The sequence below is a fragment of the Athene cunicularia genome (genome assembly GCF_003259725.1).
Source record: "Athene cunicularia isolate RWA chromosome 1 unlocalized genomic scaffold, athCun1 chr1_part2, whole genome shotgun sequence".
In the NCBI taxonomy this organism is placed as follows: Eukaryota; Metazoa; Chordata; class Aves; order Strigiformes; family Strigidae; genus Athene; species Athene cunicularia.
In genome coordinates, this window is record NW_020799092.1 from 31,705,799 (window position 1) to 31,777,887 (window position 72,089).

Here is a 72,089-nt window from a genome sequence, read left to right on the forward strand (position 1 = left end):
TTGCATTCTATGTACTCATTCCATGGAAATAATGCATTAAATATGCATTATAACTTGGTTGCATATCAGCAAAGCATGCATCCTACTCTCAACATTGGCTTCCCACATTAACATTGTTGCTAGAGACTGAAAAGATTAACTACATAAGGCTAATGAGTATATTTCACTTAAAATGATCGTAAGGGATCTACACTGCATCTTCAAATTGCTTTTCAAAGCCTGGTTTCTATTTTTATAATCAATTTCCTAACTAAACTACATTTGTCATTATGAAAACAAATCATGTAAGTCATACACACATTTTTGTCTCCTTGTGACAGACATTGATTGAGCAAGGAACAACTAGTTTCAACCTCCAGTAAACAGCTGGTATCCTTAGATAAGAAAATCTCTGCACATGGCCAAGCTTCTGATATTGTGAGAAAATTATTCAGTAGAAAGAAAAAAACAAAAGAAGCCCCAAGTGCTTACATGAGACAACATAATTTATAACCAATATTCACAGCATAACTTAACTATCACATTCCTTTTTGTGTTCTGTCACTAAAGTGCAACCACAGCTTCCTTTGGCACCATTGGATTTTTTCCTGTGAAAATAAAACACATCACAACAGGAAATATCTGACTTTTGGTATGAGAAGATCAGAGAACAACGGTTGAAGGATAAACTTATTCAATAATTAAGCTTTGATATATGACAGTTCACCCTTCATGACTCATGCATAAGATCTGGATGTTCTGAAAAGTCAGAGCTAAACTCAATGCCACTACCATTTTAGCAAGGATCTCAGGACAGAACTGGAGTGTCTGTCATTTTAGTATAAATACTGTAAGAGCAATTCAAATATGTTTCTCTGCTTAGAAATCTTATCACTGTATTTAATAATTTTATTTAAAAATATGCCTTTTGTAAAACAATGACTCAGATATCAAATTGGACAAATACATTAAACAAGGGAAAAAAAGACTAGAATTTTAATAGAGATAATTATTGTTCAAAGTCATATTCTGGTTGATTCATAGAGATGGCATATAAAAGGCCAAGTAACCAGCCTGCAGTGACCATACATATATTTCTTTCAAAATGAAAAATACCACTTAGTGATGAAAGGGTAGAAAATAGGGAATTTCTTTTTGAATAAAAAACCTTTCCCCTTTTTGTAAGGAAAAGAGACAGAGATCCAGGAGATATCAAATGCTCTCCTTTAAAAAAAAACAAAACAAAACAAAAAACATTCCATATATTTTGCCAATGTAAAAGGAAAATCAAAGAATGTTCCATATATACTTAATCGAGCCTAGGCCATCACAATCCTTCCTAAATAAGGGACAGAATACTATACTTTCCTTATTGGCTCCCCCTTTGCTCCAGAATGCCAGTTAAAAAGAAATCACCAAAGAAGCTGTTGTGCCTTCTATGCAGTAGACCATACTCTTGGCAGGCTAGGCAGGAACAAGAAAGCATGCATGGTCCTCCTTCAATTAAGTACTCAGGGCAGACAAAGTGGCGTTCAGCTTCCATAATTAAAGAAGAAAAAGGCAATTGGCTTTCAAGCCATAAACTCTCGCTGAAAGAGCAGCTAAGGTATGAAAGAAAGCAGGAAGAACTAAAGATCCAGATAACAAAGCTTTTAAGTAGAAAGGAAAAAATAAAAGAATGAAAAAGATGAACAAAGAGAAATTCCCCACATAGATAACTATCAGGAGGGGCATTTTAAACTCTTCTTTTGTTTTTTCTTTAACTGCTTGCTCCTTTCCCTCAAATTCAATTTATTTTGATTTTTAAGTATAATCTACAATCTCTGAAAAGTGATTATTTCCTGTTTTAAAGCAAAAATGTAAGCCATTGAACTATACACATCACCAATATAAATCACACCTTCAATATTTTCAAGTCAACAACATTCAGCTCTAATTCCAAATATGGTTTTGGTTATACTGTATCTCATTTCATTGTGGATGCACTTGTTTTTTGGTATACACTGAAGTTAGATAGATGCCGATTCATAACAGCTGGTTGCAATATATGTTTTCCATACACTTCAGTAAAAGACCATTAGAGTTAGGGCCTGCTTGTGGGATAGGAACAGGTATCTGGGACTTTATGAGTTTGCCTACTGATGAATATGTTACCACTAGAACTGTCCAGGAACACCCACACACATGAGGCTGCAGGAGGCGAAAGTAGGTTAGTACTACTTCTATTACTGAAGAAAAAAATCCCAAACCACAACCTCCTTTTCTTTGGGTTATTTACAAAATATGGTTTTGATTTCACATACCATAAGTCCAAGAAGGATCAGGTGTTGTACTGACTGGGTGAAAAAAAAAGAGAATTCTCTAAACATTTTCTAAGGGGCCATGAGGAGATGGAAAGGAAAAAGATACTAAAGTCATAGGGAGTCATAATTGTTCTTTACCTATGCAGAGATCTTTGAACAGAAGCCGCTTTTACGTACTCCCTACAATGATACACCAGTAGACTCATTTGGTCCAACACCTCATTTGGAAAACACCTTAAGCTCACTGCTACTGTTGTCCTGTACAAAGATTCAACGGATGATACCAAACCAAAAAGCCAGCACGAAGAAACTTATCTTTCCTCTCCTATGCCTGATCCAACCAGAAGCATCTGCTCACACTGTCTGCCAGTCTGTTCTGCAGACCTAGCAAAAATGTACAGCTGAAGAGACAGACTTAATTTCAAATGCATTAAATCATAGCCAGACTGCTATCTGGCATAATGAGAAAGAGCTTGCCCACTCCTTTTCTGTTTATGTATAAAAATGCATTTGTATTGTCTGTCATTATTTGGACTGACTGACCTCAAGGGTTTGCTTTTTTGTCTTGTTTCTGTTCCTTTTCAATGTGCATGCTGGATAAAATAATACTGCACACTGTGACGCAAGGGAAGGCTTGGGTAGGATGAGTTCTCTGGTTTGTTAAAATAGTACATTATGGTTGTGTGGTTCACGATAGGCTGAATTGCTGTTTTTACCCTGTTCCTTTGTGGCATATATAAAAATAACTGATTAATTGCTTTCAGTAGGTGATATTTATATGTCATTCTCATAAGCATTTTAACATGTGCTCCCCACAGTATTCCAGTCCTTGGAAGTATTGCATGACTGCTGTGGCACTGCAGATAGAAGGCTGAGCAAAGCTTCTTCCAGAACATTAGCTTTCTGAAGAACAGAAGACATCACCTGTGAAGGCCACCTTCTGTCTGATAACTAACACCAGACAATGCTACAAAAGTCCTTTTCCTGAGGTGAACACAATGCTCGCACAACCTGGTTGAAAATAAAATTATCATAAATGCCTACAAGGACATTGGCCTCTGGAATTGTTAATGCTTAATGATCATTATGAATGGCCATGGTTCCATAAACCTCTTCTGTGGGAGAAAAATTGCACCTCATGAATTAGGAAAGCCCCCCCCCGTGTGTGTGTGTGTGTGTGTGAGTGTGTGTGTACACGCATGCAGGCCATAACCAGGACTATGTACATATATCTATACAGAGATACACATAGATATACACATACACTCCTAATGCTGCAGCTCCTCAGAGTATTCACAGCCAACAAGATAGTAATGCAGCACCAATTTGGGACAGCTTGTCTATGTTTTCACTGAGATCTCTTCTCAAATGGAAAACCACTTCAAGAATTTTAAAGGACATCAGCCAAAGCAAAGGAAGGAAAGTTGTAGCTAAGCTGTTTACCATGAAAAGCTGTAGCTGAAGTGTTTACCATGAAACCAAGATGGTTATGAGTAACTCAGTGTACAAGACAGATGGAAATGAGCACCAGTTGCAAAGATGTTCAAGCTGATAGAGGGTGAAAAAGAAAGATTAATGCAAGGAATGTCAACACAGGAGGGAGCTGTAACTGTCTGGAGTACTGATGTTTCTTCTTTCCCCTTACTCCACGTGTGTGTGGTGACAGATTGGGCAAGGTTGACTCTGAAAAGAAATACTAAAGTAAATTGTATTACCTGCATTATCTGTTGGGTAGAAAATAGTCTGATTGGAGTTTATATGCCTGGAGACATGTATTTAAATTCAAGGCAAAGGTTATTCCTTGGCTTTAAAGTTTTCCATTGCTACATCTGAAAGAAGAAAGTTTTGACAACTGAAATTTAAATCTTTGAGAAAAGAATAAAAAGGCAGTGAATAAATGCCTCTGTGAACACCACCATGTCCTTCTCACAGACTGAGAGATACCCAAATAACAGTTCTAGACCTGTCCTCTTCTAATATTTTGTCTGTTTTCTTGCTGAAAAAGGTATCCTCTTTAAAAAAGGAATTTCACTATCTTTAACTCAGTTTCAGGAAATAAAATGGATCACCTTAATAATATTGAGAAGAAACAAAAGTGACTATCCCACCTGATGAACTTGAGGGACAAAAAGAGTCCCAAGGGCACATTTTTTAACTGCTTGACTTTCAAATAGCCAATCCTCTTTGATCCTCTGGAATTACTTTGTTGAAATATATCCTCTTCCATGACCAATATTAATAGCATTAAATCATAGTCCGTTTGCTATTCTTTTTCCAGTGGAAACAAAGGAGAAAATGATTTCTCTTTCTTTCTTGCATTGTTTAATAAAAAACAACAAATGCAGGTCTCCATCAATTAGCTACTGTTGGCCTTCACATCCATGAGAGGAGGAAATCTCTCAATTACTCACTCTTCATATGTTAAACAACACAGCTTTGCAACTCCTACAGAAAACAGATGACAAAAGAAAAATTAAATATTTAGGCTGTATATTGCAGTTCATAAACCTTAGACAGGAGAGGAAAATTTACTATTTCAGGAAGCAGAAAGAGTGTCAATTACTGGATGGGTGGTTTTCTTCTGAAATGCAAGCAGAAGTTTTAGTATTACACTAAGTCTATTAAAAGACTTGAGAATCTTAAGGTATTCTCAGAAGTTGACTTTTCTCCAGCTCAGTTTTTCTTTCCTGTCTAGTTTCCAGAATCCCACACAAAGCTTCCTTCCTGTTCCTTGACAGTATTAGTCGCTCAGATTAGAATTACCATCAGATCTGCAATGCTCAGATCCACACTTGGCTCTGCTGATGATAGGAAATCTCACTGTATGGGTTTCAAAGGTGGCTGATAGAGTCAAATGCTGTTTGGGAGAATTTCCTACTTGTGCCAATTCCATGTGTCCTGGTCCCATTCTCACACCATCTCTCAGCGGGGAAGGTGGAGACAGCCATTAAGCTCTATTACATAGATACACTCTCTCTATAGAGATAGGTTATGTCAGAGCCCTGAGTGAGGTACAGAGGCGCCCCACAGCCTTTCCCCTGACATGTCCTGGGCTTTAGCTGCTTGTGCTCAAGGCCAGCTCCAATAATGGTGCTGCTGGGTGACCATAGATCAGCTGCTGCAAAAAAGCTGTGAGAAACCTGCCTCTGCCCCTCAGCTCAGGAGCTGTATTTAAGCTCCAGCCCTCAGCCCTTTCCTGTGCTATGCTGTAGGTATACTTGTGCCTTGCTGATTCCCACCCTCCCGTCCTGGTTTGACCTCACCTCTACCAGCCCTGGCCTTGCAGAGGTTCCTGGCCCAGGTGAGGGATATTCACCACGAAGTCTACAACCAGAAGGAGACGCAGCAGCAGAGGGCAGCACACTCAATGCTGAGGATACCTCTTCAATGCTCAAAAGTGCAGAAAAATCCAAAGCACTTTAAAAAGCCCTGCTACATGATCTCACTGTCTAGCATGCACTAGCCAGCACAACTCATGAGCAGAAATACACAGAGTATAGTTGAATTACGTGACAGTTTTAATTTATAAACATCAGCTCTGTCATTTCTATTAAGTATGTTGGCAAATAATAATTGTTACCATGAGAACATTTACTTTTTCATTTCCTGATTTCAGAGTGTCAAAAAATTTTCTTTTATTACAAAAACTAATCCAAAAGTTATGCGCTCTCCCAATTTTACTTGTTTCTCTTCCATGATGCAGACAAACACACCACAGATGAGCCTGCTAACCTCCAACTTCTGGCTAAAACAACATGTAAACCCAGATATTTCCCCAGTTTTTCTAAATAATTAAAATGGGGATTGAAACCAGAGAGAAAAATTCTGCCTCATCATACCTTTATAAAATGAGTCAAATCTTGTGTTCTTTCCAAAAGAATTTGATGGAGAAAAGGAAGAGACTTCTACTCTTGCTTTAGTTTGAGTTTCTACTGTATCACTGATAAGTGATTTCAAAACAAGCTATACAATCATTTTCCAAGTTTCATTAGAATTTGCTTATTCGTGACAAGAAATGGTCTCTGAATCACTACAGTACAGCCAGTCTGGGGCGGTACAATGACTTAGTAATTGGCAGCAGTGAAAGCCAGCCTGCCTACCTATTTATAACCCACTAATCATAATGGCATACATTCTCCTTGGAACTATAACTTACTGTGAGTGATTCCCACTTCCTATACCACATGACAAGGAAGCATTAGAGGTTACACTTAATTTTTATGGGTTTTTTTTAACCCAGTTTCCTAGCTAAAACAGGTTTATGCAGTCAATACTCTCTGTTCTGTCAGCCTGCGTACCACCCTCTAATCACTTTCTGAACTGTTAAGTTTTGCTGGTGGAGAGGTTAAACACACTGTTCCCATAGGTACTGTCAAAAGAGACTTCTAGTGAAAGAGAGAGACCTCCAACACATACCCCTAAAGAGGGTTGGGCTGTGGCGCAAACGTATGCATCAGAGAAGCCACCACAGGAAAGAGATCATGCAAAAAATCTATGAAAAGTTTCAGTCAGTGTTTGTATCTTTCTAAGGCTTCAAAGTAAAATTAACCACAAGATCAAATCAGTAGAAGAGATTTCATTAGTACCAGTGTTCAAGGAACTAATTGTTGTTATTATTTTAGAGTCTGTACAAAGAAAAGAAATGGTCTTCTTATATAAGAAATACTCTGTTTACCATGGAGTGAAAAGGGGAAAGTAAACGGTAACATGGTGGTATTGTAAACAACTTTGTATTTTTTTTGTATGTGCTAAAAAGAAATAAATTATGTCATACTGTTTACTTTGTAACATTTTTTCATTAAACAGCAAGAAAGGATACTGACAGCCTATTCTCTCTTTCTTTCCAATTCCTGTTTGCCAAAAAAACCCACAATGCAAAATGCAAAGGCACCGTTCATATGTATACAACTTTGTAATAGCCTTCTATGCACTGAATAGGGGCTGCTGCTTGCATTAGTATAGATGACTAAGGGGAATCCATACTTAAATGAAAATAAAATTTTTAAAATGTTGTTGCAAAGTATACAGCTAAAACTACTTTTAAAGCATAAAAATCCCATATTCTACATAAGAAGATAAATATATTTAGTTTTTATTATTTCAGTCCCTTATATCTCTTAACAACTGTGTTGTTAAAATGAAAGCTGTTGCCCTAGCACCCATGTGGTAGCATGTGGATCACATAGATTTCTAAGGTTATTACAGAGGTAATGAAACATTCGAGGAAGTTAACAACTCCACAAGTAAGTTTTGTGGACATTGAAAAATGGCAAATTCCATGGACGACTTCAGTGATCCAATCTAATCCAAAACTTCTCACTTTTTTTTTTTTTTTTCCGCATGGGCTCCCTCCCAAATCTAGGAAAAAAAAAAAAAAAAGTATACATAGGAATATCCCTATGATTTATAGCATCTTCACTTCTTGCACTTGAAGGGTGGAATTTTTCAAATTTAAGTTACAACTGCACTTCTACTATATATCAAGAAGTCTCATAGGAAGCAAATCAAACTTCCAAATTAAGACAACAAAAACAGATTTGACAGAATTTATATATGCACAAAACTTTGTAGAAAACAGAGGATATACCTAAACTAGAAAACAACCTTTTAAAAAAAAATGTTAATTCCATTTGGTTAAACATATTTAAATGGTTCTGTGAAATACAATTCTCTCTTTAGCAACTAGTATTATTTCAGGTTTTAGACACAGAAAGAAAGTTCCTTAATGTATAATCACAACAGAATATACACAGCACTGTTTTGTCCTCAGATAGCAAGAGAATAAATGCAGCAGGTAGGCTGCAGAGCAGACACTATGCTTCCTTTGAGCTTATTAAACTTCTGCAGTGAAGAACAGCCCTAAAACACATAGCAGAGTAATCTTACCAAGCATCATTTCTAAGGTGTACTATTTCTTTGTAAAACTGTGACCATTCTCCAGGAAGCTCCACACCAGGCTACTGCTGCTGCTCACGCTCAACTCCTATGCATGGTTCACATCAGCAGTTCCTCAGTTAGGGTCCATGTGCTGTAAGACAGGGGGTACAAATGACGCTGCTAACCCACGGGATATTTGGACTGCCACAGGTGAATCACAACCCAGATATGTGGCTTGAGTCCCTGAGAGGGAAACTTTGGGAACTGCTGTTCAGGTCATAAAAATTAGAGTACTAGACAGGAGGGATGTGGGCCTAATGCACCAGCAGCAGGTGGTATGCAGTTCCTTGACTACAAGAGGCAAAGAAAATGAAGGGGAAAAAACCCTGTAGAATATGGCTCATTTCCTCAGAAGTTTCGCTTTTTTTTTTAAAAAAAAAACAAAACTGTGCATCTAAAAAATACAGTATTTATGTTTGTAACAATGCTGCCATAACAATCAGGAAAAAAATTTTGTTTTCTTCTGTCTACTTTCCCCTTCACTGGCTTAATTTAGGCAGACTGATCTGCCTTACTCATATGGGACTACCGTTGTGCAAACTTTGTCTTCCCTGGGAAGGAGAACAAAATCCATCAACAGTGATATGGTTCAAAAGGTGATTCAAGGTACTGCGCAAAAGCACCTCCAATCCACAGCCTTTCAGAACCCCACACCATCATTTAGACATTGTAACACTTCAGTTTCCATTACAAAAGAAACTAACATGGCATTTATGACACAGTTGTCTCCAGGTTGCTGACTGATAAAACAAGGAGGCTGCAGGACCCATCCCACCCAGTGCCAGGCACAAACCATGTGGCAAACAATAGAAAACAGCCTATCAGACACCTGGGAACAGCCATGACTTGACTTCTAAGGCTGCTGAGATGACAGTGGCAGGGAAAGTCCTCCCACTTTCACCTAGCTGACCTTGGAAGCAAAATTGAAATAATCTTAAGAGTGTTTTGAGACCAACTCACCCAAAACAGAAAGATGCAGTAGGAGTGCAATATGCTAATAGAACATCCCTTTTATATGTATGCAGATACACAGAGTTACAGACGTAAAGACATAGGAAAGCACCTGAAAGAATACATTTTCCCCCTATAAAATATTTATGACTGATCTAATAATACATTAAATGTTTCTTAATAATGGCAAACATTTGAGGCATGATAGTCAGTGAATTGCTAGGGAATGCCATGAAACTAAATGCTTACCATGTAGAAATTACCTTTAAGTCATCTCATTTGAATGAAATTATAAAAAATGATGTTCTATTCATTATTTTATGTAGGCTGTACTATAATAAACAATGTGGTCTGGTTTATGTAACAGAAGTATCCTAATTAGATCTTTCTTGAATAGATACAGGTTTATTAGTTAATGTATACTGGGTAAACCATTCAGCTAATGCAGCTATTGCAGCTAATGCCATGTTTTAATTCTTGCCAATTGCTAGAGGAGTTATATATATGCACAGCATGGAAGCTTATGCTTCTTCGACTTCACATGAGAATAAAGAATCAAATAAAGAGAGAGAGTAGAAAATTAACAGTTTTAAATCCTAAACTGACCTACCTTTTCAATAAGAGAAGAGACAAATAGATGGACATGCCATGACAAATAACAGATGTGCTTTGGCATTTCCCTGTTTTAGTAGACAAATTGATTTACATCTCTCAAGTAAAAGACAACAAGGTTGTCTTTCTGAAAAGGTTGTTTTTGAAAACTGGCACATTACTTAGAAACCATTTTTTTCCTTAATTGTGATAATTGTCTATTAATATTCTAATGCATGCTAAAACATTAAAAGCTCTTCTTTGCCTTTCCTCTCCCAAGTGTGACTTTCCTTCTGATAGAGATAAATTTGTCCAATATCCCTTCCTTCCAACTTCTTTCTGTTAGCACAGTTTAAGTTAAACAAAATCAGTGAGAAAAAGGAGGAGAAGCATTTTGTTTTAAAGTGTCATTGTCTATGTTACAAATTCACAGGTATCAAAATAAATTGACTGACAAATTATAGATTAAATCAGACAGTAATCAATCCCCACTACACCCCAAGAAAAATACATAGTTCTCTTTAAAAACACTGATCTAACTGCAAACATATTTCCACATTTCCTTGTTATGAGCACTATATCTTTTTGTCTTCTTTTAACACTGCTTTGGCCTGATTTCCAAAGAAATTAGGCTTAATGAGATCATGGTTTTTTTCCTAGATACAGAGATTATTTAACTTAATGGCCAAATCCCACCCAATCAGGGAGTGGGACAGTGATCTCAAGTCTAAATAATATTAGAAGTATTTTACAATTTCAATAGCTTACTGTGGTAAGCACACCTCAGAACACAAACCAACATCTCAAATCCACAGGCCTGCTGAAGTACAACAGTGAGCCCTGTCAAAAAATCCCAAAGAGAAGGTCTTGTGTTGAATTACTTTTATTTTCTCCTTATTCTTCCTTTTAAGGGAAAACAGCTTTACTGAAACTGTAACAATAAAGAAAAGGGTAAAATGGTAGCTCTTCCACCTGAATTTTAAAGACAAAAATTCACCTGGCCATTCTGGAATCTCTGTTCAGTTTGGAGGATATTTTTATTATCACAGTTCATGATATAAGTATTATATTTATCACTTATTCCTGTTATAAGTATTACATAAAACTGTATTTTACATATATGAATATGTATATATACACGTGATATATTGAGTTCATACATCTATTGAATACATGCATACATATGAATATGAATATGTATGTATACATATATAGACACACATATGCACATAAATATGTGCCAGTTGAAACATGTCATCTTTTCTTAACCAAAAGATCTTCTGTTTGTATTATAAAGTAACAGTCTAGCATTTCTAGAAACAACCAGATTTTTTAAACCACTGTGAAAGGAAACTGAAATGTAACAAAAATAGAGCACTTTTTACAAGGAGTCACATGGGAAAAACAAGGGAAAATGGGTACAAGTTACTCCTGGAGAAATTCCATTTGGAGACAAGAGTTTTTCACAATGAGAGCAATTAGCCATTGGAATAATCACCCCAGGGAAGCGGTGGATTCCCCAACATTGGGCACTTAAGATTCAGCTGGACAGGGTGCTGGGCCATCTTGTCTAGGCCATGCTTTTGACAAGAAAGGTTGGACCAGATCATCCTTGAAGTCCCTTCCAACCTGGTATTCTATGATTCTTATACTTGCCTACATAACATTTTTCAGGCAGCCACTGAATAATCTCAATCCACTGTGTGAAACAGATGGTTTTGCTGATCAATAGATACTTCAGGTGTATACTAAATCTTAGAGAATTAAATTTATGTAGTCTATAAATACAAAGTGGTGTCACATCCTTGAATAGGAGTTTGAAGTCTTTGGAGGACAGTGAGCTTTAAATAAAAAGAAAAAAATTAAAAAATGGATGAGAAATTTAACCAACTCCTTGTCATGGGGCTGCTTCAGCTACTGTAGCCTGAAGTATCCGGAGTTGGGGAATCCACCACTTCCCTGATGAGATTATTCCAGTGGCTGATTGCTCTCACTGTGAAAAACTTTCCTCTTGTGTCCAAATGGAATCTCCTCAGGACTAACTTGTACACCTTATCTTTTCCACATGACTCCTTGTAAAAAGGGAGTCTCCATCTTCTTTGTAGCCACCCTTTAAATACTGGAACATAATGATAAGGTCTTCCCTAAGCCTTCTCTTCTCAAGACTCAACAAACCAAATTCTCTCAGCCTTTCCTCATGTGGTGGGCTTCACAGTCCTTTGGTCATCTTTGTGTCCCTCCTCTGGACTCTCTCCAGCCCATCCACATCTTTTTTGTATAGTGGGGACCAAAACTGAACACAGTATTGCAAGTGTGGCCTGACGAGCACTGAGTGGGATAATGACTTCTTTATCTCTGCTGGTGATGCCCTTGCTGATGAAGCCCAGCAGACTGTTGGCTTTCTAGGCTGCAGCAGCACACTGTTCACTCAGATTGAGCTTGTTGTCCGCCAGGACCCCCAGGTCCCTTTCCACAGAGCTGCTGTCCAGCCAGGTAGATCCCAGTCTGTGCTGTAGTCCTGGATTATGTTTTCCAGGTGCAAGACTTTACACTTGTCCTTGTAGAACTTCATAAGGTTCTGGTTAGCCCACTCTTCCAGCCTATCCACGTCTTCCAGAAGGGTGGTGCTCTCTTCTGAAGATTTTGTTTGTTTGCTAGAATTTATTAAAAATATTTCAGTTTTGAAATTAGGACATGAGGAGAGATTTAGGGTGAGGAAAATATGAAAAAATTTCTACACAATTTTATAGACTGAGATCAGAAAAATATTACATGAGTAATATAAAATGTAACTTTCTGTCAAAGCAGGCAAAAAACATGACTAACTCTTTGGATTCGGGGCTCATTCATTTATGATGAAACGTAGTTTGTTGTAAAATCAATTAAGAATAGCGTACATGCTAAAATAGAAGCAATTGCTCAGTGCTCAATCTCCTCTTCAGCTTCCTCCTCCTTGTAATTGCACAGTACTACACACTTAAACAGTGACAGGAGATATTACTGCTTTTAGTACAGGAGGTTACAATTTAGCAACACTATGACTCTGTTGAAATTCAAGAAATTTAATTCATGATACACCTAAAATCTTTGCTAATGAAAATAGCATTAGCAAGCATACTACCCAATTATGAATCATGGTTATGCATTTTAAATACATTCCCCAAGAGTAATAATGTTAGTATAGAAAAAAATATCACCATGAAAAATACGGTCTTTCATTTGTCACTAAAACAACAAAGTCAGAAAATGATAAAATTTATTAAAGCAAAATGAACACGGTATGAGTATATTTACCCTTCCCTGGACAATCCATTTCTTCTTCTTTTTCTTTATATGGACAAGTCTAAAGTGATATTCCACCTTGATCCCCTTGTCTTTTTTGATCACTTTTTCCTAGACAGAAAAATAGCAGAACTAATGAACCAAAAAAACCCCAAAACCCAAAAAAAACCCCAGATCTCAAATTAAACAACAGAGATCTATTTAAAGTAAAAAAGTTGTCCATTTATCACTACAAATTTGGCACTACTGTGCCAATACAGACTAAAATTTCAAACCTTGTGGTCAATGAAGCATAAAATAGATTGTCAAAAATACTCTCTGAAATATGAATCCACTGGAAAAAAAAACCTTTAAAATACCTAAGATAATTTAAGAGAATCAAAATTGGCTGAATATTCCTCTAAAAAGCCTTTACCTCCATTTCTCAATTCATAAATGGCTTTCTCCTAGATGACTGTTTCACAGAAGTAGTAAAAATAAGCTTCTGACTTCTACATTTGAAAACGATGTACATTTTTGTGGTAAGCCAAATTACTTACATGGAAATTATTTACTCTGTAATAGAAACTAATAACAAAATAGTAAGCTTTCTCTCCCACTGAAACAATCTTCTCAGAAAATTCAGGAGGCCCAATGTCATGAAGCCCATGGTCTTCTAATCATGATGTTACATGAAGTAGAACATTACTGCAGAAAACACAAGTTCTTGTAATGAATTTTTTGTGGCTGTAACTCAAAATGGAATTAAAACAGGACTTAAATTAAATGAAAACATCATACCCCTTGTACTGCAGTTGAAAATAATCATCCCTCAACAGGCATCTGAATTTTGGTCAGTCTGAATTCTACTGGTCCACATTAAAGCTCATTAAGGATAGAGCTGGCTACACCAAGTTTGGCTGACTTAGTTAGATAACCTCCTTAGGCCCACTCCCAGGGTACCTGGACAAAAACAGGTTAATGAAGTGCTCTGTACCCCTCTTATTTGCCATTTTGGCTGAGTTGGTTTTGGCTCTGCTGACACTGTTCCATGGCTGGGCTACTCTTTTGTTTGCAATCGTCCTTCCGTCATTAAATGAGGATGCTACAGAACTAAAAAAATGCAGCCCTAAAATAAGAGCAATTATGTTAAGAAGGAGAAAGGTAACAAATATCCATCCAGCTTCATGCATTCCCTACTGCCAACAATGTTTAAAACCAAAGAATATTTAACAAGCTTTGAGTTTCTTCTTATCCTGATATTTCATTAAAAAGGATCACAAGCTAATCTGTTGATATACTAAATAAGGAAAATAAAAATCTATATACTTTGACTATATTTCCTCTAAGAATAAACAGAATGGAAAAGAATAAAAGATTGAAACGTGCCTGGAATTTATTTTAATAACCCAAAATTCATAAGGAATAAAACAGCAGCTGCATTTACATTGAAAAATATCAGTCTACACTCAGAACACCCAAGCGTTCTCAGTGGCTTCTTTTAAAACAGATAGTCTCCAAGACAGAATTCCTGAATTTTATAAACAATCTCTCACCTTTGTTTTGGCCAGTGGAGAATAGGGGCTGGTGAGGGAAGCATATGAACAGACTGCAAAGAAATCTGGAGTCACTGCCACAGAAAGATGGCAACCATCCTGGGTTGAACCAACCCTGCCTCTTGACACAAACATATGGAGAGATGTATTATTTGCACCTGAAAATGGGGGATGTGTGACTGCTAACAGAAAAAGAACTGATGGTCAGGTAGAAGGAAAGGGAATGAAATAATTGCCCTTTCATTGTGCAGCTACTAGAAGGCACTCCAACACTTCAAGCTTTTTTTGTCATATTTTTCCCCTCTTCTCCCCCCTGTAATCACACAATACCCAGAATGCTTCAGTCCAAACCATTTGCCAGATATGGAATCAGGAAAGGTTGGGTTTGGGATTTTGTTTCCTTACTGAGCCCAACTGGTAAAGATCTGGTAGCATTTTGCATTATTTACAGTGATTCAGAGGTAGGGATGTAGGAACGAAGATTAATGCTGATTTGAAAGTCTGAGAGGCAAGGTAGGAATGAGTATCCCACTGCAGCTTTCAGCCCATATTCAGAAGCAAAGACATCCAATAATTCTCAGCAGTAAGCCCCGGGACTCTAAATATAATGGCAATCTGAAATCTTCATGAGTTTCCATTTAGTATTCTTGCATCGTGAATAGAAACATGGTGTTTACCAGTGACTGATATCCAAGAAACATAATCTGTTTTACATCAGGTTATTTATTTATACATGAAGAGTCCTGCAGTTCTGCCTGGAGACAGGGCGGATGTGAAATGAAACAGATGTGTATATATGCCCTGTACTCACTATCAAACTGTGACCTTCTATCTAAAATTCCTTAGGTAGTGTATCTTCACTCAATCTTACGGCCAAAGCAATGGCGTACTGATGTCAGTAAGAGTGTGGCCAAAAACTCCTGCCTCTTCCTTCTCCTCCTTGTTTAGATTCCTTCATGGCTGGTATTCTTGCACATAAAAACAGCCAGCAGTATTTTAAACATATTTTCACTGCCATATCCACAAACAAATCAAACAGTGAACTCAGGAATACACATGAGCACACTGAAAGTCAACACTTACTCTTTTGCTTGAACAAAAGACAAAAGTGTATTTGCACCTTAGCGCAATGTACATTATTTGTATGAAAGGAAAGTGAGGGAAGGTGATTTATGGGTATCTGTAGCCAAAAGCATCTCAAAATTATTATCTGCTTAGATGGTAACTGAGTTCATTCTGAATATTAAAAAGTTTGTTACTTAAAATATTATGACTTAGATTAAGGGATGATTCCTCAAGTAAATTCCTAAGTAAATTGCAATAGTTACAAGAATTCATCCTCAGATTTCCATTCCTTTGATAGAAGTATCTAACACAGAATTCCCATACATCCCTTCTCTGCATATAAAAGGGCAATATCCACAGAGATGTTGTTGAGGGTTATGTTATTAATGTCTATAAAAAATTCTTCAGTGATGAAAATTACTATATGAAGTCATATTCACATATACGATGTTATCCTTCCATTCAAAGTTCAAAATTTTGCAGATCTGAAAGGCAGACAAGTCTTTTGTTTCTGCATCAGTTATTCCTGGGAGAATCACAGGAAAAATTAAATCAAATTAAATTGAATTAAATTAAATAAAATAAATATTTTAAAGTTTTAATCTTGAAATACAAGACTTCAGAAACATGCCAGTCTATCCGAAATCATGTTAATATTTTTGGCGCCTATGAAATTACCATCAAGCTCTTCAGGGCATGCTGCTGTATGGGGTATCTTTATATGCACATCTTCAGGCAAGGACTTGATCTTTCTGTGATTTATAGAGTCACTTACTGCAGTGGAATCATAATCAAGCACAGGTCCTCTAGAGAAATAAGAACAAACAATAATGAGAGTAATGCTTTAATATCTAACTAAACAAGAATCACCTCTGTTTTCCTGTAACTTAACATTTTCTCCGTATCATTTACATACAGAAAATGTTAAGACTAACCGGTATCACTATGACCACACTCTGGTCTTCTGCAGAATACCAGCTATGATTAAACAGCAGCACACTGAAATAGCATAAACATTCAACAAGTCTGGGGTTTTTTTACATTAATATTTTTGAAGTTGAACTTACCTACAAAGCAGAAAGGAGAAGCCTGAAAGAGGACAGGACAGTTTTGTCATTCCAAGAAAGCAAGAATCCCAGCATTTTGGACCACCACTGTACATGCTCCCTGAAAACAGATGAATTTATGAATTCTGGGAGGACTAGGGACTATAAAAACCTGCAAAGATTTCTGTGTTTGAAGGCATATGAAATACGCTGCTTTGGGCCAGTGAGGAATGGTGGTTGAAAAGCTAGTGGAGAAAGGCTGGATAAGGGACTAGATTTAGAATAACAAGCAGTGAAGTACTAGGGGAGGGGGAGAAGCAGTTAACACTGACACAAAAGGATTTGCATTTCTCTCAGACCTGTGTTCATTCTGCAGTTGATGAACATGACAGGCTGGGAAAAAAAAAAAAAAAAAAATGAAGCTTATTTCACCTTTGGGTGCTAAGTACCTTGAACAGACAGGAAAGGGGAGAAAAAATGAACCAGTACAAATGGACAGGGCAGACTTACACACAGGAGTAAACAGGCAGAATGCAGGAACAGCACAAGCCTACCAAACGTGTAAGATTGTTTTGCCCCTCCTCCTCTGAGGTCTGTAAGACACAATATTTGAGGAAGATAAACTCCATATCTTTCAAAATAAAAACATACCAACTAAACTGATAAATATTACATGGCAAGCAGTATGCCTATGGTAAACAATTCTGTCAATGCAACACAATTTGTAATCTTATTTGTTGATTTTGGAACAACACGTTTGTTCAGATCCTGCAATAAACAACCAAATGTTCTTTCATCAGAAAGTGAAAATCAACTAAGTTAGTTAAGAACTAGTCTAAGAACACTTGACAGCATCCAGGTTCAGTAACCGATTTTCTATTTTAAGCAGGAAGAGAGGTACAGTGCAAACAATCTGCAGGATAAAAGCCTGACAGCAAGAACTCCACACATACTAAAGAAAATAATGTGTCAGTGACAGCTACAACAGCAGCAATTTTCAGCTTCTTACACTATTCATGCAACACACTTTGCAGTCATCCCTCTTGCATAAATCTGTACATTGTAATTTTGCATTCCAACGGATCAGTTTTTATGCTTCGTATCTGCAAATGAGTCAGATAATACAGAATGTGAGAAGTGATTTGTGCTATCAGTGACATCAGGAGTTTTGCAGCTGTAGTTATTAACAGATATTTTTTCATCCAGCAGCATCAACTAAAATCAATCATTCTGATAACTAGGCATGGCATGAGCTGTCCACCCTGTCATTTCAATCTGATTAATCACACATACACAGACCTTTACCTTAAAGGAGCAATTGTTCACATTTAATCACAAAAATACATTCAAGCATACCATCACAGATTACTAATTTAAGTGCAATTTATGTCTCATATTTCGGCAAATACGTTTATGATAATATGACTTTGGCATATAGATGTATTGTTTCACATGTTTTACAAACATTAAAATCTAAGCTAATGTGTTGCACTTTGAATCATTTATCACCTCAGATTTGTAGCTTCTAGAGCTTCCATTATACACGTATCTTTATCTGAAGATTTATCCTAATAACCCAGGTACAGATAAGTTATTAGTTACTATGTCTTCTTCAGACTGTGCTTGCTAGACAGTAGGTATCTTCTTTATCATATATGAAATGACTTAATTTTATTTAAACATCCTAACTGGTCCATCTTTTATCTACATTTTCCTTTTTAACCTTTAAGTTCTTTTTAACTATTAATACTTATGCAAGACTTGTTCTTTCTCTTTCGGGTTTTCAATTTGTTTTTCTTTTTAAAATGAAAGGCATACAGGAAAGTCATTACACAATCATAAAACTCTACAAGTCAAAACAGACTGCACAAGCAAAAACACACTGCTATGCTAAAAACAAGTTGAATTTGAGATCTATCAAAACAGTAACATATTTCACTCTTCTAGAAACATTCTACATTCCACTTACACTTCTTGATTAGGCCTAAGCGCACAAAAGTGTCCTGGGGTCCATCACTATTCAGCAAACCAGGCATCTGTTCAGTTCAGAAGCCACTGAAATACAAGAATGTGCTGAAAATTGAGTATAAGCCTGTTGTGCTGATACAAATGGACTAAACCACAATCTCTGGCTGTACTGCTAACCTTCAGTCATATGTAGCAGACAACTGTATTATTTATTACACATACCCAACAGGTGAGTCCTTCAGCTTTTAGATTCTTCAGAAGTATAAATTCACCACCATTTCACAAATAGATACATTCTTCTGAAGGGTCAGACTCATATTCTAAGAATCAGTTTTCATTTACTGCTTCTACACTAGATAATACTTACGCTTTATAATACATACTTTTTCAAAGACTGTTGTGCTTGAATCTATATATGAATTACCTGATGAACATTTTTACGTTTTACACTTAAATAGATGCATTTTTAAAATAATTTCATAAATATTTTATTCAAGGCAAAGATTTATTAGTTAAAAATATAACACAATGGATATAAACTGGACCTTTCTTTCATTCGGAGCTCAATGTGCAGAAGGCTCCCAAACTACAGGCTTCCCTTCTGACTGCTGCCCAACAAGGCTCTCAGAAAATGACAGGTTGGATAAGTTGACAAGCAACTAAACACTTGCAAGAGAAGAGAAAGCATCCTTCTGCCAAAGAATTTTGAACAGGAAAGCTGAAGTGTTTGAGGCAACCAGAGAGTTATGTTTAAATAAATTGCAGAGATCTAGATGCATGAAGAGAGTGCAAGTAATTACTCAAAACTGCACAGTGCATTTATTTCCTCAGTCCTGAACTGGCATATAGAAAGATTCTGCTTTCTACCACATGTCATGCACCAAGAGTATATACATTATAACACTTCCAGAGGTTCATGAAGTCACGACTCAGTAATGCAATCAACAGTAGCTAGGCAGAATGTAAAGGGAGCCTAATCGCCACTAGAAACTTTAATGTAAGTGCCCCTTAAGATACAGAAAGCTGACTTTCAAAACATTTTTCCTCATCATCTTAAGGTATTTTTCAGAGCAAGAACTGTTTCAGCAGCAAAACACTATCACCTTTGGTCTTGATATTGCAATGCAACTTTATCAAGTAGAAACAGGTATCAACAAACCACACATCAATCTATATTTCATGCAAACTATCTTATGGGGATACACTACAGCAAGTGATTTTCTGATCTTTCGTAGGCTCTGGAAAAAAAGATTAAAGCAAGGATTTTTGTACATATAGCCATATACATTAAGAATCTAGAAAATGCAACTGCAGATCAGAACATCTGTTCATCTAGTATGTAGCCCATCTCCATAGCTGCTAGCATCAAAGAACATGCAAAGTATCCGTCATTAATAAACAAGGATAATAGCTCCCAAGTCACAGGCTGCACCCACATCATTGTCTTTAATAGCTATTCATCAGTCAGCTATTGATTTTCCAGTCTCTTTTAAAATCAATTTGTACTTTTGACCTTCCAAAACCAGCAATAAGATGCATTCCACAGTTTAAATTCTGTAGTTCAGGTGAAAAAAATGGTGGTTTGATTTTTCCCCTGTCTAAGCTTACCAGCTCATAATTACACTGGATTCCCCTCGTTCTTATGAAAGATGATGAACAGCTAGTCCCTACTTATACCCTCTGCAACAATCTTTTTTATATTCACGTCTACCATAGCACTTCCCACATACATACCTCTTCTATGCTTAAAAGTTCCAGCCTGTTCAGCCTGCCCTTGTATAGAAAGTCATCTAGGTATACTTTCTCAAGCTTTTTCTTAAGCCCATCTGATAAAGAACTTGACAAAAAATAGTAAATTAGAACTATGTTTCCCTTTTCAAACGTTGAAAAGCTGTTAACTATTCCCACTACATCACATTTTATTCATTTGATTGATTTTCAGTATTATACCACAGTAGTCCTCTGGAAGAATTCTTTCAAACATTTGGAATTTATTACCTTACTGTTTCACTGAATATCTTGTTGTTATGAAAAAAAAAAAAAAAAAAAAAAATCAAACATTTTGTGCATTTTGTATCATTAACTGATCTGAATATACACCAAAAAAACCTAATAAGAATGTAGTATTAAAAAACTGTAAAAAATCACATCATATGTTCTAACCACTTTCAACTATCAGGTAAGACGTGGGTGGTGAGATAGGTCTGAAAGCATATATAAACTTTTTATTTTTTCTTTCTTTGTAATATATTTGCAATTATGATGTTACCTAAACTCAGCTTCAGTAACATAACTGAAATCAAGACACTGTGCATAACAATATATTGCTATATATCAACAAACATAGGAGCTGAGCAAGTCTTTCCTTTTAGTTACATAGCAGTGATATGGTCATAATTGACATTTTTGTCACGTTGCTGCTTAAGTCCCAGTTTGTGCTGCATAAATGCACAGAAATTCAGCTGCATTTCAATACTCACTTCCCCTACCTGCCATTTTACTTTCTGCTCTCTTCTTCTGTCTCTTTCTTCCAGTCTTTCATCACATGTGAGAATTCAGTGGTTTTTCTTCTGCTTGTTGACAGGAAAAGAGACTACGGTGTCTGCTAACTACATGGTCCTGAACAAAAAGATCAGCAAAATTGCAATCAACATCCAGATAAGGTCCTCCAATTTATTTCTGAATATGAAGCACTATTTAAATCACAACATCGCCAATGCTGACATTCAAAACAAACAACATGCACCCCTCAAAAAAAAAACCACCAAAAAAAAAAAGAACGTTATGAAATGATAGAATCAGATGTCATCTCTGCTGTACATCTAATTCTAATTTTTATAGACTACATTTAAGATAGGACATATCAACCATATTAATATTCAAGTCTATCCCTTTACCACACAGTCACTAATCAGAGCTGAAGGGGACTGAGCTTTTCTCACAGTATTCATTCTCATTTTAAAATGACTTAATTTTCAACTATTTTATATTCAAAACACTTTTCTTTATCTGGCATGTAACCCCTATAGTTCAAGTAGTTAAACAAACAGCATCTAATTTGATATTCTGTAAAATTAATTTCAGTATAGCAGCTGATGAAAAACAGAAAGGTTTTAGTATTTCATAGGTATTTCTAAAGCTTGTCCCTCTGGAATTAAATCTTCATAGCAGCCACTTCATAAACAAGATTCATTTTTTTTCATGAGGTGTTACTTACATATGCAGTAGAGTATATTTCATAATACACCTGATTGTGCTATTAACATATATCTTAAAAAAATTAAAATAACACTTATTGAAAAGCAAAGATTTCATCAGAGAATTACAGAGCAATCATGCTACCCCAACCACAGCTCTCATATATGGGTTCTGTTTAGCAGCAATGCTTGCTTCACAGAGTTATCACCTCCTGAAACTCTCAGCCAAGCTGTTGCTTTTACAACAGGCCCACTGAAGCTGTATCTAATGGATTTTCAAACAACCACCATTTGCTGATTCTCTTGTATTTTAGTCTCTTTTTTTTTTTTTTCTTTCTTTCTGATAATAAGATTCAGTTTGTCACTTGAATTGCCCAAGATAATCCTTGCTTTCCCAGGCCAACATTGGTTACAAAATGGAACTATCAGAATGCCAAGGGAGATTTTTTCCAAGTCCTATTCAAAGATCTGGATTAACAGGATTTTTCCTTTTGAACATCATACAGAAATTTAAAACATCTAAGAAGAGAGACAAAACTTATTATGGCAATATGGAAAGAGACAATAATATGAGTATCTTAGCTATTTTTAGCATTCCAAAAGCAATTATTTAGTCTTTTATGTATAATGGGCCCAGCCTGAAAACACATCTTCCCATCAGCTTAGGCAGCTTTGCACAGAGCCCACAGGAGTGGTGCAAGGTCCTCCCTCTGCCTCAACCAGCACTCCGAAAACATAGTGGCACATATGTGCAAGAGAGAGCTCTTATTCATCAGCATTTGTTTTGTTTACTCAAATGACTTAGCAATGCCATGCTGTATTCAAAACAGCGTTAGGGCACAGGATGAGAAATGCTTGGGCCGATGTTACCAGAGAACAGAGACTCTGAAGATGGGGTTGGCCATGAGAGCAGTTCAGACCAAACCTCTACCCACTCCAGCAGCGTCTAAGCAAAAACCGCCTACCCACCCAGTTCAGAGAAAGGAGGGGAAACTCGCAAGACTGGGCTAGAAGGAGACTGAGGGAAGTACGTTTACAGGCAATGAATGCATACGGCACTTACACCAAGAGCTGTAATGGGCCCTTGGAGCAGGTGCCAATACACACAGAAGTGGAAGAGCCAGCTTGTCTCTGAACTGCCCTTTCAGATGCATTAAAATCTAATTGAGTACATCAGTCCCACCACTTTTCTCTACATTTCTAGTTCCACTTACCCAGAAAGGCAAGTCCTCATGGCAGGAGCCTCTCTCTCCCCACTCTTCCACATTACTTGTCAAATCACACATGGACTTCACAACGGCAGAAGGAAACAGGCAGTGAGAACCTTCCAAATCTAAGCAAGAGACAAACAGACCCTTCTAGGACCTCCTAATTTTTCAGTATGGCCTACCGTATTGCCATTTTAACATGAGTCTCTGATGTATATGTTTTCTTTTGAAACCCACATATTTTGCCTACCTCCTCTCCATTTTGCTAAGTCTGCTTGGCCAGAATGCACAGCACTCCACGAAGCCCCTTACGCTCTAGGAAGACAGCAGCAACCACAGAACATATTGCAGAGGTTAAATGAAACTTGAAAATAAATAATTTCTCTTAGAGCTTTTACAATTCAGAAGGGAGGAAAACGGTGATATGAATAAGAGCTCTTACTGCTTTTTGAGCTTATCTTCCACCATGTTTCCACCTTAGAGTAATCCAGTCATTATACTCCTACTTTTCACTGAAACTACAAAAGCCTCACGTTCCCATGTTCTGATCAAAGGCGCAGGCCTGCATGAATGCATTGGCTGTACTCACTTTGTCCCATGAATTTGGACACCGTCCCTTTGAAAGCCTGCAATCAGTACTCTGTAGAGCCTTTCTTACACCAACAGGAATAAATTATTTTAGGGGGCATAAAGCATTTGGAGTAGAGAGAGAATTTACTAATAGCCCACACTTCTGCCCATCTTAAGCACATTTCTGTGATTCCACCCAGAAAAACAGCCACGAGAGGCCAAGTTTCCCAGCAACATCTCATTTCGTCCACGTGGAAGCTCCCTCTCCTGCTGAGAAAACCCTGCTTTGTTGAGAAACAGCTTCATCAACCTTCATTTTTTTACGCCTTTCCTGTGCTGACACTGTCTCCCTTTGAGTCACTTTTCCCATGCCATTTTACTCTTATAGATTGTCTATTAAATTGGCAGCTTGGTCACAGAGGACCAACTTTGTTGTAATAACAAAATAACTCCAATGGCAGTGTTCCCTCCATATGCATACCAGTGAGGTTTATGTTATGCTCATAAAAATTGTTGGAGCTTTCTTGTATATTTTCCACAGAAAGTGGGAAAAGATACACATCATTTTATCCAATAAAAGAAAAAAAAAAAAAAAAAAAAAAAATACTGTTTGACTGATCTGTTATTTATGCTGCTTTACACTCATCATCAAGGTGGTCTAACCCTGTCTGTGCCTTTGGGCTCTTGCCAGATACCTGTACAAGCCACACACACAGGTATCCTGTACAACTCTCCCCTCAACTACGTGCTGCACTGATTAATGGGATCAGTGCCCAAGCATGCATAAGAGTTATCAAGAAGCATCTGACAGCTGTTAGATTTCACAAAGTTTAGGGGATGACACTTCCCACCTACCTTCCTCACCTGTGTGAGACCATAGCAAAGAAGCAAGGCTGGTTGGTTAGACCACACTGAGAAGACAAATACACGCCCTTGAAAAAGTCACAGTCCTACTGCTGTCAAAAAGCAATGGATTGGGTCCCCTGTTAGACACAGAAAGCAGACATCTGCTTCACTACGAATGCAAAGAGAAATTCATTAAGTCAAGCATAGTCTTATTCCAAACCAAGCACTATTAATATTAATATGAAAATTCTCTTCAAAGTCTCTTGATTTCCTGTGTTAAATGATAAATCATTAATTTTATGATTTCTTGTTATTTTATTGTTTAATTTTGTTAAGGCTTCTTGATACTTTCCCTATGCTGCTCCCCCACCCCATTCTATGCATCTTACCCCCCTGCTGTGTGCATCTGCTGTGTGTCTCTCTCACTTGCTCTCTCCCTGCTGTGTACATCCACTAGTTCTCCCCACCACTCCTATATGCGTGTTTGCCATCTATCCGCCTCCCCCTCCTGCTGTGTGTATTCACTGCCTCTCCCCCTTCCCCCAGTATGTGCATCCATCATGCATATTCCTCTATTTCTGCTCTGCACATGAGCCTTTTCTCAACAACTCCTCCAGGCATTCATGCACACCCTCCTGTCTGCCTGTCTTCCTTCATGCCCTCTCTTTTTTTCTGCCCCCCCCTTTGCATATCCCTTATCCCTGCTTATCTTTAGCCTATTCTTCCTTCCATCTTTGTGATATTCTGGTTCCTTCTGTCTCTTTATCTGCACCACCTTCTCTCGGTCTCCCTTTGTATCATTTCTCTCCAATTCTCTCTGATCTGTTCTTGCAAATTGATTCTACAGGAAAAATGTTCTGCTCTCCTCTGCAGAGGTGTGCAAGCCTGCATTGCAAACCATTCAGCACTCTGTCAAATCTAACAGTAGTCAGCCTAATTTGCAGAATTCCTTTCTTCCTCATTACTGCATCATTGGATTTATTTCCATATAAAGCAAAGTAGTTAAGGTATTCCTGTGCATACCTGTCAGGCTCTTATTGGCAAAAGAAACAGTTCTGTTATGACACTGAGCCTAACTGTTGCAGTTTAGGTCACAACAAAGTAAACACATGCACTAATTACTACAAAATAGCTGGATAGATATGAAATATTTGGGATGTTTATTGCCCCATGTGAAGGAACAATCAGTAAAGCATAGAACAATATAAAACTACAGAAACTTGGTTATCTCTGCTTCCCCTCTCCTTGCCAGGAGGAATGGCAGTCATCACAAGCTGGGAGGAGCAGGATATTACAGGCATCGGTTCTGGCCATGAAAGTTTAGTCCCATGCATCCCTGGAGAATCTGCATGGTCAGATGTCCCTGAGGTGGCCAGGCTGAGGGAAGAGTTTTAATGGCCAAGCTGAGGTGGATGAGTTTTACAAAACAGGGAGCTTCTCCCAGGCTGGTTGACCTTTTCCGGGTGGTGACTGCTCCATTGTGTTGAATAATGACAAATACGTCCTCTTTCTGTACAGAATCAAATTCAAATGCATCGTATGATTTTTCATTTCCCTTTCTAACTGATGCATAATAATGGTGACTTAGTCATTCAGTGATCAACTAGCTGACTCAGCTCTTTCTTCCTCCTCATCAGCAAATTTCATCAACTTGCTCTCACTTTCAGTGTCCAAGTCACTTGAAGAAAAATTCAAGAGTGATCACAAGACTCATCCTTCAGGAACTCCAATAGCGACAACTACACCACCCTGTACTTTTTTCATTCAGCACTAAGCAGGGCTGTCTCTCAGTTAATCACATATTTGTGTTTATTGAAGACTGATGCCCAGTTTTCCATTTTTGACTATTAATATCCAGATATTAATTTCCAGATATCCAGTACAGACAGATGATGTCAACCATAACTCCTTGGTCTAGAAATTAATTAATTTTACTAAAGAAAGATAGTCTCTCCATCTGGCATAATGTACCTTTACTAAACCCGTGCAGTGTTTATCCCACTTTGCATTATCTTCAAGCCTTAAATAATTATAGTTCCTATAAAATGTGTTCTGTTGGATTGCTGAGGCTTTGTTTAGATTTTTCTCCCTAGAATAAACATGATAGATTTGCTATATGCCCACATCTACATTTTTTATTGGTCCTACAGTAACATGTACTATCTTTTTTCCTGAAGTCTAGGATGGAAATTACACAATCTTTGGGGAAAAAAAATTAGTTTTCACTTTGACTCTGCTGTCTTCCACTTACATGCTTAGTCTGCTGACTTCCATTTATGTAAGAGAAAGCCTAGTCTAGTCACATCACCTTTGTCACTTTTGCTCATCATGATCACCTCCACAGTTACCCATTTTGTTTGGGATTAAAGTACAAGGCAGTTTACTAACCCCCCTAGACCTCCTCTAGTGCATCTTTCTCTTCTGGTCCCTGCAGGTGGTTACATCTGGGAGCCAGAGTGGCACCATGGCGCAAGCAAGGCTACTACTGTTCCTGAATACTCTGCTCTTTCAATGACCTGAAATATCAGCGTCATTTCACAGGCAAGGAAGGTGTTCTTGGTTATGTTACTCCCACATGTCTGCAGTATGTCAAACCTCACAGCACTAACAAAACGCTATCAGAGGCTGGCATTTGAGAGGTCATGTATTGATGTTATAGGCATGCACATGCATCCCCGCACCCATCTTGCTCAGGTCTTCTAGATCATCATCTACTTAAAAATATATTGGAACTACAATGCTCCCACCTGTCAGTTCTGACCCTAAACTTGGCTAAATAGTTCCTGCTCCAAAACCTGCAGCCAGATCTATAGGTTTTTTTCAAAGTCTTCTATTATTGTAGTACTTTACCAGACAGACTGGAAGTACTTCCACAGCTCCTGACAAATTTTATTGAACCATATGTGAATTGGTCAGACAATCCATAAAATACTGCCTGATATTAAATTCAATTTACTTTTCTTCCATCATAGAGAGCATTGCTAATCTTTTTTTTAAATGAGGCAGAGCTTTATACTTAAATGTGTAATCACATCTGCTTTACATTTTGTATTAAATAAGTACATTTAGTTTTAAGAGTGCATGATCAATGTCATTCTAACAGGAGGAAATTTCGGCAGTTGCACAGAAAAAAAAGGTTCTTCAAAAATTACCTGGGATTGAGAAATAGGCTCAGTTGCTGAATACCTCTGTGAAAGTGATCAACACAGAAATGGATAACATTGTCACTGACATTTTTACCACACAGTTTGAGTGTTGACACTCCAAAGAGATAATAAGAATGGTCCAAAAGATCAAAGTTCCTGTTGCAGGCTTTCTGCACTTTCAAGGAGATGATGGCACATCAATATATACCTGGTTCAATATTTGGAAATGTTCTTTTTCTTTATTTATTCAAAGAACTTTAAGACTCATCTACATGACTTTGTGCTAATGAATAGACTCTACAAAGAAGCACAACACAGGCAGGTTCATATCTATACATAAAAGCTTAAAAAGTGAACTAGGATATTTCTAATGAAAAGTACTTTATAAACATGAAAGAACAGTGAGAAAATATTAGGGATATTCTTTTTCACACAAAAATACCTGCAATATTTTTGTTCCTTCCTATAGTTAAGAACTCCATTTGTATTTTAAAGAATAAGTCACCACCATATCCCAACTAGACTAAAAGTAATTTTCTCTTGGTCATCTAGAAACAGGTCAAACCAGTTCTGAATTTCCTGCCTTTTTTTCCAAACAAACATCCTTCATTTGAGAATAAATTTCCATGCCCTGATGGAATAAGCTGCTCACAGGAGAGCGATCTAACAAAAATGACTGAGGCTCAGGATATGAATGTAAAACTGATTGCTTGACCTGCTCTGTAACACAGCTCATATCATGCATATGCACCTGAGAAGCTATTATGATTTGCACATCTTCTGTCTGAATGACTGCCTTCCTATCTGTAATAACTTTACCAGTTAAATCACCATCTGTTTCACAGGCTTTCTAATGTTTATATCTCTCTTTTCTGTCCTAGAAAAAGAACAAAATTATTTTCCTGTATTGTATGAGAAGAAGTATCCCTGCACTCAGCTGGAGAGCTAAGCTAATGTATCTTAACTATCTCTATCAAACCAAGACACAGATTTTTAGCATTCAGATGAAATGAAATTAAATCCATGATCCTGCTTCCCCTATAGAAGGCAAGAAAGACCAAGAAACACATTACATATTTTCATTCCTCCTTCCATCCCATATGGTAAAGTTTCTTAAATACTAATGTAACAGGTGATAATGAACGTATAACGGATCCCTGACATTTACCAGTAGAAATGACACAGCATTTACAAGGATCTGATGTAGGTCCTAGGTCAATACAAGCAGAGGAAATTGGGATGCTCCCCTGCTGACTTATAAACTTCAGAAACTATAGGCTCTGTCCTCCACAGAATTATCAACTGGAGATTAAGTAGCTTCCATACTGTTATTCAATTCTTCATTATTAAAAAACAAAAAAAAAACCCAGAGCAAACCAAACCAAATCCCGCTCCCAAACCCAAACAAACACCAAACCAAACCCAAAAATCCAAACACCAACAAAGCCACACGGACCTAGGCTTGTCTACAAAACTCAAGGAAACAAGACATATGCCCTCCACCACCAGGGGAGTCCATAATCTCATTCCTTACATTTTTATGACACAATTATAAATGCAGACAATGCTGGTGTCTGCTATAGGTAGGTCAGAGATGATACTGTGCAGGTCAGAGACCTACAGAGTCTGGCAGGAGGGAGCTTAAGGGGAACCTTTGCAAAAGATGTCTCAATAGGAATCTGCAGAGGCATTCTGGCACAGTCAGAATTGCTATTCAGCTCCCAGGACCCTGGATAAAAAACAGTAGAGATCATAGTGACTATATATAAAATCTTTCACACTAGACAAGATTAAGATTAATCAATTTGTCTCTTTATGCCCCTCCTGGACGTAGTCAGAATCTTTTGGGTTTTGTTAATGCTGAAAAAAAGTGTTACTCAATTAAAATGACAAACACGCATTAGAAACTGACCACTTACAAAAGAAGCTTCTTGCTATGCTTCTCTATGCTGCTCTATTACTCAATTTTACTGACACAAAGAAAAATTACTTTCCACTAGTTGTTTGTCATAGTCTGCTCTCTTCTCTCCCAATGACAAGCAGTTCAGAGAATTAGCAATATGGTGCCATCTCTCAGGAAGCACAGAGGCAAAACAGTTGTGAAATCCTTTTCCTAATGCACATACACCCTTAGTTCTCCCCTCTCTCTCCCACACACCTCCCCCCCCACTTCTGTTAGAGAGATTTAAAATCTGCTGATAACTGCACCCATATCCAGAATGGATAAATTTGTCAAATAAAACAACAGAGCAACAAGGCCTTCCTGTCCACACCACAGTTCTACCCTCTTCAAATTGATTAAGAACCTTCAGAGCATTTATTTGATAACTTAGAGATGTAGGCTTAATGCTCATTACTGTAACACTGAACTATGCTGACAGAAAAGCCAACAGCCCAGGAAACCCTTGCATGGGGCAAGACAACAGAAAGTCATGGCAGTCACAAGTTGTCGTCCAGGGAGCGTATTCGGTCCTTCCCCTGTCCCAAGGCAGAGTTACCTACACCAGCCCCCTCCCCAGCCAAAGGCTATCTAGCCTTTTATCAAAGGATCTTCAGCAGCAACATTTTCTCAACCTCCCTTTGCACACACAACTATCTAGCAATAGCAACCTATAGTCTGAGTCAACTTTATGGTAGCCATTAACCAAAAATGTTTCCAAGCAGCCAAGGAAGAGTTAAAGCTTTCAGAAGAAGTCTCCACTGGCACACTGGCAGCATTGCAAAAGTTACTAGCACAGAAGGGAGGGAACAAGGCAGGCAATATTTTAGAGCGATTTTTGTCCAAAATGATTGAGAAAAGCAAATTACTGGGAAAAAAAAAAAAAAAAAAAAAAAAAAAAAAAAAAAGTAAAAAAGAAAAAAAAAATCTTGGAAAAGGGAAATTACTATAGCTCTGGAGTTTCTCAAGTCATTCCTGTAAGAAAATGGGAGTTGTAACGCTATTTTTAAAAGTTGCAGAGTGTTATCAATGAAGAGTTCCCTGAGAATTTGAAACAAGAACAATTGCTCCCATACTGGTATTTCAGGTTGAGAAGTAGGGTCCTGCAAGCTTTGAGATGTTAACCTCTATTTTTATTTTCTAATTGTTTTTTAATTGCAAGACTACTAGCAGGGAAAATATCTTGGGCACAGAGACTTTTATCAGCTCCAAATAAAAGAAGTTCCAAATGTTCAAGAGGAAGCTGGAAGCTGGCAATGCTACACTGTTTTCTCATCTGCAGAAGGAAAGAATTCATGTACAAAGTCAGTGTCTTCTTGCTGTTAAAGCAAGCAACAGCTGAAAAACTCTGCTGCATGAAGCATCTCATCCTCCTTGTAGTCACCTTCAAAAGTCACCTAGGATTTTGAAGTACCGGGCACTGAAACAAATGTTCAGTGTCTTTTAAAGTGTCCAGAAATGAATGAGCTGCCAGACTCATCAATTTCTAGAAACCAAGGTGACAGAACTATCAAAGACCCAGAGAAGTAACCACTGCGTTGTCTTGCCTGACCTTCTGTGATGATGCGCAGAGGAATGCAGGAGCCACAGGCCTTATTACAGGGAAAGAGTGCTTTGTTCTTGTAGCTTTCAAAACAAAGTAGAATGATCTTTTCCAATGCAGCTGAAGCAATTCTATCACCAGTGTAATTTTTTCTGATGTCTGAGTTGACTCCTACAGAACGAGTTATCTCCCTAAACCCAAAGAGCAGGCAAAAAGACAGAACCATGGGTAGCTGGGCTTTTAATCCACAAACCCAGCAGCAATCCTTGTTAAAGGAAAGATGTACACTAAAAATAAGTGATAATCTGCATATGGTCATTACTGTTTATTTGTTATTGGATGCAAGTCCGATAAAGAGGCAGCTAAGCACACGGTCCAGGTCTGTTGCAAGTATAAGAAGTGCGTTGCTTGGAAGGAAATGATGGGATGAACAGACACTTGGAAAACAAGACTTCTTGACACCGCTTTTTGGCACTGAGGCATCCTCACTGATTATTCCAGCTCGTTTGCACAGTCTCACAGGACAGACTCTGTTAGAAATCCTCCCTGTCCTTCCCGCTGCCCTTCCACCCAACTCCCTCACTTCAGTCTTGACCTTTTTACTCCTCTTTTGTTTAGGGGGTTCCCTCCCACCTCCATCCCACTCCCCACCCCGGCTCCTTTTGTTTCTCAGCCATAAAAAGAGAGAAAGAAAAATGATAGGTGACCTGAGGAAAGGATCAGTCTAGACACCGAGAGAAAAGAGGCCTGACATGGTCGTCAGTAGATTACACAAACAGGATGATCTATAGTGCCAAGTGCCCTGACTACCTGTGCTGCAACAAAAGAACAGTTCAAAAACAACTATTCTGAGAGAAATTCAAATACGACATCCCAGCACAAATATGTATGGAATAATTCAAGTACAGGGTATCTGATAATAAATTCACCAGTTCTACCTATTTAAAAAAAAAATGAGTTCCTTAATAAAGCTACTTTATATGAAAATTTTAGAAAATGATGATCAATTCTTACACCAGTCATGTCCAGCTACAATACCAAAATAATGTAATGCTTAATCTATGATCAGACTGTCTGATGTTAGGCTTTTGCTTTAAGCCTGTGCTATAGAAAGTCTAATTTAAGTTAGTTTAAATTTCAAACAAGAAACGGGTAGTCAGGGCATCAATATTGATGTATTTTGCTTCCTGAGATCAGTAAACTAAACATAATCTCCAGAAGGAAATTTAAAAATTAATAGTTTTTATGAAGAAGATAGGTTTGTAAAATACAGATAATGTAAAGATAAGAATAGTTATGGTTAAGACCACAACTTAAAAATCTGATTTAGCAAGGAAAATTAGAGCTATTTCAGCTGTCTTTTTAATTAGAGTATTTTATCTCTTAAAAGACATTTCAGTAGCACAAAAACTTGAATTGCATTCTGTTCTCAACTGCCTGATATAACCTGTCAATTCACAGTGAGATAAAATTAAATGGTATCCATAAACGCTGAAACACTGGACCATTTATTAATCAGTCTGCTTTTTGAACTGAGTTTCCTATTGATATCTTATGAAATCTAAATTTGTTTTACATAGAGAAGCATGTATAAAGTCAATAACAAACACACTGTAATAGCAAAAACAGTTAGTGCTTTTATATACAGTATAAACTGCCATAGAAATTAAAGCAGCAGATGTACAGAGTAACAACAGTAAACAGTGCAAGGTATTAAAAATCCTAAGAAAAAAAGAATCTTAGAGATGCACAAGATCTGCAGTGTTGAACTCCAATCGTCTCTCTTTATGTACCTGACCATCTTAATCCTGTAATGAAAATCACCACTTCCTAAGTAATATTACATGCATACTATGCCTACTCTTCACCTCCATCTAGATTTGTATAGGTACGGCACTCTATATTTACAATTATAGCTCATATTAATTTGCTTCTCTTTTTGCATACCTATATTAATTTTATATTTCATTTAAGGTTCATTTTACTTTATTGAGAAAAAGACAAAACCTTTAAAGAAGAATTGGAAGTGTCCTGCTGTTACGCTGAGACAGCACTTCACTGTGCATGTGCCCAGTTGCATGCTGTCCCCTACTCCTGTACTAACAACCATTTATTTACTTCTCCCTTGGGCTTATTAGACTTGGTATGGAAAGCCCCTTCCAGCCACTTCGTGAGACAATCTTGCTTCTGTGTAGGTCACCTGGTAAAATGGGAGACAACGATCTGTTTCACATGCTTACTTGCTTAGTTTTTTAAAGATTACTCACCTTTTAAGGATGCTGGGCTATTTTTTGCTTTCCAAATTAGAAGCTAAGCACAACTGTAGACAATTCTGAAGCCAAGAATCTCACCAAAATCAGTCTTAGCCAGTAGCCCTTTACAAATCTCTTCCCCAAAATATCATGACTCTCAGGTCCTGGCTCTGAACTGACCCTACTGTCAAAACTTCACTGCATGCCATCTTTAACTGGAGTGATGCAGGCTGTTTCTCCCAGCCTGACGCACAGTGCTTGTGAGGTATCCAGGCAGCAACTTCAATTAAATTTAATTTCAGCAGGAAAGACCTCTCAAGTGTAACAAAGAAGATATTACAATACCTACACTTAATCCTTTTTACCAGATTGCCCCGCATTGCTTTGGGTCTATGACTTGGAGTAAGAAGTGACTGCATGCAGTTTTCAGAGAATGCAAAATGACTGACAACATATAACACCTTAAGTAAAAAGTGAAGGAGACAGTCTACCATCACACAGTCCACCATCACATTATAGAGACAAACAGCAATACTCTTTCCTTCAGAGGAAAGAAATCCCTTTGCTAAGCAATCCTCTCACTTCACAATGCCCCCACTCCAGTGAGGATCTTTATCTCCCCCCCCTGCCTCTGGGACTGCATTTTTCCTCACGAGCAAACACCTCCTGTGGCCACCTTCCCGCTGGACACAGGGAGACAAGGGCTTTTTTGGCTGAGATGTGGCAGATGGCATCCTCAAAGCTGAGATGCCCCAGGATCCTCTCCTCATGGTTGCCATGGTTCATTAAAGCAGGCAATAGCAATGGAGCACTCGAGGCCTGCCTGAATCCCTGTCTTTTTTTCTGCAGCAGCAGCAAAAGCATTTCAAGGGAATGGCCATTAATCGCAGATTTCTTGATTCACCCTGATTGGCTGTTAGGAGCTCTGAAGAATTGATACCACAGCCATAGAGACAGATCCAGAGAGCATCACATGTCCCGAGTCACTGACAGTCTGTGGCTTTTCCAGAAACGTCAATGTTCATAACGTCTGATGAGCAGGAAAGAAAATGTAGAAGCTCCCAACATATAAATAAAGGGAAGGAGCTTTCCTTTCCTCCCTTTATACCAGGTAAATACCTAGGCGTATAATATCAGGCTCACATAAAAAATTACACTATTATAACATACATTACAAAAATTACTTGATGCTTCTTCAAAAAAAACCTCACACACAACAGAATTAATGTATAGTTCTTTTAAATTCAGCGTTATTTACTCAACTTCTGAGGTGTATGTAAACATGTACATGTACCTCAACTTACCGGAACAAGCATGATAAACTACAGAGATATATTTAACACTGTATTCACCACACAACTCTGACCTCTTTACTTATGATTAACTTGTTAATTTATATTGATCAATACTAGTTATGTGATGGCAAGCTTCACAGCTTCAAACATTTGTCTCTATGAAGAAAAAAAACACCAACCCTCCAAAAAACCCAAATCCTAAAACATTCAGGAAGATTTTTTTCTTATTATTTTCAAATACATAAATAACCCTTCAAATTGTACAGCCTTTAGGCTTGGATGGCCAATACTGATTCAAAGTTTTCTGTTCTTTCATTGTGTCACAGACAAACAGGGGATCTTTCATTCCTTCCTCTGCTCTTGCTGATATTAGATGTAACAGATCATGAAATCCCAGAATTTAAACCCTTCAACACTGCATGCCTGTAGTTTTGAACGGCCTCTTATGCAAGCCTTTGGTTATATGGCTCTCTCCCTAGTACTTAACTTCATCACACAACAGTAAACCTCAATAATTCTATTGACTTCAGAGATCAATTTGGGGATTCAATGCTTTCTGGATGAGGGCCCAGGGAGTAGAGGTGGGAAGGAAAGGCACTACAAGGGGACCTGGGAACCACAGTACTTGATACGGCAATACTGCATTAGAAAGCACCATGAGCAGGAATTATAAAGCTCTGGGGACCTTTTTTGCACGTTTACAAGGAACGTGCTTTAAATAAAAGAAAAGCTGAATGCCAAAATGCCTAAAGGGTGAGGCAGGCTCTTTGTAAATTGCCAGACAGAACCAAGACACTGGAAAAACAGTCAAGTGCCACTGTGGATCATGCTGTCAGTTATCAGGCAAAGAAATAATATGACCTGCACAGCAGACAAGACCTTGCTTCAAAACAGATATAGTAGCTTGGAGTATATATGTGTATCTGTAGAGAAACCATCTCTCAGCTTGTTAAGGAAGGGTTCTATGTCATGGCAGGTCTCTGGAGACTGTGTTGCACAGACCGAAAACATCTTTGTAGTAATTTCAGCTAATAGGCCTTTCTGCTTCCCAATGGCTCCAAATACATCTTTTGAGATACAAGCCTCTTGCTTTTAGCTAGCCAAAGTTTGGTGAGTGACTTATCTCCAAAATATCAGCACAGATTATGCCCAGTTTGGTAAAAGAGTCAATACAGGCTTTTTTTTTTTTTTTTAAATCAGAATAGGTCTGGCAAGAAGTTACATCAAACTACAGAAGTTCAATACCAAACTACACAACAGATAGCTGGATCCAGTAATCATCCGAATAGTCCAACTCCCAATGGTAATTACTAAGGCAGTTTTAACGTACTTAGCATCCTTCATACCTCGTTCACAAATGACAAAAGAAGTTCACCTTATTCTAAGCAACATTATTTCACAGTCTCTGTAAGCAAAAGGGTAATAACTATAATTAAAAAAAAAAATAAATCAACCCTAATTTAAACAAACAAGCAAACCCCCCAAACAAAAAACACCCAACATCAAACCAGCTTACTTATATATAGCTCTCTATGGGAAAGGACAGAAAATAAAAATCTGTGCTTTAACTAACTTATTTTGTAATAAATAACAGGAGCATGTCGCTTTTCACAATTAAAAAGCCACAAGAAATTCTTCTCTGCTGGCATTTTGGATAAAATTTTAGCAGAGTCTCCAGTCTGCCTAATTGCTATGATACTGTACGCAGCCTGTCTCAAAGCACAGAACATATGGCATCCTCAAAGGATTTGATATCATTTTTTCTTTAAAACGTGCAAGTCAGTTGGTCATTGTTACCCCTCTGTGGAATTACACAAACAGCTGCTACCTTCCAACTGAGAGGTAAGAAAATTTTTGTCTTTTTTGTTGCTGTTAATTTCACCAACACACTTCTGTCATATAATGAGAGTCAGTAATACACCTATAATGCATTTTAATGCTGCATATTTGATTCATGGTGTAAACAACATTTTGTTGAAGACTGACATCTACAAAAGAATGTTTTTCATGTTGCTTGCAAAGTAGTCTCAATCACAAGGCACATGTTTTAAATTGCAAGAAATTATTTAATATCTAAACCTATATGAATAAAGATATGCTGTTGATGTTCACTTCTACAGAATCACAAATATGACACTTGAACCCACTTATAATGCATAAAATGTATTGTCTTTAGAAATATTTTAAATTCTTTATCACCAGATAGATTATTTCTTTTTAAACTTTTCTTTACTTACTGAATAATGATTTGCTAAAATGTGCTTTTAGTTTATGACTGGAAAGCAGATGTGTCTAACGATACCATATTCATTCTACATACAGCAGGATTATGAATTTCATAGTTTTCTGAGTTCTTATCTTCCACGGTTCACAGATCCCATCTCTCCTTGATCATCAGGGTATCTCCCCAAATTGAACCTTCTTTTTTTCCCTTTCTACTCTTTCAAACCACAAATTCTTCATTCTCTATAAGAAGATTAATAAAATAATAACTAAAGTGAGGAAAAGAACACACCACCAAAAGATAAAATGATAAATAACTAAAAATCCAAATCTCACAAAGTAGAGAAAAAAAATGCAAATGAGACAGGGAGATAATCAAATCATGATCATGCACCATAGGAACCACATATGAACATCAAATCTTCCCACATGTGATAGGAGGGGAAATAAAAAAAAAAAAAGAGCTGCCCAAAATATTTTTTTTAAATTAAGTCATAGGGACATTTCATAGGGATCATCCCTGATCTATCAACAGTTGCCCAAGCTTTTTTTTTCCTTATTTTTTTCCATCTTTTCAGTTTTAGCTGTAGCTCACATTTCTTTGTAACAGATATAACCTTCTCTTGTGGTGGAAGAACACTAACAAAAACATAGTTAACAGATAAAAGTTTCTAGAACCAGCACATGACAAGCATTGCTTTTATAGCCTAAAGACTCTGATTTTATTACAGTTTACTAATAAATAATTTATACCATTATAGAAAAAGTGCACAAAGTCCCTCCTGATACTTCAAAGGTTCATATTAAACCATATTTTCAAAATCTTTATAGATTCCAACACACCTATATCGAAGAACAACCCTATTCTGAAAAAAGACTATAATTTTACACTATGTTAAGTGCCAACAGGACATTCTTGGCCCTGTAATGGATGTGAGTAAGCAGGCAATAAATAACTGAAGCATCTATCCAAAGTATACAGCCAGTGAGATTCTTTCCATTAACTTCAAAGACTTTTAGATAGTTCCTAACCAACATAGATCAGCAATGATTTTGTTTTAATATAATTACCAGGCCCTGACTGCCCTGCCCTCCCCAGCTTCAGATATAATGGGAGAGGCATAGAACATGAAAGTTGAATGTGCAACATACTGAATCTCGGCAAACATAACTTTCAACAATTTCAGAAGTACCAATGATTCAAAGAAATTTTTAGAATTTATAATCCTCTGGGATATATGTCCTTTCATGTTTAGGTCCTGCCCAAAACTCAAAAATATAAAAAAAAAAATTATATACATATATATATATAAAAGACATTATTCTGTGATGCGCCACTTTTCCTAGACTTTCATAGTTTCTCCCATTCCCATACTCTCGCAGGAAGACATCCATCATCTTTTTTATCAAAATTATCTTTTTTTTATCATGGCTCCCTCCCACAAAAATATTTCTATTAAGTTCTTCATTTATGAATGTAGGGGATTGTTAAGAATATTAGAATCTTTTCATTGAGATCTAATCTAACTTGAGAACAGACATGCATTTTTTTGCCAAGATGTGAAACAGACATTTCTCAATTATTGCAAATTTCAGGAGTTATAAGAGATAGTTGGATACATGCACATGCACATTTACATTAGTCCACTGTATGACAGGAATATGTTCTTGTCTATAAAGCCCACGATCAGCTTGAAAATAAAATCACGAGTGAGGTGACACTATCACTCTCTTATGGCACAGCCAGAAAGTTCCAGATAATTATAATAATTTTGTAATTTTCACTGATGGAAGTCAAGAGTTTCCATGGTGCAGAGAGATATATTTTCTTGTCGAATTATTTGTAAGATCTATTTGAAAAAAGCTTTAGTACATACTTTTCCAAGCATTATTTGCACTTAAGCCTGGTAGTGTAGGGAAATCAAAGACATTTAATCAGTAATACTTGAGGTAGCTTGCCTGCTTATTAGATTGTACAAGTTTAGTTAATTTAAAAAAAAAAAAGCAACCATGGTGCATCTATGCATCTCCTGGAATTAAGAGCTGTGTAACAAACAAAATGTATCAATCATTAATACTCTGGTAAGCTACGTGAGCTCTAAAGGAAAAAAATCTTACACATAACACATGGGTACACCTCGAAGCCTGCACAAAAATAGAATGGAAGAAATAAGCACACATTCACACAAATGACAGCCCCATCCCTTAAGTGTTCTCTTTTGCCCTGTGAGAACACATTCATTATATTTTGGTCTCTACTGTCAGAAGCCGTATTTCTCATATTCCACCTGCTTATAAACAAGGGAATGTATACCTACTCAGAAAATGTGCCCTCTATTTAAGAAAAAAAACAAAACAAAACACCAAAAAACCTGAGTATTTTGACAACTAGTCAACCAAAGAGTCAAAACTAAAAAGCTCCTCCGTGCTCCTCCAGCGGTGGCATCAGGCTGGGATGAGGTGAAAATAATTTCAAGACTTTAGCGGACAGTTCCAAAGCCGCATCCCTAGTTCCCCCAGTGAGCGAGTTTCATTGCTAATGACACTGTAATGGTTCTTTCACACCTTTGTGAATTTTCTTCATTAAGTGCCTGCAACCTGCTAAGCAAACGGATGACTACTTCAGTGAGTCTCGGAGCAGGGGACAGACACTTCTTTCAACAACGCCTGCTGAAGCAGCTTCATGCCCCCACCATCCTCCTCCCCCTCCCAGCTCCAAAACTCATTTCCTCTTCTGCACTGCCATCTCAGTTAAAGAAAAATGTCCTTTATTGCCGTACGTCCATATATAATACTTCATAAGACAAAAAGGAACTCTGAAGGATGTCTACTTTGAATCGTTACAGATTGATTTCTCAGCCACTTCTATATTCCTAAGTGAGCAGCATGCAGTTAACGTTAAGACTGTAGTTTGAAATGGAGTTTAAGGAACTTAAAACCCCCAACAAACCACCCTTGAACATATGAATGATTTTAAAACACAACACTCAGCAAGGAAGGCGAGTGTAGGATAGGACTCAACTAGCCATCTATACGGCTGCAGCACAGAACTTCAGCAGGCTCTGATCACACGTGGCCTGCGCTGGTACTCCCCACGCATACGCAAGGCATCACCCGCAGCTTCCCAGGTTACACACAGAGAGAAGGGAAAAGCTAACACCTCCCTTTCTCACATATGGTCCCAGCATATGCCGAACAGACACCAGAATTCTAGAGCTGCAGGCAGGGAAGTAAAAACCTTTGCTTCAATCCACAGAGTGAACATGGTCAATTCCAGCAGTTTAATACCAGCAGTATGGCAAAGTACGGTAGACTAAGCTCGTGTGGTAAAATGAGGTAAAGATTTAAGTGATGATCATCTGGTTGACAGCCTGCAGGTCACACTGTTAGAGCAGTTACTGGTAGCATTACACATAGCTGACAAAATAACGGGTCTTTGGTCTCTTTATTAGAGGAGGCAGATAGAAGGAATGCCGATGTCAGTTAAGATAAAAACATAAAATTCTTCAACCTAGATTATAAAGATGGAGTATTGGAAATTATGGAAGTGCTTCTAATTTGCACCTCTGAGAAACAAAATTACAAAGTAGAGACTTCTAGACTAGATCATGGCATTAGCACATACATATTAAGCAAAATATTTTCAATTTTAAATTTCTTTGGCTTAAAGATTTCAACTGCTGGCTTCTCTTTTCTTTTCCCCAGTATGAAGTAGTATTCCACTGCTCATTTAGTGAAATGGAAAATTACATTTTACTGTCCCATTACTGAACTCTGGATTTTTACCACAGGGGCTGAAAACTGTTAAAAAATTGCCTAGTGCAGTTTAGACCGCTGCCAGTTTTTATAGGCTACTCTGAAAGAGATGTCATGTTTGTGCCCAAAGAATATATTCTCACCATACAGGCACAAGCACAGAGTTCAGGGCTCCAACCTGCTGTGTTGAGATACTGATTTTGGGTGCTCTGATCACAGCTGCAGGTCAGTTATCTGCAATCAGAAAAAATCAGGCAGGTAGCAAATCTACTGGAAGTGCTGTGCCAAACCTAAGTACCTGATAAATGTAGTTAGCATTGCACCTGCCCATCTTGACATAGCCTTGAGCATCTGCTGAGTAAGAGCAAGGCTTTACTAATGCTGATCAAATAGCCCATAGTCACTGACAAGGGTGGTCTGTCCTTCCTTGGTGCTCCTCAGCTCCCAGAAATGCAGTCAGGGTCTCTCCCTGGCCCGGTCCTCTGAAGTAAGTTGGTCCGGACTGTTGAACAGGAAAAAGCAATTCACCTTTTTCCCCTTTTCCACACGTTATTTTTCTATCAGTGCAGTGAATTGAAGTGATTCATCAAGGATCAGAGGAGCACCAGTGCCAGCAAGAACACAATTCCCGTTAAGAGACCCAGGATGCATGAAAGCCACTCTCAGCAGCAGCAAGCCATTAGATCACTCCAGTTGCTCTGTGTAACCTCTGCTTATGTCCAAAGGATCAGTGATTATGTTGCTAGCTGTGGCCAGAAAAGAGGGGCAAGGAGGATGAGTAATAGAAGCTTTTTATTCAGACTTTCACACCAAACAGTGAAGTATTAATTCTGCCCATCTTTTGCATAGACAGGCACAAAAGGGCTTTTTCACAGCTACAGGTTAATGCTTAAATTTAAAAGCACTACAGAGACACTTTAGTACAGAGCACTAATTTGACAACTTTAGAAGCAGCAAGTGAGTTCAGATGTGGGGAAAGATTTGAGGATGTATTACTAACTTGGCTGGGAAGCTAAAAAATCGAAAGCAAAAGCAGTCTGCAAGGTGCCAGAAAACCAGCTGATCTAAGCTAAACTTGGAAGTCCATGTACAAAAAGCTAAGAACAATTTTATCCCAATCCACTGATAGCCTGTTCACCCAGAAGAAAGCAGAAAGTTTTGAAGTCCTGAGTCAGGGAATCCAGGGGTCCAACCACAGAGAAGCTTAAAAACCAAAAGGATTAAACAAACTGACTGTATCTTTTGCTTTAAAAACAGTAAATTGTATGTTTGAGGCCTCACAAATATCATGGTCTTTACACTGTAAGTAGTGCAACTTATAGAAATCACCAGGTTGCCTATCTCAAAGCCTCAAGCAGAATAAATAAATAAATAAATATTTTAGTTTTTAAAAACAAGAACAATCACAATGTAAGATCTCGCCACATTAAGGATCCTGCCAAAGCTCAGCTTTTGGGGCTTAAACAACAGTCCAGGGAATATGCACCACTACAGATCTCTACAGGGTCTGCAACTTTGTTTGTGGTACCATGTCTTGAAGTGGACTTCCCATATGAATTTTAAAAAAACTGTACCAAGGCTAGGATTGTGTGTTTACTGCTCCTAAGGAGCCATCATTTCGAATATTTGTTTAAAATTAAGCACCAGATTCTTCAACTCATCTCGGGATCTTACGTAGAATAACAGTTCCTCCTTTACATCATTAACTAGTGTTAGCAATCAAAGGAAACACATCTCCAAAGATAATACTCCAGCACAGCTGTCTAGTAATTTCATCACATCCCAACTCTATTCTCTGTTTCACCAGCACAATCAAAAAGCCTCCACAGATTTTTGCACAGGGATGACTTGTAGATATGTATACAATGCCAATAAATTATATACAAAAACCAAACAAAATCCAGCTCACTCGCTTTCTGTTACCCCTCATTCTTCTTAACTTCGCACAGCCAAAGATAGGACAAACTTTGTTGGTTTTTTTTTAAAAAAAAAACAACAAAACCCAACAACAACAACAACAAAAAACTAAAGCATCCAGACACAACCATGATTTCACAAAATTAACACATTTAATGGGAAATAAAGTAATTTGTGGAATCACATATCAGAGTAGAATTACTTTTTAAAATCAAAGTTATGTCTTATATATGACTACCTAGAAGCCATGTTTCTATTAATCAGAAATGTAAAGCAACTCTCTTTGCTGTACTCTGGTGATGCCAGATAACAAAGATTAAAAAAGAGGAAAAAAATGAATAAAGGGAACACTGGGGACAGTCTAGCAGAAAAGGTAGAGACAACTGACAGGGATAGGAAGAAAAGGAAAATTTACTAACTTAATTTTCCCCTTCAAACCAAAATCCATAGTAGAAGTAATAAAACCAGACATATCTGAGTTTATTCAGAGACCTTAAATAATAATAATATGCCAAATAATAAAATGATAAATCAAATTTCTTTGTGATGTCAGTATCATAAAGTGAACCGGAACAGTGATAAATTCACCATCAGCAGTCCACAGAAAACTGTGCATATGCACTGCTTATGAACCTCTGCTTACTGTTTCATCACTAAACAAATTCTTGCCCAGTTATATGTAGCTACTAGTCCTAGTTGCTGCTGAAAATCCACACCTCATCAGTCAACCTCAAGTGCTCACACAGAATGTGTTATTGGAAGGTCAGTCTAATACTTGACAGCGAAAGTAATGTTGATGAGAGTAAGATTATAAAGTGAGTTTGACATTTTTACACTAAGTCAATTCTGAGTTATGTAAAGCCACAATTATTTTTTTTTCCTTCCCAAAGTGATAAACTACCACTGCTTCAATAATTACACAAAACAGCCTGGGCAGTTATCCTCACACTTTCCACAAACAACCTGTGTCTTTCCATAGGCTACACATAACCCATACTGTGCAGAAAGGAACTTCCCATACCCTACAGTTCACAAGTGGAATAAATCAGCTTCAAGTTTAAGCTGATACCTGTTACATAAAATAATTATGGATCACCATAGCATTCAGTCATTACTACCATTTATTAATATCAAAAAAGCAGTAATCCTACTATCAGACTTTTCAAATCTAAAACCACTAAAATCCACTTAAGTATTAGCTCTTTACTAGACAAACTAAACAAGCTCCAAACAACATGAAAATCTCCCTGTAGGACTAACTGAACACATATTTCACCTCAGCCTTCTCCATGACAAACTGCTATTGCATCAAGCTTTCAGTTCACACTTAACCTGTTATGTATCACAGAATCAATCAGGTTGGAAAAGACCCTTGGGATCATCAAGTCCAACCATCAGCCCTACTCTACAAAGTTCTCCCCTACACCATATCCCCCAACATCTCATCTAAACGACCCTTAAACACGTCCAGGGATGGTGACTCCATCACCTCCCTGGGCAGCCTACTCCTCTGTCTGACCACTCTTTCTTGTGAAAAGTTTTTTCCTAATGTCCACTCTGAACCTCCCCTGTTGCAGTTTAAAGCCATTCCCTCTTGTTCTATCACTAATCACCTGTGAGAAGAGACCAGCACCAACCTCTCTATGATGTCCTTTCAGGTAGTTGTAGAGAGTGACAAGGTCTCCCGTCAGCCTTCTCTGCCTCAAACTAAGCAGTCGCAGCTCCTTCAATCGCTCCTCATAGGATTTATTCTCCAGGTCCTTCACCAGCTTCATTGCCCTCCTCTGCACTCTCTCCAGCACCTCAATATCTCTCTCCTATTGGGGTGCCCAAAACTGGACACAATGCTCCAGGGTGTGGCCTCACCAGTGCAGAGTACAGGGGGACTATCACCTCCCTACTTCTGCTGGTCACACTATTTCTAATACAAGCCAGGATGCCGTTGGCTTTCTTGGCCACCCAGGCACCCTGCTGGCTCATGTTCAGCTGCTTGTCAGTTAGAACCCCCAGATCCTTTTATTCCAGACAGCTCCAGCCACACCTCCCCAAGCCTGTAGCCATGCAGGGGGCTGCTGTGGCCCAAGTGCAGGACCTGGCACTTGGCCTTGTTGAAGCTCATCCTGTTAACGTTGGCCCACCGATCCAATCTATCCAAGTCTCTCTATAGAGCCTCCCCATCCTCATGCAGATCAATGTACCATGGGTCCATACCACCTCTCATCTCAACTGGAAGGTGAACAAACATTTGAGAAACAATGAAGAGCAGATTTTTGAACCATCTTCCAGGCATAAAAGGACTAGCATTTTTAGTCTGCTTCAGCACTTTGACAGATATCCTAACAGCCCTGCTGCTGTTGTTTCACATTGCCCCAAGAGATGCCACAGAAACTTCACTATCAGCTGCCACATCTTAGCTGGGATGCCATAGCTAAGAAAGAAGCACTGGACATTATGGCTACATGACACACCATGTATGTTCAGCCATGAGAGCGAGTCCCTGGTCCATTACCTCAATCTTATTGCTCTGCTCCAGAATAAGCATGTTCTGGGTGATCTCCAGGTCAACACAAAGCGTAACAGGGTCCAAGATCTCCACATTGGCATAGCCAAACACTGTTTACATCCCTCCTTTCATATGCAGTTTATATTATGCTGAACTTTTAATTTTTTGTTTAATACTACACACCAAAGATTTTCTCTGTCAAATTGCAGTCTATCAAATGTGGTTGTAGTTGTCTATTCACAATATGAAATAATTCCCCAAGAAAACAATTTAGCTACAGGAATATCACAGAAACCTACAAATTATCTTCTGAGAGAAAAAAGTATTTAATTTACCAATAATATATATTGTACTGAGACTAAGGCATGTCAATGTCAGCTAAAGGAAAGGAAGGAGTCCAATGATGACCCAAAAGGATTATAATTTACAGGATGAAGAAAGTGGGTTACTCAATTGTACTCTTAAAGAACTGATTTTATATGACATTCTCCAGGAAAGGGTGCTAAAAATAAATGAAGGACTATAAACAAACAAAAAGCATGCTTAAACCAGACAGATGTCTCAAGTAAAAGCATAAGATGGGATGATCAAAACATGGAGTTTCTGTTACAAGAAGTCAAATATTTTGAAAAAAAAAAGTATCTTCTCAGTCAGCTGAATACTAGAAACCTCTGATTTAAGAAAAAACTTACTCTGACTGCTACAACAACTATACTGCCTTGACTCCCATGAATTTAACTTGTTCTCCCTGATGGGAAAGGGTAATGGCACAGAATTTCTGAAAGCCATTTGCTAAAAATGGATTTCCAGACAGCTTGCTCCATCACAGGGACATGCAAAAGCTTTGTGAAACTGTAATTAAGACCAAGTGCTGATGACTTTCAGGCACTGAGCAAAATCAAGGAAGACCACGGTTCTCATGTAGCCCACCATACACTGCAGCAAAGCACATGCTCTGGTAAAAAGCCTGTTAAATTGAAACATTTATACTTCTCTGAGATAGCATGTTCCAATGAAAAATTATTTCCTCCAGCTTTCAGTAGAATTGTTTTAAAATTACAAACAGGAAAATTGTAAATTCCAAGTCACTCAACTATTCAGTGTAAGAGCTAGGAATAAAGCTGTGCTGTCCCTGCCATCTGTAATTGTGGTCTGTTATTACAAAATCCACCTCCTAAAATCTTCACCTGCTGCGCATCCAGCCTATCATAATTTCTTAACTTTCCATGAGGACACACAAGACTGGGGAGCTGGCCTTGTTGGCTGTATGAAATGGTAAAAGATGTGGAACACTTTGTTTCATTTCACTGGGTTGTTTTTCAGCTAGATCAAACCCTCAATTCAGTCACTGCACTGACCACACTAGCACTTCTGCCAATACAGCTGAATGGCTGACAGTGGGAATAGGCATCAGGGAGCAGCAACATCAATCCGATTCTGACAGAACATTTGACAACATCAAATCACAGTCTTTTCGTTAAATTAATTAACCTTGATTTAATTAACAAGTAAATTTAATAAGTCCTCTTTCAGAGATGAAAACCCATGTTGTCCATAAGATCCTAGACTCATGAGAAGCTCAGATCCTAATGTGCTACATCTGCTCTTGAGCATACACTGTAGGCAGACACTAGAAATATTTAATAAGATCAGAATCTGTCAGTGTTATAAGTGCTTAAAAGGACTTTACATCTCTGCATCAGAAGCCTTCAGAATGCCTGATGTGAAGAAAAAACTCAGGTACTGTACGCTCCTGCTATACCCACATTGCCTTTTATTTCTGGAGCTAAGTGATTACTGTTAGCTCAGGAGAGATCTGCATGTGTTCCCTTGTGCGGGCTGAACATGCCATTGCAGTCCCAAACAGCCTTGAGTCTGCTTTCTATAGTCAGCCAAGAGGCAGAGATAGGTTTTTGAAATTTAATCTAACTATTAATATAATTTTTCTTGAGAACAGAAGTAGCACAATTACTCAGTGTTACAATTAAGAGATTGCCTCAGGTGACAGGAAGTGTATATCCCTATATCAAATCTGTGGATTCTCTTTAACGTCTTTTACATTTATTTTCTATGATAACACAGAATCATCTAGGTTGGAAAAGACCTTGAAGATCATCCAGTCCAACCATTAACCTCACAATGACCATTCTCAACTACTCTATCCCTCCGCACTACGTCAACCTGACTCTTAAACCCCTCCAGGGATGGGGACGCCACCACTGCCCTGGGCAGCCCATTCCAACACCTAACAACCTATTCTGTACCTTCCCTGGTGCAACTTGAAGCCATTCCCTCTTGTTCTATCGCTTGTCCTATTGCTTGTTACTTGGTTAAAGAGGCTCATCCCCAGCTCTCTGCAACCTCCTTTCAGGTAGCTGTAGAGGGTGATGAGGTCTCCCCTCAGCCTCCTCTTCTCCAGACTAAACACCCCCAGTTCCCTCAGCCGCTCCCCGTACAACCTGTGCTCCAGACCCTGCACCAGCTTCGTTGCCCTTCTCTGGCCACGCTCGAGTCATCCAATGTCCTTTTTGTAGTGAGGGGCCCAAAACTGAACACAGGAATCGAGGTGCGGCCTCACCAGTGCCGAGTACAGGGGTCAGATCCCTTCCCTGTCCCTGCTGGCCACGCTATTGCTGACACAAGCCAGGATGCCATTGGCCTTCTTGGCCCCCTGGGCACACTGCTGGCTCCTGTTCAGCCGGCTGTCAATCACCCCCCCCAGGTCCCTTTCTGACTGGCAGCTCTCCAGCCACTCCTGCCCAAGCCTGTAGCACTGCTGGGGGTTGTTGTGGCCCAAGGGCAGCCCCCAGCATTTGGCCTGATTGAAACTCCTCCAGTTGGCCTCAGCCCATGGCTCCAGCCTGTCCAGGTCTCTCTGCAGAGCCTCCCTACACTTGGGGTCATCTGCAAACTGACTGAGGGTGCACTCGATCCCCTCGTCTAGATCATCAATAAAGATGTTAAACAGGAGTGGCCCCAAAACTGAACCCTAGGGGACACCATTCTTGAGCAGCCACCAACTGGATTTAACTCCTTTCACTTCAACTCTTTGGTCCTGGCCATCCAGCCAGTTTTTTACCCAGAAAAGCGTGTGCCCATCCAAGCCTTGAGCAGCCAGTTTTGCCAGGAGAATGCCGTGGGAAATGGTGTCAAAGGCCTTGCTAAAGTCAAGGTAAACAACATCCACAGCCTTTCCCTCATCCAATAAGCAGGTTGCCCTGCCGTAGAAGGAGATCAGGTTTGTCAGGCAGGACCTGCCTTTCATAAACCCATGCTGACTGGGCCTGAGCATCTGGTTGTACCACACGTGTTGTGTGATGGTACTCAGGATGAGCTGCTCCATCAGCTTCCCAGGCACCAAAGTCAAGCTGTCCCAGATCATCCTTCTGACCTTTCTTAGAGATGGGTGTCACACTGACCGATATCCAATCAGTCAGAACCTCCCTGGTCAGCCAGGACTGCTGGTAAATGATGGAAAGTGGCTTGGCGAGCACCCCAGCCAGCTCCTTCAGCACCCTCAGGGTTATCACATCCGGACCCATAGGCTTGTGTATGACGATGTGATGCAGTAGGTCAATGAATATTCCTTCTCCTGGATTGTGTGTGGGTCGTTCTCCCAGTCTCTGTCTTCTGTCTGAGGAGGCTGGATTCCCTCAGTACAACTGGTCTTGTTATTAAAGACTGAGAAAAAGAAGGCATTAAGCACCTCAGCCTTCTCATCATCACTCATTTCCATGTTTCCTCCTGCATCTAACAGGGGATGGAGGCTCTCCCTGGTCTTTCTTTTGCTGTTGACATACTTATAGAAACATTTATTGTTATCCCTGACTGCTGAAGCCAGATTAATTTCTAGCTGGGCTTTAAACCTCCCGATTTCTGCCCTGCATAGCCTTACAGCCTCTTTGTAATCACTGTGAGTGGCTAGCCCCTTCTTCCAAAGGCCGTAAACTCTCCTTTTCTCCCTAAGTTGAAGCCAAAGCTCCCTGTTCAGCCTGGGTGGTCATCTCTGCCACCAACTTCTCTTACAGCTCCTGGGGACAGCCTTCTTCTGTGAGGATCCCTGTACCTTTCAGGACCGTCTCCCAAGGGATCCTGTCAAGCACGTGCCTAAACAAGACAAAGTCAGCTCTTTGGAAGTCCAGGATGTCAGTCCTGCTGCCCCCTCTCCTGGCCTCTCTAAGAAGAGAAAATTCTATTATTTCATGACTGCTGTGCCCTAGTTGGCCTGCAACTGCCACATCATCCACCAGTCCTCTGTTCACAAAGAGGTGATCCAGCAGGGCACCTTCTCTGGTTGGTTCCCTCACCAGCTGTGTCAGGAAGTTATCTCCCACACATTCCAGGAATCCCCAGGACTGGTCCTGCTCTGCTCTGTTGTATTTCCAGCAGATGTCTGGGAAGTTACAGTCTCCCCCAAGAACAAGGGAAAACAATTGTGAGATTTCTCCCAAGTGGCTATAGAATATTTCATCCACTTCTCTCTCCTGGTTGGGTGGCCTATAGCAGAGTCCCACTATGCCATCTGCCCTGTTGGCCTTCCTCCTGATTCTAACGTAAAGACTCTCCACCCTGTCTTCCCGACACATGTGTTCAAAGCAATCATAACAGTCCCTAACATACAGCACCACCCCACCGCCTCTCCTCCCTTGTCTGTCCCTACTAAAGAGCTTGTAGCCATCAGTTGGCACACTCCAGTCATGGGAGACATTCCATCATGTTTCTGTGATAGCCACCACATCATAATTTTCCTGTTGCATCATGTTTTCAAACTCCTCCTGTTTGTTACCCATGCTGTGTGCATTGGTATACATGCACTTGAGATGGGCTGATGTCCCCAGCATCCTTTCGCATTTAGAGGTCCAGCCTGACCTTTCATAGGTGTTACCACGGTTACTGATCCAGTTGTGCTGTATGTCTCCATCCCTTGCCTTCACTGAGATGGCAGGGTGAGGGTCATCGCTGGCACAACAGCCCACAGACTGTGGTAAACTACCCTGGGGTTTATGTCTAAGAGTTCCATTTTTCTCCCCTTCCCTCTTCAAATCTAGTGTAAAGCTCTCTCACTGAGCCCAGGTAACTCCTGCCCCAAGATCCTTTTCTCCCTCTGGGACAGATGCATTCCATCTGATGCCAAAAGGTCTGGCATCCTGTATACTAACCCATGACTGAAAACCCAAAGCCCTGCCGGTAACATCAGTTTCAGAGCCACGAGTTCATCTGTTGACTTCTCCTGTAATCTTCCTCATTCATCCCTGCAACTGAAGGGATGGAGGAGAACACTATTTGTGCCCCCGACCCCTTAACCGGTTTTCCCAAGGCTCTGAAATCTCTCTTCACTGATTTAGGACTTCTGGTAATATCATCACTACCCACCTGAAAAACCAAGAGAGGGTAGTAGTCCTTATGTCTCACTGGAGTTGGGAGTTTTGCCGTGAGGTCCTTCACCCAGGCCCCAGGGAGGCAGCAGACTTCCCTATGAAGTGGGTCCAGTCTGTATACTGGGCCTTCGACACCCCTCAGAATGGAGTCACCCACTGCAACAACCCTTCTGGGGTTCTTTTTAGAATTGGTTTTAATACCTGGTCTAGAGTGAACCAACCTTGGTAGGCCTTCACCTTCCTCCTTATCTGGTTCCTTTTCTTCATCCTTCTCTGCTTCATTCACAAGTTCCAGGTCCCTGTATCTACTGTGAAGGGACACCATGGAAGGTGAGGAAGGTCAGGAGGGTATTTTCCTGCCTCCCTGATCAGGGACCTGTTTCCAGTTTTCCCCATCTCTCAGATCCCCTCCTTCTGCCTGGTAGCAAGAGGGTGAGGGATCGCTTGCCTCTTTTGGAGCCTCCATTTGCTCCTTTTGCTTCTGGGGTGCTAAGGTGCTACTCGACAAATCAATTTCCCTTTTGCACTCCTTAATACTTCATAATCTTTTAACCACTTCTTTGAGCTCAGCCACAAGGCTGAGCAGGTCATCCAGCTGATGGCAGTGCACACAGGTGCTGTCCCTGCTGCCCTCCAATAAGATTGAGAAGCTCAGGCACTCCCTGCAGCCCAGGACTTGGACCACTGCATGTTTGTGTGGAAGCTCCGTCTGGGTCGCCACGTTCATTCTGGTGGTGGTTTTGACTCAAGTGGAGACCATAGTTCAGTCTACTCATGGAGGATGACAAGATGACAACTAGCTCAGATAAGCTCTATACCCAGGAGAGGAACTATGCCCTGTCCACACGAAGCTATGATTCCCTTTTACTTCTTAACAACACTTTGCTTGGGAAACATTATAATACATCATTAAGTACCTTTTACACTTGTGCAAGTACTCGTATCCTCAGTCTTAACTCTTCATTAAGACAACTGCCAGCTGTTGTTTTAGGGGATGGAGTTTTAAACCAGAAATAAAATGCATCAAAATGATCTCGTGTTAAAACTACAAGAGTGGTATAACTAAGGCAATAGCTTCTCCAGTATTCTGCATTCAGTCCTATACAAAGTCAACAGTGAGAAATACCAGTAGACAAAAGGATACAATACTGATAGATTATGTTGATTTACATGAACGTCAACATATTGGGAAGCATTACAAACCACTTAATCTACCATCAGAGTAGAGAACATTTAGGAATGAAAAAAAGACCAATAGTGCTTCATACACAATTTGGCTTTAGGGACCAGATGTATTATAGCTTCCATATGTCTCAGACTACTAAATGCATTTTTAATGGCGAGTTCTTGCAGAGCAAAATCTGCACAGTAGCTTGAGTAGTCTGTCAAAAGGCAAAAACCATTTCATCCAGATTTGCCCTGAACTTTATTTCAATGATGCTTCTGCATGTTCTGGAAGCCCCACAGGGGTCACAGAGGGACTGAAGCATCAGAATGCTCTATTTCCTAACACAAACCACAATAAGCCTATTTGGATTTTCTACCAATGTCAGAGGCATTAAATATAGATCACTGTTCTTATGACTCAGTATCTCAGGCCACATTAAGTATACTGAAACTTTCCACAGATACTGATAGAGCATTAGTACTGAAGCACTACCAGAACAATTATCTATTTGTGTATTAGAACAAAACTGTTCCAAGTGATCGTCCCTCAAACAACAGTGGTCTGGGTGCTGCAGTTCCTCAGGCCTTTCAAATTTATAACAATTTTTCTTGCTCAGTAGTGACTCTAAAGGCCCCAGAGATCCATAGTGGAATCAAAACCACCAGAGTCCTAAGTTTCATAGTATAAGCAGAAGCTCAAGATAAACAAGACACAGAATATGCATACCTGAAAATTACTTTTGCCAAGAGGAATGAAGGCCTAAGCAAGTGTTGCTTGGTCCAGCCAACATACCATTTGGCACACACTGGTATTAGGATTTTTTTTTTCTCTGGGTTCCTCAATATCTATTGTTCATTGAGCCAACAAAATAAACCCCAAGTTTTGTAGGCTAATTAACATTCTTTAATAAATATTACAATGCATCAATGATTTAAAAGCCAAACTTCTATTTTTGTAAAAATTATCTGGATGAATAAGATCTCAACTCCAGCTGAAATCTGGTAGGACTTAGAGTTAAGAAACACTGGCAGGCAGAACACCTCAATGGGTTATCATCCACCAGCTGAACCACTATAAGCTTCTACATGTACTTAGTTGAGTTTCTAGTGCAAAAGCAATGAGCTCAGACAAATTACTTCAGATCTGCTGCATGTTAACAGTGCATGCACAGACTGTTCATTGCAGTGACTTCAAGCAATTTTAACTTGAATGAATACTTGATACCATAGAGTAATATTTCTACATGTCTAAAAACATGGGTTCAAGATACATGTTACTGCTAAATCATGTAAGAGCAATTTTAAATATGGAAAAATGTTAAGACAGAAGTTTCAATGAACTACTTCTGCTACCAGAAAAAAAAAAAGATTAAATTAGGATACATGAAGGGGCAATTCTGTTGTAACCTATCAGAACAGATTCTTAAACTCATGTACTTGTAGTCCCTAATATGGTTAATTGCATGGACAAGTTTCCACTTCCAAGGCAACCTGGAGATTCCTAAAGCACTTTCAAGGAGGGAACAGACTTTCACCTTAATGGTCATAGCTTATCAAATAAATCAAATTCCATTTCAAGCCAAAGAAAAATTTCCCTATTTTTGAATGCTAAAGATGGGGGTTTCCCCATCTGCAACAAAACTCTATCTGAAGTACCTTACAAAACACTCAGCGTTTTAATCATTATTTTCTTGCTCTTGGAATCCTGTAGAAAGCAATCATTGTATTACTGTCAATGATGGTAATTTATCAAACAAATACCCTCTAAAAAAATCCATATGAATATTTTATACTCAGAAAAAAAAGCTTCTTCAAACTCATGAGGAAAATGAAATAGTTCCAGATATGATGTTTAAATCAACACCTAGATTTACAAGATGCTTCACACAGACTTACACTGTTAACTACAAGATTCATTGCAAGTGATTTAATGTTATTAAGATGTGTATTTATTCTGCAATTTTCTCTATGCTGGAGAAACTTCTACCATTTTGGACCTGAAAAGTTCTGTGTTCATGCAACTGATGTACTTGCATAGATCAGACTGAGTGATAGGGATGTCAGTTAGCAAACAATCAGTTAAAAAAAATATTTTTCAAAAAATTACACTTTAGCATAGATGCCAGTTCGTTATCCTAAAATCAAAACTTGACATCCAGTCACTCTTAACCTAAACAGCATAAGGGACATGGAGAGATCAGTTTGAGGGGTTTGGTTGTTGAGATTTTTTTTGCTTGTTTGCTGCAACTTAAGTATGATCCTCTTTTTGTACTGGCTTAGGAAAAAAAAAAAAAAAAAAAAAAGAATAGGAAAAAATCCCAGCATGCCTGCATCAGAGCTAATTAGTGAAGGCCATTTTTAAACTGAATATTACAAGTGGAAAATTTCATGTTAAAGTCTCATTACTCTTTATTTCCCTTCACATTAACCCTGAATGTCTGTTTCCTCTGATGAGTATGTTTATTGGAAATTGAAAAAGTAAATTTTTGAAGACAGACAGACTTTGCAGCTGGCATACTCTCCCAAAGCATCCCATCGCATTTTCGGACACAACAACCCCCAGCAGCGCTACAGGCTTGGGGAGGAGTGGCTGGAGAGCTGCCAGTCAGAGAGGGACCTGGGGGTGTTGATTGACAGCCAGCTGAACAGGAGCCAGCAGTGTGCCCAGGGGGCCAAGAAGGCCAATGGCATCCTGGCTTGTGTCAGCAATAGCGTGGCCAGCAGGGACAGGGAAGGGATCTTACTCCTGTACTCGGCACTGGTGAGGCCGCCCCTCGATTCCTGTGTTCAGTTTTGGGCCTGGTCCACATCCATCAGCTGATCCGTCAACTAGAAAGCCAGCAGGTGATCAGCAAAACTCACTCACCCTTCAACAGCGCTATATGGCCAGTGACGAAGCCTAATGGCGAATGGAGGCTGTGAGCTACCGTGGCCTGAATGAAGTTACGCCAGCCATGAGTGCTGCAGAGCCGGACATGCTGGAGCTCCAGTATGAACTGGAGTCGAAGGCAGCCAAGTGGTACGCCACAATTGACATTGCTAACGCGTTCTTCTCCATTCCAATAGCGCCAGAGTGCAGGCCACAGTTTGCGTTCACTTGGAGAGGCATCCAGTACACCTGGAATCGATTGTCCCGGGGTGGAACCACAGCTCCACCATTTGCCGTGGACTGGTCCATACTGCACTGGAGAAAGGTGGGGCTCCAGAACACCAGCAGTATATTGATGACATCATTGTATGGGGGGACACAGCCGAGGAAGTCTTTGAGAAAGGGAAGAAAATCATTGAAATCTCCTGAAGGCCGGCTTTGCCATTAAGCAAAAGAAATTAAGGGGCCTGCAAGGGAAATTCAATTTCTAGGGATAAAATGGCAAGATGGGCGTCGCCACATCCCAATGGAGGTGATAAACAAGATAACAGCCGTGGCCCCACCAGCCTCTAAAAAGGAGACTCAGTCTTTCCTGGGCGCCGTGGGGTTCTGGAGGATGCACATCCCGAACTACAGCCTGATTGTGAGACCTCTCTACCATGTAACCCGTAAGAAGAACGATTTTGAACAGGGCCCTGAGCAACAACAATCCTTTGAAGAGTTTAAACGGGAGATTGCCCAAGCAGTATCCCTTGGGCCAGTCCAGGAAGGGCAGGAGGTTAAGAATATGCTCTACACCGCAGCTGGGGAGAATGGCCCTACCTGGAGCCTCTGGCAGAGAGCACCTGGGGAGACCCGAGGCTGACCTCTGGGCTTTTGGAGCCGGGGATACAAAGGCTCTGAAGCTAATTAGACACCAACTGAGACGGAGATACTGGCAGCGAACAGAGGAGTTCGGGCTGCCTCAGAAGTGGTCGGCACTGAAACACAGCTCCTCCTGGCACCCCGACTGCCGGTGCTGGGGTGGATGTTCAAAGGAAAGGCCTCCTCCACGCATCATGCAACAGATGCCACGTGGAGTAAATGGGTTGCGTTGATAACACAACGGGCTCGAATAGGGAACCCCAGCCACCCAGGGATACTAGAGGTGATCACGAACTGGCCAGAGAGCAAAGATTCCGGGATGTCACCAGAACAGGAGGTGACACGTGCTAAGGAGGCTCCACCATATAACGAGCTGCCGCATGAGGAGAAGCGATATGCCCTGTTCACTGATGGGCCTTGTCGTATTGTGGGAAAACATCGATGATGGAAAGCTGCTCTATGGAGTCCCACACGACGGGTCACTGAAGCTGCTGAGGGACAGGGTGAATCGAGCCAGTTTGCAGAGGTGAAAGCCGTCCAGCTTGCTTTGGATATTGCTGAGCGGGAAAAGTGGCCGAGGCTCTACCTCTACACTGACTCATGGGCAGTGGTGAACACCCTGTGGAAATGGCTGCAGCAGTGGAAGCAGAACAACTGGCAATGTAAGGGTAAAACCGTCTGGGCTGCTGAAGTATGGCAGGACATTGCAGCCTGTGTGGAAAACCTCGTTGTGAAGGTGCGCCATGTGGATGCCCATGTACCCAAGAGTCGGGCCACTGATGAACATCGACACAACCAGCAGGCAGACCAAGCTGCTAAGATTAGAGTGGCTCAGGAGGACTTGGACTGGCAGTGCAAAGGTGATCTGTTCATAGCCCGGTGGGCCCATGAGACCTCAGGCCACCAAGGTAGAGATGCAGCATACAGGTGGGCTCGAGATCGAGGGGTGGACCTTACTATTGACACCATTGCAGAGATCATCCATGGATGTGAGGATGTGTGCTGCAATCAAACATGCCTAACGGGTGAAGCCCCAGCGAAATGGAGAGCGATGGCTGAAATATAGATATGGAGAGGCCTGGCAGATCGACTACATCACACTGCCACAGACCCGCCACAGGAAGCGCCACGTGCTCACAATGGTGGAAGTAACCACTGGACGGCTGGAAGCTTACCCAGCGCCCCACGCCACCGCCCAAAACACCATCCTGGGCCTTGAGACCCAAGTCCTGTGGTGACACGGCACCCCAGAGAGAATTGAGTCAGACGACGGGACCCACTTCCGAAACAACCTCATAAATGCCTGGGCAGAAGAACATGGCATTGAGTGGGTCTACCATATCCTCTACCACGCAACAGCCTCTGGGAAGATCGAGCGCTACAATGGACTGTTAAAATCCACATTGAAAGCACTGGGAGGTGGGACCTTCAAAGACTGGGACATGCATCTAGCAAAGGCCACCTGGCTAGTCAACACAAGAGGATCTGCCAGTCGAGCTGGCCCGGCTCAATCGAGACCTCCACGTGCTGTAGATGGGGATAAAATCCCTGTGGTGCACATGAGGAATATAGTGGGAAAAATAGTCTGGTTTAGTCCTGCACCAGGCAAAGGTAAAGGCAAACCCAACCATGGGACTGCTTTTGCCCAAGGTCCTGGGTGTACCTGGTGGGTGATGCAGGACAATGGAGAAGTCCAATGCGTACCACAGGGGTACTTGATTCTGGGTGAGAACATGCCGTGAATTATGCTGTGCCTGTGTAAATTGTTATTTTGTTATTGTTAACTGCTAAATGGCAGCTGGACATGACGCAGATGGTATAGAATAGAGGGGGGGATTATGTCCTGGTTCAGCTAGGATAGGTTAAGTTTCCCCAGCAGAGAGAGAGGTGGAAGGTATCTCCAGCCAGGCTATTCATACCATGCTGGCGTCAGGTCCAGGGGGCAGGAAATTTGGATTTTACTTTCTCTTTGGCTTTCTGGTGGTGGGGAACTGCTCCGTGACCATTTTGCAGTATTTCTCTGTATATCGTTTGTCTTGTTCACTGCTATTGCTGTTTATTGTTGCTATAATTGCCACTGTTGTTGTTCAGATTATCACACTGTTGTATTAAATTTCTTATTTTAACCGTGTTTGTGCCTCACTGCCAGGCCGACCGGCTGAGGGTGGGGAAGGGCCACAGCAACGTGCTCTCTGGTCCCGGCAGGGCTTAAACCCACACAGTATCCACAAGCCTAACAAGTTTTCATAATGCAACATTTCTTTGATAGCAAACAAGAAGTGAAGAAAAACTGGTTCATGAAAGCTGACACAAACTCCAGTAAATTGTGGAAGAAGAATTAGAACTACTCAGTAAAGAGGTCATGTTTCTAGTGATGTGCATCATGCAAAATAGAAAAATGTCAGATTTTGTCCTGGATCAGGCTCTTCCATTTTATTGAAGAATGTACAAAAAAACCTCATTTAGAATAAAGACTCATATGTCAGAATGAATTCAAATATATCTTCTTATTCAAGAGGCTCTGTGAATCTAAGAGACTGCCAGTACACATTCCACCCCACCTGTTTCAATATGGACACGAGAAGTAGTGACCTGGTTTCTCAGAGCCTTCTGTGACGTAAGACAATACATGTGGCATTATTTGCAGAACTGTAGATTCGTACACACTTCTATATTAAAACCAGGGGGGGGGTTAAATCAAAATGATAAGATTTGCTTATTTATTCAGAAGGTATGTTCCCCGCGACCAAATTAACTGGAGTGCAGGAAAATTGCTTTCTTGTTGACTTTCATAGGGAGCTCTTCAAAATTTTATTGAACATGTAACATTTTGTATTTATATAAATACTGCCATTAAATTACTTTACAATTTTATAGAACAGCTTGCACCCCTTTGCTTATATAAACTGCAAGTAAATGAGTCTTGCCCTCAGCCTTTACCCTTCAAATTGTTCCAATCAATTTGAAAAGGAAACATGGTGCAGAAAGAAACAACACAAAAGAGCTGTATGTGAGCAAATCCTACTTTCTTCCATTTAAAAATAATGTCTGTAAAGATTAGTTCTTCAAAGTAAGTATGCAAAACAGGGACACAACAGAACTTCCCCAATAAACTGATAACATGTCTGTTGTTAAAGCAGTCAAATGGATTTATAAAGTTTGGGAAAATGCTTAAGAAAGAGGGATTAATTACTATTAAAGTGACTCCCAAGCCATTAAGTTTTATCAAATGCAATTTCTTCGATCAGATAGTTCTTGACAGCTGACAAAATGTTAAGCTTTAAAAATATCACCAAGCCTAGAACTACCTCCAGAGAATTTTAACTTTCTTACTAACATCACTGTAAGGATGGCACTAACATCTCCATACATTTTCTTAGTTTCTAAGTTAACGAAATGATCAGGAAAACGTTTAAATGCAATTTATCAGTGTGGTGGTGCAATTCTTACCCCTCCCCGCCCCATCTTGTTGGGCTGCTTGGTGCTAGGTATGATTCCACCCACATTCCCTGAGTTTTACACCAGTCTGGAGATAAGGACTGCTAACCTTAAGGACTCCTGCCCCTCCCAATTGCTCCTAAACAGTTATAACGACCTATTATCTCCTAAGGGCCTGGCACACTTGTGCCTGGGACTGGTCAAATAGGAACAATAACAGAGTTGCACATTCATCAAATTCTCATGCAACTGCCGGAAGGCACGGGAAGGTATCTGACAAAAGTCAGTTATGGTGGCCCCTATAAACTGCGACCACAAGGGAGACCCTTTGAGTTCTCCTGGATCACAGTGGGCCTGTGACCAGCATCTCCCCTGAGCTGAGACACCATTCAGGTACCAAAACCCTTAAGGTGCTGCGTACTGCCAGAGCTGACGGAAGGCCTGGGCGAAGTCAGCGCCTTCGAGTCTCAATTATCGCCAGTTAAGGAATGCCAAGGCTTTTACTATAAACTCAAGAGGGAAATTTTTCTTTGAGCTAGCTTCTCTTTCACCCGTTCTTTCTCTGTTTATTGGTGTGTGGGTACGTACTTCATTTTACTGGATCCAAATACTTTTTTGTCTGTGTGTGTGTTTGTAAGTTTTGTGTTCATTTTACTGGACACCCAAATACTTTTGGTTTTGTGTATGTGCATGTATATATGTATAAATTATGGTACCGTTAAGTAAGTTAGTGTGAATCTTGTCATTTTAGAATCTATAAGTCGCTTTTCTTTCTTTGAACATTTCTGAATTACTTTGTAATGATAAATTGCTATTAGTTATTAATAAATCTAGATCCCTTACTAAATCATTACTGTGTCAATGCTTTCATCTGCGACAATCAGATTATCACAACTCTCACACAGTCCCTACAGTTTGTTCCTGCTGAGTAATGTCAACTGTCTGAAAGGTAACAGGAGTACAATAGCTTGATAATACTACAGTGTGATCGCTGTGACAATGCTCCTGCGATTGCATTTTGCTTAGCTATTCAGTCATTCAGGTAGGGTGCTTAAGTAGACTGCTGACATGTAAAAACAGTGCTTCTTTGAACATTTTAAGTGAAGCATTCATCCTGCAAATGTCATTGTTATTTTGATCATAGTGTTCATAAAACAGTGAAGGTCTAATGGAAGCTCAAGTGAACACTATGCAATCCAAAACAAATGAAAACAAAGTCTCTGGGAGATTATCAGCCTTCTCCTGCACTATATTACAGAGCTGCAGCACAGCACAATATCCTGTGCCATACTCAAAGCATCATGCTAAAATAACAAATTACTCTGACTTTCCTCCAGTTTTACTCGGCGCACAATATGCCTCTAAAATACAGAACACTACCTCCTCACAGAACATTTTAGCAAGTCTGTCTGCACTCACTCACAGAACATTTTTAAAGTACCTTCCTCAAGTGAGACATTTAGGATGAAAATATTCTATTAAAAGCTTTACAAACTGTACAACTAACATGTTAAAGTTTTATTCTGTATAACACTTTTTCATTGATGCATATAGACACTGATATATCACATTGATCTAAAACTAGTCGTCCTGATGGTGCATCCTTAACTGCCTTATTGATAACTTCGGCATCTTCTACTTAATTTTTTGAATGTTTACAGGGAAGTTTCTGCTAGTTTAAACACTACCAGAGACAGATTCATTTGTATTCCCTCATCTTTACAAAATCCCTTTGGCCCAAGATTCAGGACAACTGATAGACACGTTTAATATACCAAAGACCACTCTACAAGAGAAAGGGAAGCTACACACCACTGGAAAAGACAAATATCTGTCACAGAAAAGGTAGGAATTAAGGCCTATTGCTGAACTTCATGACTGTAGCACAATGAATATTTGAAAATTATGTTATCTGGCTATGAAGAAAACATGATATTTTGTTGTTGTTTACAGTGAGAACTATGAATGCCTACCTAGACCCTAAGAATAAAATCAGTAGATCAGTCAGAGTGAGATAATTTTAGAAAGCCATTCTCAGGAATGGGGCAAAAATTCAGAATTGTTCAGCTGAAAACTAAGTTACTGCCACAGCCATTTGCAAGAGCTGCAATAGAGTTGTCTTGTGATCCCATACTGTAGGAATCTAACAGGGACACAGTATCCCCTGCCAAGGTACCACACAGCCCTGACGTTGTCCCCAAACTCCACCAGTCCCACGGACACAGGCTGGGGCAGAGTCCTAGCTCCAAAAGAGTGGGAAGTCCACAAGCGCTGCCTTTCCTGAGGGATCCTTCCTCAACCAGCAGCTCAGCCCTATCTTATCTGTTTGAAGACAACAAAACCACCCATGGGAAGAGTCGAAAACAAGTACTTATCCACTAGCATTGTTCACATTTAATCTAGCAAACTGTCAGTGATGTGGATTTCGTTGATGACTGACTATCATCTCTACCACTCTGCAGCTGCCCCTGAGAGATGGGGGCAGATACTACCACTGTCAGAAACATACCACTTTTAGGGACTAGATTACTAGAATTTGTGATTAACGCACCATTGCCTTACTGAAATTGCATTAGGAGGATAATACTTACGCTCCACAAAATCTGACTCAACTTCAAATTTCTTTGAAATGCAATATAAAGCATTCATTTTACTACAATATTTAGTGTCTGGCTTCTTTTAAAGTACTACTCTCTGATTTTGCACAACCATACAACCCAAGTGATTAACAGCTCTCTCTGATTTAAGCAGACTACAAGTAGTTAGTGGATGCTTTCCACCAGAAGCCCTGCACAACATACTTGCCTTTCTCTGGAAAAGTAAGACTGCTCTCTGTCCTGTGGAGAGTTAATAAAGCACTTTTTTTTGAGTTAAAACAAGAGCCAACACAAAACTGGTGTTTTGTCAGACAGAAATCCATTGCAGTCCTGAACAAAAAACTTTAGTACACTTAGGCCACAGATTCAGAAAGAATGAAACTACCAGTTATGAATTCTGGTTCTAGAACAGAAGGGTGTTTACTAGAATTCAGATTAAGTCATGACTAGATGCATATGAAAGTAGGCAGGTGAGAAGTAAAAGTAGACCATGTAGAAAACAGCAATATAGAAAGAGATCATAAAAAGTCAATTAGTATCTCAAAGACAGGAAGCCAAGCAGTGCAGCAACAAAATGATAATTATAAACTGCAAAAGAGAACATTAGGATAGCAAGATGATAAAGCTGGATAGATGAAAGGAAAAACTGTTAAAAAACAGCAAGTCAAAAAAAAAAAAAGAAAACCAAGATAAGTTAAAAACAAAATATCTGCAATATGTGACAAAAATTTGTTTCCAATTGATTTAGTGATTACTTTCTTCATTTCCAGTTTTCCACTTTCTCAGGCTCACAGTATCACATACACATAATCCTTTGTTCCAGTAAAGAAGATAGATAATGATCACATGTTGTATAATAATCATTACACCTGAATTTTGCTTTTTATCCTAAGAAACCAGTGGTGTTGATCACATACCTAATAACTGCCTTCACTGACCCGAAAGTACCTATGCATTCAGTTTGACTATTTAGCCAAGCTAGTCTATGACCACATGCTGCTATGGCTAACTATGCATTCAGCACTGGCATTTATCTGTTCATGGCATGGCAAACTAAGCAGCTTAAAAAAAAAATTTCAAAAACCTAACACTAATATTACTACTGCCATCCCTCACAATTTTAGCTCTCTCAAACAAACAAGTAAAAATCCTCATCAAGATCATGAGATCAGACAACAGGATAGGAACTATCACTCTGAGTGGCAGGTAAGGAGACAGTCCTGAAGGGTACAGGGGTCCAGGAAGGCTGGATGCTCTTTAAGAAGGAAGTGTTAATGGCACAGGAGCAGGCTGTCCCCAGGGGCTGTAAGAGAAGCCTACGCCAGAGAACACCACCCTGGCTGAACAGGGAGCTTTGGCTGAAACTCAGGGAGAAAAGGAGAGTTTACAGCCTTTGGAAGACGGGGCTAGACGCTCACAGATTACAGAGGCTGTGAGGCTATGCAAGGTGGAAATAGGGAGGGCTAAAGCCCAGATGGAAATTAATTTGGCCTCAGTAATCAATGACAACATTAAATGTTTCTATAAGTATGTCAGTAGCAAAAGAAAGACCAGGGAGAGCCTCCATCCCATACTAGATGCAGGAGGAAACATGGTAACCAGTGATGAGGAGAAGGCTGAGGTGCTTAATACCTTCTGTGCAGGTTTAAGCCCTGCCGGGACCAGAGAGCACATTGCCGTTGCCCCTCCCCCACCCACGCCGGTCGGGCTGGAAGTTAGACACAGACCCCGGCTAAAATAACAAGAAATTTAATACAACAGAGTGATAGAACTATCTGAACAACAGTAGCAATGATAACAACAATAAACAGGAATAACAGTGAGCAAGACAAACGATATACAGAGAAATACCGCTAGCTGGTTTACGGAAAAAAGGTTCCTGCCACCAAGCCCGCCAAAGAGCCCGGTATAAAGGTTCCGCCCCTGGACCCGACACCAGCACGGTGTGAATAACCCGGCTGGAGATCCCTTCCCCCTCTCTCTCTGCTGGGGAAACCTAACCCTATCCTAGCTGAACCAGGACACCTTCTTTGCTTCAGTCTTTAATAACAAGACCAGCTGTACTGAGAGAATCCAGCTTCCTCAGCCAGAAGACAGAGACTGGGAGAACGACCACCACACAATCCAGGAGACAGTCAGTGCCCTGCTGCATCACACAGACACACACAGGTCTATGGGACCTGATGGGATACACTCGAGGGTGCTGAAGGAGCTGGCTGGGGTTCTTGCCAAGCTGCTTTCCCCATCATTTAGCAGCAGTCCTGGCTGACCGGGGAGGTCCTGACAGATTGGAAATTGGCCAGTGTGACACCCATATATAAGAAGGGTTGGAAGGATGATCTGGGAAATTACAGGCCTGTCAGCTTGACTTTGGTGCCTGGGAAGCTGATGGAGCAGCTCATCCTGAGTACCATCACACAACACGTGTGGGACAACCAGATGCTCAGGCCCAGTCAGCATGGGTTTATGAAAGGCAGGTCCTGCCTGACAAACCTGATCTCCTTCTACGGCAGGGCAACCTGCTTATTGGATGAGGGAAAGGCTGTGGATGTTGTTTACCTTGACTTTAGCAAGGCCTTTGACACCATTTCCCACAGCATTCTCCTGGCAAAACTGGCTGCTCAAGGCTTGGATGGGGACGCACTTTGCTGGGTAAAAATCTGGCTGGATGGCCGGGCCTAAAGAGTTGTGGTGAACGGAGTTAAACCTCGTTGGCAGCCAGTCACAAGTGGTGTCCCCCCAGGGCTCGGTTTTGGGGCCACTCCTGTTTAACATCTTTATTGATGATCTAGAAAAGAGGATCGAGTGCACCCTCAGTCAGTTTGCAGATGACCCCAAGTTGGGTAGGAGTGTTGATCTGCTCGAGGGTAGGGAGGCTCTGCAAAGAGACCTGGGCAGGCTGGAGCCATGGGCTGAGGCCAACTGGAAGAGTTTCAATCAGGCCAAATGCCAGGGGCTGCCCTTGGGCCACAACAACCCCCAGCAGTGCTACAGGCTTGGGGAGGAGTGGCTGGAGACCTGCCAGTCAGAAAGGGACCTGGGGGTGTTGATTGACAGCCGGCTGAACAGGAGCCAGCAGTGTGCCCAGGTGGCCAAGAAGGCCAATGGCATCCTGGCTTGTGTCAGCAATAGCGTGGCCAGCAGGGACAGGGAAGGGATCTTACCCCTGTACTCGGCACTGGTGAGGCTGCCCCTTGATTCCTGTGTTCAGTTTTGGGCCCCTCACTACAAAAAGGACATTGAATGACTCGAGCGTGTCCAGAGAAGGGCAACGGAGCTGGTGCAGGGTCTGGAGCACAGGTTGTATGAGGAGAGGCTGAGGAAACTGGGGGTGTTTAGTCTGGAGAAGAGGAGGCTGAGGGGAGACCTCATCGCGCTCTACAGCTACCTGAAAGGAGGTTGCAGAGATCTGGGGATGAGTCTCTTGAACCAAGGAACAAGCAATAGGACAAGAGGGAATGGCCTCAAGTTGTGGCAGGGAAAGTTTAGACGAGATGTCAGGAAGTATTTCTTTCCAGAATGGGTTGTTGGGTGTTGGAATGGGCTGCCCAGGGAGGCGGTGGACTCCCCATCCCTGGAGGTGTTTAAGAGTCGGGTCAATTTAGAGCTTAAGGATATGCTGTAGTTGGGAACTGTCAGTGCTAGGTGAACAGTTGGACTAGATGATCTTCAAGGTCCTTTCCAACCTAGATAATTCTGTGATACTGTAATTAAATTAATTTAGCTGAGTTGTGAAATCACATTTGAAAATCCTGAGCATTTTCCTTGCCAGATGAAGATCTATCAGCAAAACAGTCACAAACAGGAAAACAATTATAAATTGAGTAGCTTTCTGTAAGATCTTTGTCAAAATGCACTTCCCTGACAGACTCTAAAGCATTATCCATTTATAAGTAATAATATGAAAGCCATTGGACTAAGTGTCAGGTGTATTTCTGATTAGTTTGTCACAAATTAAGTTGAACTGGGCTGTCTATGTCTCATCCCTGGCCCCATTTTCAGTACTACCAGCCTTCCCACACTAAACCTGACCATCACCTGCCACATCCTGGAGCAAGCCCAAGGTCACTAACACTCACCTGGAGCTCTCAGCAGCTGACAGCTCTGGAAACACTGGACCCCAAAGGCACCAAATCAGTACCTCTGTTTTTTAAGTCACGCAAGAATGTAATATCAGTATCCAGTAGGTCACAGCTGAAATCTGTCCAACCTTGCAACCTCTGCAGGAAGAGGATGAAGTAATTACACTTTAAGTGGCCAACAGACTTCCCACTGGTTGCTTTCTCCCCCAGCCAGGAGTAGCTGGCAACAAAATCTCTTCCAGGCTTCAAAAGCAAGTTTATTGTCAGGCTCTTGTAACGTCACATAGGGAGTCACTGAGAGATCCTGATGGACTATTGAACAAGCAGTTGTTGTTTGTTTCTTTTATAGCTGTGAGCTTTGGGCTGTAAATATTCACTGAGAACTCAGATAATGCCACAAGCACTGTCTGCAGTGGGCTACAGGTATCCACCTGGGTGACAAACAGGATGTGACAAAAATTTGTATTCTCTCGCACAGTAGCCCATCTAATACCAAAACTCTCATGCACTTCCTATCTGCATCAGGCTGGGCAGACTGAAAATTAAAGAATCCAAGGTCCTGGAGAGGCTTCTGACAAACAGTGTATTTCTGGCAAATGTACATCTGAAAAACAGTACAAACATTTTGATGCTATCCCTAAATAGCTCAGTCTGTCTTCAGAGGTATCAGTAATGAAGAGGAAATGCCTCTAGAACATAAAAATGCTGACAAAACCGTCAGTGCTGAGCAGCATTTGGCAAGGAGTTTGGGAAAGAAAATTAAATCCACTACCCAACCTGCAGTCACCCAGAGCTCACTCAATCTGTAACCAAGCCTGATCCTCATCCTCTGGCCTTGTCTGTGCACAGACAGTGAAAACTACTAGATACACCACGCAGACAAAATTGCCATCATCATGAGAGTTGGATTTAAAACCTTTGTAAAAGATTCAGCATTCACTAACAATAGGAGGTGGGGAAAAAAAAAAAAAAGCCTAGCATCCTTTAAAGACAAAGCACATGTTCTTCTCAAATTTGAGACTGAAAGACACATAGAAAGGAATACCATCGCAGCAGTAACACACTACTTTGAAAACCATTCCTGGTTTGCATACTCGTTCATTTCAGAAGCAAATGTTTATTTCATCTTCCTGGTCAATGAGGAAAGAGAACTGACTAATTGAAACCTTACTTGCATTACAACTGATAACAAAAAATACTTTTTCCCCCCTCATCATTAATAAGCAAATACCGCCAATTCTTTCTTTGTAGGTCATTCTTTTATCTTTTAATTTTTATTGGAAAAGTGGAAAGAAATTGGAATGGAAAATAAAAATAGGAAAAACAAAAGTGCAATAGTAATTTTCTGTTATTATAAAATAATAAAAGTTTGAAGAAGATCTTTGTTGTTAAAACCACTAGGAAATGAAAAATTGAAACCAACTGTATAATGATACCAACTAATCTCTAAAGATCCATAAATTAATTCAACGCTTCCATCCTCTCAGTAAGTATCTGTTCTGTTGCTGCTTCTTAATAACTACTATAATAAACAAAGTAAATTTTCCCTACAAAGCATGCTCTACTATAACATTCTACATTTTCAGGTTTCAAGAATATTCAAACTATTTCTTAACATTTCTATATAAAGCATTTATTTGCCTTAAAAGGTCAGCAAAAACAGAGATTTAGGAGGAAAAACCTTTCATAGTCTTCTTTCAGAAATTAAAGCTCTGTCATTTGCTCCTTCTCCCCCACACACTTTTTTTTTTTTTTTTTAATTCAAAGAGGTCTACTAGAGATAAAGCTCCTATTGCTTTGTATGGAAAAGGAATATATTGAAAAGCAGATTGAAAATAATTCCTGTAGTGTAGGATGTGGGTTGTTTCTAGATTGTAATATTTTAGTCCTAGTGTTTCATTAACATAGGTCTTTGCTTGCATTTCTAAAGTTAGGTGTTAGTTTGGTTTGTCACTAAAATGAAGCACAGATCTTGCTTCTGTAGCCTAAACAACATACAGCTGAGTTACAAAATGAGCTTCTGTTTGACTTGCTAGTTGTCAGAAGCTTTTGGGAATCTAACATTTGCCTGTTTTGGGGGTGGAGAGAAGGGAGACGAGAAGAAGAAATTATTTGTCATCATTCATATGATAGGCCTAGACTTTCAAATAATTTCAATTTCGTGTATGCCTCCAATATAAATTTGCAGTATTAGAGTTTACAACTCTATTGTGTTCATTATCATACTAAAAGACTGAAAACTAACTGTTTCCATATAGAAAACTAACAGAAATACAGTTTTCCTAAAACCAAACCCTTTGATTTATCAAAGTTCAGAAATGCTGAAAGACAAAGGGATACACAGACTTTACGCAAACATTAATAACATCGACTCTAGTAAAAAAAAAAAAAAAAATCTTGAACAAGAACTAAAATTTAAGATAAGTCTCTTGCAACAATTCTGAGCAACTGAGAAGACGGCACATGATAAACTTGCTGCAAATCTTGGAACGTGTATTAACATCCCTAATTTACAGCTAAGGAAACAGTGCACAGATGTTATACCCAGAGAGGAACATGTATTATACTTAACTGAGAATAAACATCCAGAATTAGCATGCTCACCTATGAATAGCTATAGCTATGAAGAGCTGCACTCAACCCACATCTGTGTAATTGCATCAAACATATCTTAGGTAAGGGGGTTGTTGCTAGGATTCCTAGGGATCTCTCAATCAGCTCCTCACCAATTCAAGCCACTGATTTGACTTACAATGCCTTCAGAGAGAACTTGCTTACCCTATTTGAGCAGAGGTGTTTTTAGCTCATACACATGTTTAGAGGAGGCATTTTTGCCTACCTAGAATTCTTATTTCTGTTTGTTTCTGATGAACCCATGTTATGATTCTGGTGGATAAATGCCTCCCGTTTGTGTTATTGAAGCTGATGGAAGGATGATGATGGAGGGCAGCAGAGATATTTTACAACATTTAATCCAGGCAGGTTATAATTCTCTGGCACTGTCAGTAGTGACATTACAAGCATTGACAAGGCAAAGCAAAACACCTACTGCATGATTCAGCCACTCAAGGCTCTTGATTTCCAAAAACTTGCAAGCCTGGTGCAAAGAGATGGCTCGTATGCTGGAATTGCATCACTGCTCAGAAACAGCAACAACATCACATTAGAAATATTCCCATTCTTGGAACTGTGTGAGAAATTTGCCATGACCCATTTTAGCAGAGGCATATAGCACATGTCCGGGGCTAGTCTGTTCACTGTTAGTCAAGTCAGGACATCTGTAGTTCTACAGCTATCTCAAAGACTCTGCTTATGTGAAAGCAATTATATTGGCTACCAAATGGCCTTCTGCACCTCTCTGAAGCCACCAATTGCATGTGATTGCCTACCGTTTGCCAAAGACAAAAAGTAACAACACTCAAACATTATGCATGCATTGGTAAATCAGAGAGGAAGGAACAGAATATCAAGGTGAGCTGCACGAAGTTAGCAGTACCAGCTTACAGAGGAAACCTTGTATTTACCCGCTTTGACATTTTTGTTGGATAACATCGTAATTAGGCAGTGCATTTGCCCAGATATTACAAGGGACCCTGACTTGACATAAACATGTACTTCAACATCCAAGTACAACTGCTGTTTTCCTTATCTTTTCTGTATTAACAGTACAGCAACAGCCATTCTGCACAGCACTGGAGGTCTGTGAAAGGTACTATGCATAGTAAATCCCTGTTTATTACTCTTTCAATAACCTCAAGAGGATAAAAGATATTTCTCTCTTAGCACATCTTCTCGTTGCATGTCAGTTTTTTCAGATTACAGATTGTCTAACATTTTAAGATTTAAGCAAGGATTTTCATTATCTCTATACTCTTACCCTCCACAATATTAAACAAAATCTGCTGTATTAGTTACAGTGTTCTTTCTATATTAGTAATATTCAGAGACTTCTGGGTGCCACATTAGCAATAATTTATCATAATTCTAGCAATAGAATAGCAATAAACTTTACTATTGTTTGCAGAAGTACCCTCTCATATGTACTCAGAAAACTTCTGCTTGAAAGACACACACATATGCAAAGCACTTAAAAGTGATGATGCTCAAATTCATTATTATTTAATTACAAATTAGTATTAATCTTCATTCAAAGTTTATGTGGAAGGTTTAAAAATGTAAGGAAACAAATTTATTAATCTAAATTTTCACTTTGCCCTGGATTAATGCAAAACTCTCTGAACTTTTCCATTTTTTCATTTTTTTCTGTTATTTCCTTTCTATCCTACATTACTGTTTCTTCTTTTTCAGGCCGGATCTTTAGAAAATTTCTATTTTAGTATGTTGCTTTTATCTGCAGTATCATTCCACCATTTCTAATCATGACTTCTCCCCTTCTGATCTCCGATTTCCTGACTTGCCATAACAGTATTTAAGTGCAAGTCCCTTTTTCCTCCATTAGCTAGGTACTGCTAAATTCTGTTACTAATCTCTCAATGGTGTACATAGTAAGTACATAACAGTTTTATCAGTTTAAAATGAAAACTCTGAAAACTATGTCAGAAGATGACACTGAGGACAGTATATAATAACTGAACTTCTCATCCTTAGCACCATAGTCTTTCTGCTACCTGAAATCTAATGAGCAAACATAATTATGTATTTCCTGTCTAATAAACACACGTTTCATAGCAGATTCATAATATGAATTATTTTCATTAGCCACTGCTAAATCACAGTTTTTATGTAGATTAAGTGCTTTAGGTTGACCTCTGATTTGTTACTCCTTGTCTGAAGCAGTAAAATCACTCAAGTTATATAAGAACTTGAGGCAATTTACATTACTCATCTACATCACTGGAAGTTTGAGGGGTTTTTTTGTAGACATTTTTTAAAGTATAACATTGGTAAATGATCACTTCAAAGAATTTTTTTTCTCAGAAAGACATACAAAAGAATAAAAGAGTTATAAAAATAAACTCATGGGTATTGTCTAGCTACTACATCAAAAATTCAGTGCACAACCTGAACTTCTTAAGCAAAAGGTGCTTTACTTCAGGCAAGTCAACACACCTGTTTTTTCCTGCTGACATTTTGCATATGTATTTATGAAAACATTATGTTTACAAGCAACATTATTTCAGACAGGCCACGAAATATGGTATCCTGACTCCAAAACTTGTTTTTAAACAGAGGTTAATTAATCGGTTATCACTGAATATTGAGACTCTGTGCCAAAAAGCACTGCAAAACTTGACAACAAAGCTTACAGCAAGGTAGTCTGGGAATAAAAACTGATACTCCTCTTTACAGTTCCCTGCTAATAAAAGCATTAACTTTAGAGCACATATGAAAGGAAGCGAGGACCTCCCACTGCCTCTCTGATACAGTATTGGTGGCAAATGGGCAATTTTCATATATGTGGCAATTTACTAGTGTTACAACCCATACCCAAATGCCAGTCTGGAGAGCAGAATCAGCATTAACATACGATTATGAAAGAAACAGCAAAAGGGAAAAGGAAAAAAAAAAAAAAAACAAACAACAACAACAAAAACCAAAGTCTCTGAATGAGTGCTTCGGTGAAAGTTTTTTGTAGAACTGTGTTTTTAGAGCCATGATCTGAAATGTTACGTTCCCAGAGGCACAATGCAATTCACTCTTTTATGAAATATTAAGCCATTAAGCCAAGGCAGTGACCCTTCATCTCCCCATGACCATTCTTCTGAGTTCGCAAATAGACTAGATTCATCCAGAATTAAGTGAGCTGTGGCAAAAGTAAATAATCTTGTTATGAAAGGAGATGCATGTTGTAACATAAACCAAAAAAATCTGTAAGACAGAGGGTTGGGCTCAGTCATTACTATGTAAGAGTTCATGAATAATTCAAAATATACTGAGGAAAATACCACGGGAAAGAGATCAGTTGTCCCATCTCTCCATTATTTATTATACTGTAAAGCCTGAGAACCGTTTACCTTTCTCTTTAAAAGCATAACTCCAACTGGTATTAATAAGAAACCAAATTATCTATCCCACTTAAATATGCACTCTTGAATTTCAAGAAACACTGTCAAGTTCATAATGCCTTTGTTAAGGAGGTTAGGTGTTTTTATATTGCCAACTAACAGTGTTAAAATCAGAATCTAATAATAATGTAGGTAAAAGGAGCTACACTGTTAAGACTTTTCAGATAATTATCTAGACTTTTCAGTTTGTACACTTCATATAACTGGTAACTTGACTATAAATAAGCAGATTTTTTTCATGAAACACACCTAAAGAAGTTCCAAAGCTGTCCCCAACTCAGAAAATAACTGGGAGGAAAAAACATGCAGAAAAAAAATGCAATAAACAATAAAAGGGACAGTACAAAATAGACGTGGTAATAACAACTACTTCAAGTTATTTTTTAGATGGTTTTAGATTTCAAGTTCATGAAACATTTTTCTGCTCAGGAGCCAAGCAGACTACAAGCTGCTTGAAGAAAATTTTTCTGTCCCTTAAATTACGTACATTGATTTTATTCTGTGGGAAAAAAAAAAAAAAAAGAGAGCGAGAAAAGAACTGGCATATGCTTAGTTTTATGGTTTAGTGGTCTTTAACAATCAATTACATTCTCTTCTAAAATTGTTTAGTCTAGGC

The 72,089-nt window shown here is 39.5% G+C and overlaps 2 long non-coding RNA genes across 2 annotated transcripts; both read right to left on the reverse strand.

The window, feature by feature from the left end:
* Positions 1-11,049: 11,049 nt before the first annotated feature.
* LOC113491203 lies at positions 11,050-13,699 on the reverse strand. Its single transcript, XR_003400366.1, has 3 exons — positions 13,598-13,699; positions 13,056-13,154; positions 11,050-12,415 (listed from the first exon to the last, which is right to left on the reverse strand). It is a non-coding gene; the product is annotated as an uncharacterized LOC113491203 (long non-coding RNA).
* Positions 13,700-15,299: 1,600 nt separating this feature from the next.
* Positions 15,300-17,267, reverse strand: LOC113491202. The gene is made up of 3 exons (XR_003400365.1): positions 17,200-17,267; positions 16,711-16,810; positions 15,300-16,449 (listed from the first exon to the last, which is right to left on the reverse strand). It is a non-coding gene; the product is annotated as an uncharacterized LOC113491202 (long non-coding RNA).
* Between the last annotated feature and the right edge of the window lie 54,822 nt (positions 17,268-72,089).